Genomic DNA, 52,489 nt, shown 5'->3' with positions numbered 1-52,489 from the left:
GGGTCAGGCTTTTAAAAAAAAAAAAATTAGAGTTTTCTAGAATTCATGTGGAATTAATTTAACTCCTTAACAGTTTTATATTGCCAGATGCAATTAAGAAGCTTTTTTCTCATTTATTCACCATCTTATTTAGGAGATTAAGATCCAGTTAGTCTATCCTTGCAGTTGTGCTTAAAAATAAATAAAACAAAAATACCACGACAGTATTCACAATCAGCACAGGAAAGCAGTTGCTCAGGGTCTTATTTGCTAGTATGTGATTTAAAAGCACAACTAATAGGCCCCACAGATTCAGGTACATTTGTTTAGCTCTGTTTACTAAAATGAGCATATACAAATATACAAATATACAAAAGTGAAATACATCCTGGATTACAAATACATGCTTAGTGCAATGCAGCTGTAAGTAAACGTTGCATTGAAAATTGGACTTGTCCCTAATACACAGTTTTTAAACCATTATTAAATGCTTTAAAAAAGCAAATCCAAGCAATGCACCAGTAACCCAGTAAGCAGTAACCTTTTAGCAACAGAACATTTGCTTTTTTCCCCAGCTCTTGAAGAACAATTTATGCTGATGACATTTTATCATGTATGTTTGTTACTTACAGCCACATGAAAAAGTCCTGCGTAAGTAGAGACAGTAAGAATTTTGCCAGAGGAAAGCTCTTGTATTTGACGCTGAATATATCAACGTAAGAAATTGGACTAGGGGTCTGCTTTTGCAGTTGGTTTCTATATGTAACGATGGTAGTTATGCTGTGGAACTCCTGTACTATTCATCAAAATTTACTTGCTCTTCATCTTTTAGTACCATTTAATTTTCTGCTGCAGTTACAGTATTAGAGCTACATACATAAATTCTCACCAGATACTTAACTGCACATTTTCACTTTTTGTTCTTTAGTGGTTTTTTTCTGTTGCTTACTCCGGTAATTAGCTGTGTCCCCAAATTTGCATTAGAAGCAGCTCATTTTTCCACTTAGTTAGCCAAAGAAATAATATATATTATATTGTATGTTATTTCTCTTGAAATAACATATAGAATTAGTCTTTGCAAGTATTGGAAGAATCCTCCTGAAGAATTTAAATGCTCAGTAATGGAAGCTGCTGCAAGAGAAGTTGAAGAAAATAAAGCAAGATAGTTGCTTAATCCATTATCAGGCATGGAAAAAAATCTTAATTTAAATACATATATAAACATGGTCAGAGGAGTTAAAAAAACCTCTAGCTGTCTGAGTCTCTGGGATGAGCAGAAGTCTGTCACCAAACTTTTTTTGGAAATCATATCTTAAATTTTATTCACAGAAAAGCTGTTTTAAATACATGGATTCACGTAGGATGTTGGTCTGTTCTTTTAATCGTGCCATACCTTTGAATTTTGGTAACAATTTCTGACTCAGCTTGGTTCTCAGCAATTTTCAGTAGCCCTCCCTTGAAATCTGTTAATAATACATCAGGGATGGGTGCTTCTGCCTTCACCTCTTCTGTTTGAACTCAGGAGAGCAAGATTATTGCCTGCCCTAAGAGACTTTGCTGCTGTGTGCTGTCCGTGGCAGATCTGTCAGCTGCGGAGAAATGATCCTCAGACAACTGCATAAGCCAGATATCGACACTGACAGAGCATGTGACTGGAGTTAAGGTCAGAGATTCAAAGACTGTAGGATTGGGGCCTTAAAGATTTATGCACAGGATTACCCCGCGTCCTGTATATCGCTGGCTTCGAGGGAGATACCTGCAAAGTTAAAGGTGTACTTAAATCTTTGTGGAACCAGGCCTTGATAATCCTGTAAGCACATGCTAATAGGGTTTCACCAGATTTACTGTCTTTTCATTGCGCCCTTCAGAAAATAAGTACAGAAAAGAATTACTTAACTTGCTAATTATATGATAAAAAAAGAGAAAAAAGGTTTTACATAGACTGAAGAATGTTAAGATAAGCTCCAACATCCTGCCAAGCCAGATCTGATACCCCCTATAATTTATGTCACCATCTCCTGATGGAGATTAAAACAGATTAAAAAAATGCCTGCTTCTCATTGTCACCAGTGCTACGCACAGTTTTCTAAAAGAAGTACTGCAAAATAATTCAGTTTAAATGCTCTCTCATGTTTAAGTGTATACCCCAAGAAGTAAATCCACCTTCTCACAAAGGACCAAAAATAACGACAGTTCCATTTAAACTCAGTGTTGGAAGTGCAGAAGGTTCTTCTGGTCTGATGCTCCTTCTTTTCACAGGGTTGAAGGACACCTTTATTCCTTACAGCTGCAGCATGTTGCTTTATAATTTTATTTTACCATATACTAAATTACTGTATTTACAGCAGAAAGGTTTATTGTTTTAATCTGCAGCTTTACATTAAGCATGTTATGATTGCAAAGTAAGTAAAACATAGTTGGAGTACAGCTTGTCAAGACAATATTGAAAACTTTGTTTTGGTCAGTTTTCAATTAATTTTATGTATTTTAAAAATGTATTTCTAAAAATGAGTAACTGTGAAAGATGAGCTAAAAGAAGGCCATTTATGTAGACACCAGATACAAGGAAAAACAGGCTTCCAAGGGGTGAGCATCTAGTGTAGTATATACACAAACTCCGTTTGTGCCATTTTTACAGTGGTTCTCTGAAGAATCAAGAATTGTAACCAAATGTTATTGGCAGAAATCTTCAAGAAAAGTGGATGTCAAGTATTTGCCAAAATAAAATTTAAAAATACACACATGCCAATGTTAGCACTAGAAATGCTTCACACCCAGGTAGGCCCAGCACAGCAAATGCTTTTCTGCATTTATGTCCATGAGCTGTTCTCCAGCAAAGCACGGGCGCTCCTTTGAGCACACACATAACTGCTTTAAGGAATCAGACTGCTAATCAGAAAAAAGCAAATGTTGTGGTAACAGTAACACGTGACACAACTTGCCTACCACAGTGACACAGCGCAGCTTGAAGTTCAAGTATATGCAATTTCCTATATCCCTAAAAGTCTTCCAACAACTTCAAAGCAATGGCAGCATATCACCCACCTCTAAGCAAAATGGTAGTAACTTGCTCATTGGGAATGACATTTTTTCTAACATCCCTATCATGATTTCTTCCAAGCATCCACATACACTTGAAAATTGATGCCTTACCATGCTATCTGCTTGACAACTACATCATCCGTGGCTAAATCACTCTCACTGTATTAGATCAACCACAGCCAAACAGACTATTTCCTCCTAATTAATAAAAGACTGGTTAATAAAACTGGAATTAATTTTTGTTAAATGTACTGCTCTTCCCGTACTCTCCCTTTAGCCTCTTCGCATCTTCTCCTTTAAGCTGTTTCTTCCTTTTCTCAGACTTTGCAGCTTGCTCCTTCCTTTCTTGATTTTCCTGCATTCAGACAGAATGATAAATAAAAAAAAAAAAAAAAAGAATAGTTACTGAAGGAAAAGCTGGTTAAGAAACTCCCAATTTGCAATGAATAGCTATTCTGAATATGCCCTATGCACACGTAAAAACTGTTAGCTGCTGGGGTTTCAGGGTAAATAGCAGAACAGAGCTTCCTGGTCAATCCTTTGGCCTTCTCCATATGATGATGTTACCAGCAAACTTATTTCATTAGCTTTAACTGCAACATTTGACTACGGACTGAAATGCATTCTTCTTAATTAGTCCCTTTGACCACAAAACAGACCATTAGCTTAACTTAATTAGCACTCTAGAGATTTATCCCATAGCAACCTTGATTTTATATTGTTTGCATTTGGGGATTGCTACCAGAAATTTCAGAAACTCTTCAACCGTGTTCAACAGCAATTCACAGTTTCTCTTCGGGCACCCGTTAAATTTGCCAGCTGCATTTCTGCACTAGTGTTCAGTGGCAGAGTCCAAGCTGGACGTCTGTTGGTACCAGTCATACAGTTGCCAGGATGGCATAAATCCTGTTGAGATTTATGCAGACTGGCAGGACTCTGGTTTCCACAGAGCTGCTGGTACCGGGATGATACGATTAACGGAGGAAGAGAAAGAAAATGAATGATTACTCCTAGTAAAGGAAGACCTTTACTCAGTGGAAGAGTATTTCTTGGTTTGTTTTGATAAGTAGCACAATCATAGGAGAGGGTGGTTCTGAACAACTGGGATAACTGTAGCAGAACATCAAGATGACAAAAGCCATTTTCTTAAAAGCTTATGCAGTCCTTGTTCCAGAGCTGCAGTCATCATCAGAACATCGCCATCACCACCTGGAGGCTTGCCTGATTTTGACTGCAGCCAGTCAGTAGCTAACCTACGTGTTCTAGGTAGATCAGTAGTTATTGGGCCTGCTGTCATAGAGATTTGTGATGTTAAGAGGAGGGTGCTGCTGTGTCATATAACAAAATTGACATATTACAAATTTACATATTACAAAATTTAATAATGTACAGGAAGATGTTGTTGATTTGGTGCAGATAGGATTCTTGATGAGACGTGTCTGTTATCCTTTGCAGAGAGTTTGGCAGCAGAAAAGACTTTCCCATTATAGTGATAAATTTGGTTGATTGCTATGGATCATCTGCCAGTACTCCCATAAGATGGGATGAAGAAGTCCCAGGAAACATGCACAAGTTTCTTAGAGCCTTTATAGAAAGTAAAAGCCTAGGATCCTTTGGTCCAAATAAATTTCCAGACAAATAAAGAAAACTTGTGAACATTAATAGAGTTAGTCTCTCTGAAATACAGGAGCATTATAGGCTCAAGGTTATGGGGACCTTCACTGGATGCCTAGAAAAAGAGAGAAAAATGGTGTACTCTTGACAAAGAAAGAAAAGGATATATTTGGCCTGAATGGAGGGTGCTTCTGAAAGAATGAAGTACAGGTGGTACCTGTACCTCTCCCTCTCTTAGGGAGAAGCTAAAAGCCTTTAATCACTGTATGCCTCCTACGTGCTTGCCTGATAAATTCCTGCTGTGACTTAGCATAATGTCTTTGAGATATTATGGCTGTTGAGAGACTTGCAGATCTGTGGGGCCTGGGAGAATGTCTCTACGTAACATGCCACAAGAAACAAAGGAGGTGAATTCAGGGATACATCGTGCTGCTACTTGAGCAGCACACACACAGTACTGAGAACAAACCAAAACACATTAGGAATAAATTTATGGATTGAGCAAGCCTGAACTGAATTGTTCAGAGACATTAAAAATATATATATACACATAATGATTCAATGCAAACACACTGTTAACAGAGTTTCTTCAACACAAGAAATCCCAACAAGGTAAAGTGGTAGCAAGGCAGAGGAACAAACATTCACAATCCCTTCTCCATCTCCTGCATTACTAAAGGCAGCTGTATGGATGAGATTAAATGAAAGATGGGTGTCGCTTCGGATTTGCACTTTGTGGGATGTTAGATACTTGCTTGATCTTTGAATTAAAAGATGCTCCATGACAACTGTTTATCCCCACACTATCTAAAGCACATCCTGTTCCAAGACCATATGCACCCCACTGAGGAGCAGCTGCTCCAGCTCTGTTATCCTAGGGGAGCACTCAGAGGAACTATCCCTGTGCAGAGCTGTCTGTATAACCTCTGTCATCAACTGAGTACTTCCTAGAGCAGATTTTGTTTAACGTTTTTTCTCCTTTTCCTGAGATTAGACAGCCTCTTTGTTGGGAGCTCCCCTCTTTCAACAGCTGCAAGTGCGAAGGGAAATCAAATGTTTCTCCCAATCCCCTATCATCACACAGTGTTTCTTTTCCCCGCAATTTTACAACTCAGTTCTCAGTGTATCTCCAATTCTGTTTTTCTATCTTTGAGCTGAGAAGCTATTTTCTCCCCGTCTCCTTCCTCCTGCCATCTGCTCCTTTTATTTTTTGAGAGTTGGTGAAAGTCATCAGCCCTGGGTGATGAACCAGCTCCTTTTTACTGTGTCAGTTTTGAGGATTATTTGGGTGTTTGAAAAGCTTTTTTTTTTTTTTTTTCCCACCTCTTCAAGTAGATGGTGAGGAAGAGGGCAGATTCTTATTATAGTAATTTCATTTGTGTAGCACAGTTTTTGTTACCAGAAGGATAAGAGACCAGAAAGAACCCTTGGGTAATGGAGAATGATTTTGTTTAAACAAAGAAGTAACAAAACCAAAATCTCTCTAGGTAAGCTTAGGAGCTGTGAGAGATCACTATTTATCAAAATTATTTCCCTTCTCATTTGATGAGAATGGAAAGATAGCACTAATGGTTTTGGTAGTGCTAAGAGACCTGCTTTACACAGAAGACTCGTCTCAAAATAAAAGTTACACCTTAGCCTCAAAGCTTATGTCAAATGGCACTGGAAAGAGATGATGCATGTGTCTGATTCTAGTGTAAAAATCAAAATCACAGAACAAAAAGATGCTTTAAAAATTAAAACCTTCAACTTCCAGCATGTTGCTGTTTCAAACACAGACAGTATCCTTACTACAGTGATAGGGAGAAAGCAAGGCAAGAAGGGAGAGATGATATTACAGGTCTGCAGTGGAGGTAAGAGAGATGCCTACGATGTGGCTAACAGCTGTGGTACCTTTGAGGTGAGGTGCTGCTGAGAAATGGAATCAAAAACAGGATGAAAGGGAGTTTATATGTTGGGTAGATAAGAAGGAGCTTCTTTCTAGTTGCTCCAACCTTGCTGTGAACAAGCAGTACCCAAAAAAGTAGTTTAAATCTTCTGCAGCTGTACTAGGACACTACATAACTTTTATTGGGACTGTTTCTTAAAAGAACTGGAGTTGCTGGATTTACCCTTCACAGCAATTTTCCCATATAGCTCTCCACAGATGCTGAGCCATTATGTTCTTGACTCCCTTAATTCTTTCCTTCCAGCCTAGAGTTTTAGGAACTCTAAGGATCAAGTATATTGCCAAAGGATCCGTGGCTTGTAGAGTTTATTTTCCAGACTGTCTGTGGTGCTATCACATCATTTCACAGCCTGGGTAGCTGTATTGCTTGCAAAATTGAAGCCCAGTGCCTCACAGGAGAAGCAGGTAGTGGGAACATTGCAGGATATATTTTTCATCTTTCATCTTTCAATGCTTCCTCAGGAGCTCCTTTGTTTTCACCTGAAACTACGATCTGCCCTACCATACTCCTTCAGCCGCTCTTGCCTTGACGTTGCCCAGCATAGTTGTCTGTATTGTTGCAATACTTCTTGTAATGTGGATGATTCCCTATATGGAAGGCAAATCCAGTCAGGCTCTCCTGGAGTCAGCACAGGAGTGCGTGATTGCTGCTGTTAAAATAGATAAATGTGAAGCCACTATCACCTGGCATTAAGAAAACCCTAGAGGAAGTACCTGAGTTGAGGTGTGAAGTATGTAGTAGGGGATGCAAAATGGAGGTTTGCTGGAGGCTTACTAGTTGGAAGCTGCTCTACACAACTTTTATGTTGAAGCTGCTGTTTTCTTACTCCTTATTGCAAGGAGTAAAGTCTTATAAATTAATAAAGCACCAAATATAATCTCTTGGGAGATTCATAGTTTTGTAGAGGACACAAGACATACTGTTTTGAACTAACTGGTACAATGAAATACCTACATGTAAACGTATCTTCCAATTAGTCTTTGCCTATTGGAAAATTTATCTTTTGCCTATTGGCAAAGTCTATAAAGCATGTCAGGTTGCTCATTCTTTCACACACCACTAAGCTCCTATTGCATTGAGGCCTGATTAATAATTTTACAGTGGGAACAACAACTCGGAGGGTTCTTAGTTCTCCATAGCAAAAAAACCCCAAAACATTTGATATTTGCCCACATGCTCATTTCTTGATGCAGGTTGCAAGCAATAAACAGTTACTTTCATTTACTTCTGTGGCCAGGGTTGGAGCCCAGATTGCAGTAGAAGAAAAAAGAATTTCTCGCTTGCTTTAAAAAAAAAAAAGTTCTCAATCTATTTCTAAACAGTCACAAATGCAAACCACCTGCAAGGCCTTGAGGAAGAGCTCTCGGAAGGTTTTCATTGTGCTAAATACATCTTCCAAAGACAGATTTTTTCGGTCTTCACAAAGATAATCAGCAAGTTCTTCCTTCTTCTTTTCAATGGTGGCAAACTCCTTCTGCAGGTCCTTTGAAGCATCGAGGCTGCCCTGAGACACAGTTTGCAACACAATTTATGCATATTAAAAAGTAGCATATTCTGAGCTGCCCAGAAGACTCAAGCCAGTTAACACAGAGCAGTCAGTTTTAAAAAAAACCTGACAATTAAGATTGGTTCACAATGTGTGATATTTTCTTCTTAATTGAACCATCTGCATTTCCCCTGGTTTCATTTGGCCCAAAGCAGGTCATTGTATGTTGCTGCTTTTATCATACAGCCATGTAGAAATTTGGCACAACCTGGAATGACTGATCAAGGGAGATACAGCACCAGGATTTCTGCCTTTTAGCTTTAGTTAAGTGACCCTGTTTTGAGAACATGAAAAGCTAGGATGTTTGGAAAATAGGGGGGGAAGCATATTGCAAATCTGTTCACTTTTTTCCCCTAAAGAACAGTGAGACAAAACAAGTTTCTGTACTGCACTGTACGCATTTATAGTTGCATCCTACATTTCATTTTTGGGGCCTTCCTTTCTTTTCCCCCCACACAAGGCTGACTGGTTCTCAGCTGCTTCCTTATCACGATACCACATTATGGAAGCAGAGGAAAATCTGGGATGCTCCATCCACGAGGGTGCAGGGGGAGTGTAGTTATGACCCCTTTCCCATAGAACTCTATGGCCATTTGCAACCTGAATTACAGTGCCTTTGAGAAGGAGAGATTTAAAATATTTAGGAAGAAGGATGGGAAGTGTGCCACACCCACGTTACCTACTTGAACAGATTTTGCGTGTTGTATTTTTAAATCGTCTGTCGACAAAAATAAACGCTTCTCTATTTCCAACAATTTCTTCAAATTGGCACCTGCCTCAGCCCGCATAACGTCAAAGTGGATTCTGAAAGGTCCACAAAAGGCACAGTACACTGAAGGGATGAGTCTTTTGTTTTCATTAAGTTCAAAGATTATTATAAACAATATCATCTCTGCAAATGAATGTAGAATTAATCATCCAACCTGGACCCTGCTTTTGCAGGTAGTTCTCCTCTATATAAATCCTTTTCTATGTGCTCAAACCCTCATGTAAGAAAGAATCTGTGCCTTTGCCATCACTACCTCTCTGGACAGACTGTGGAAGAACCTTGCTTTTCTGGTATTCAAAAAACTCCTCCAAAATTTCCAGCCTATTTTTCTTCACAGGCAACATATGCTCATCTCCCTTGTGCTAATACTGTCCTTACTTAGCTGGTTCTTTTCCCTCCTTGCCTCTTCTCCCTAATCTATTTATAGTCCAACATTGTATCTCTTCTCAGAGTTCATTTGGCTCACGTGGAGACCCGAACATGTTACACTGCTGAACTGCCTCTTCTATGGTTCTGACCTACTCTTTGTGCCAGACAAAAAATACTGAATCAGCAAAACCTGATGTGGTGTTTCACGGTGCATCTAGATGCGAGCAGCATCAGCAGAGTCCCATGCAGAATTTGTCTTGTAAACAGTTCTCCACAGGTTGATTAGCAAATCAATTTTGTAAGTTTGAGAGTTTGACTAAACCAGAGGGCAATTACTTTATAAAAAAGAGCACATTTACATAATTTTTGTCCCCCTGTACTCGGCACTGGTGAGGCCGCACCTGGAATACTGTGACCAGTTTTGGGCCCCTCAATACAAGAAAGACATTGAGGTGCTGGAGCGTGTTCAGAGACGGGCAACAAGGCTGGTGAAGGGTCTGGAGCACAGGGCTTATGAGGAGCAGCTGAGGGAACTGGGGGTGTTTAGCCTGGAGAAGAGGAGGCTGAGGGGAGACCTTATCGCTCTCTACAACTACCTGGAAGGAGGTTGCAGCGAGGTGGAAGTTGGTCTCTTCTCCCAAGTAGTTAGCAATAGGACAAGAGGAGATGGACTCAAGCTGTGTCAGGGGAGGTTTAGATTGGATATTAGGAAAAACTTCTTCACAGAAAGGGTAGTCAAGCATTGGAACAGGCTGCCCAGCGAGGTGGTGGAGTCACCATCCCTGGAAGTGTTCAAAAAACGGGTAGACGTGGCACTTTGGGACATGGTTTAGTGGTCATGGTGGTGTTGGGTTGATGATTGGAATGATGATCTTAGAGGTCCTTTCCAATCTTAATGATTCCTAGTTTTTGCTTTCATTGTAAATGATCCAGCCACCAAGCCAGGAGGCATGGGGTTGCTACTCTACCCTTAATTGGTTTAGTGGTGGACTTGGTAATGTTAGGTTACTGGTTGGACTGGATGATCTTAAAGGTCTTTTCCAACCTAAACGATTCTATGATTCGAAGATTTAGTTTCAGGTAACAAAAGTATTTCTATTATGACACAACCCAAAAAGAAATTAATGTTTCAAAACAACATCCAACTTAAACTCTGCACAGATAACTCGCAAAAGCCATAATATTTTCCATTGCATTACTGAATAAAAATACTTGTAAAAAATTATTTAGCAGCTACTTAACAAATGTCAATCCATCTCCAGATTTAAAAGTTACCCCTGCTTCTAGTTATAAGGAAATGTAAAACACTGCAATGTTCCTATGAATTTATAACAGGATTAAAAAATTTTAATCCTGGTGCTATAAATGTGGATTCTGATTTGTCTAATTTAACATATCTCCATGTGATTCTTCTGAGCTAAACAGAAAGAGCTGGCATTAGACTAATGAGGCTTTCAGGCACATGGGGGAAAGTCTGCAGAAATGGATTTTTTCTTTCTACCCACATATACTAGAAATTTGTGCTCATACTCAACTCAGGGACTCCTGAGGTCCCCCAATTGCCAGTAAATCACCCCAATCATTCCCTCCTTACACCAGCTCTGTGCATGTACCTTCTGATGGGCTTGCACATGAATATGAGAAATTTCAGGGAAGGTATGTTTCTATTGCAATATGTGGAAGAAGAATCCGGTCCTTGAAAAGGAGGGAGTTCAGTATTTACACAGTTTTACTTCTAAGGTAGCACTGGAGCATCCAAAAGAAAAATCACACTGAGCTCCACAAAAAAAGTCTTACCCAGGTTGATTTATAAATCTCAACACTGTTTGGTGTTAGGAGGGAGCCTATCTCTGCCGCAGCAGAGAAGTCCTGTGACCTTATTACACCACCATAAAACGACTCAGCTCCTTGTTGGCTTTAAAGAGGTTGGCAATTCATACATGACAAAAACAAACAATAATGTCCTACCCTGCTGCCTTGGAAACAAAGTCAAGATCTCTGGGAAGCTGCAGCAGATCTGTGTGGTTTTTTTCGACCTCCTAAAATTGAAGTGAAAAATGGTTACCTTGCACAGTTAGTCAAAGAGTATGAAAGTTTTTCAGCTGAACAGCATCAGGACTGAAAAATTAACACTTCCGTTTTCATTCTCATAAATGGAGGGGTAAATTTAGTCTCATTCATTCTTTTTCTCATGTTGGCACCCATAGGAGGTTAAAAAGAAAGCAAAAGGCTCTTTAAACTGCTCTGGCTTACATCCCATGTGCTGCCACAGTGCATAAGCTGACCTCAGATTTTGTCTTCATACCACTAAAATTAATTTCATTTGACAGATGCATTTGGGAGACATGTCAACATGAGAGAGCAGTTGGAGAAGAAGAGAAAGAAAACAGCAAGCAGACATGCTAAGCGAACTGGAGAAAGGAAACCTCGTGTTAACTCTCTAAACATTACTGCATATGGATTTGATCCTGTCTGCACAGAGAGCGCTGGAAGAGTTTTCATCACATTTCAGGCACAGAAGCTCACCCTCCAGATACCTACAGTGGGCTGCTACTGAGGTCAAAGCCCCTTAGTTTATTTGAGAATAATGCACCCAGGAATAATTTCACATTTTTGTTGTACCTCCAAAATATGGTGAAGCAGAGTAATGTGGCATTGGTTTGCTTTTGTTTCTGTTAGTCTGAGCAAGGCGCTAATTTTAAAACCTCCAGCATCTCCAGTGTGATGCCCCTAGAAGATACAGAAAAAAGTTCCTTCTTTCAGTTTCCAAGTCTTCCATTTTTATTTTATGTTATCTTTAGCAATATAGCAATTAAAGAAATCAGTTTACTTACATAGTTCAGAAAGTTTCCAACTTTAAGAATCAATTGGCAGAAAACTGGCAGTCGGTGACTGGTAAGAAGTGCTGAAGAACAGAAAGACAGATATTTTCAATAAATTAAACTGAATGATCTGAAATAGGATTTTCCTTAGGTTTGACAGTGGGGGTAACAAAATTCTCATCCAAGATTATGTCAAACCATTGTTATGGATCTGGAAATATACCAGTACAGAAATAAATCAGCTGAATGGAAGCGGAATGAGTAAGTTTCTCTTGTGGTCTCTTCTCTACAAATAGATGGAAAACTAGTTTTCCCAGCAAGTTTGGAGTATAGATGTGTCATCCCTGCAGCTGTTTATGAGGGAGAACCGCATCTGAGAATGTGTATAAACTTGTGAAAGTCTATAGCCCTCATTTCCATCATGTAATATTCTAGGTTAAGAAAAGCAAAGGGCTTTTTGCCTCCTTATCATCGTTAGTGAGAGTGATAACCAGAAGCTGTGCATTTTAGCAGGAGAATCTGGGGTAAGAATAAAGTTTTTGGCAGAACTAGAACAGAAACGCTGACCCACACAACAGGATGGAGGGGGGACAGGGAGGACAGGGAGGGACTGCAGAGAGCTATTGATTGCAACACAGTAAAGAGTGACTATAGCACTGACATCAGACAGCCAGTTTTGCAAAAAAACAGGTATAGCCAAGTTTTATGTGCAAACATAAACAAAAGTTTTGCAGTTTAACTCTTCAACAGGAGGTCAATGACTCTCTAAAACTATTGAATGGAAGCTAGAATCCAAGAGCAACTTCAAGAAAGAGCTGACTTAAAACCAAAACCAAGGCTAATTTTGTGTGGAGTGGGTTCCTGAAACACTGGTGAACATCACCTGGGACATCCCTTTTGGAAGCCAAACCAGATTCTATGTTGCTGTGGTCTGCTCCACCGCCAAGCTAAGCTGGACTGCAACCAGTATGCATTAGAGGAAAAAATGGAACTGATCCATTGTTACGGACAAAAATATCTGCTGCACACAAAAATTTAACCTAGATTCAAAGAGCATCTGGCGTTGACATAAAAGAAATTTTCTTCTTCTTTGCAGAACCACTGATAGGAAAGAGGTTTGTGTTATTCATATCGACAGAAGGTCCAGGTCCACTTCAGACCAGGGTAGTACAAATTGCAATTCTGCAGAACAAATTCTAGAAGCGGGAATCTGCAGAATAATTTTGATGTTTGCTACATATTCAGCGATTAAAAGGTTATTTTTTGTTAGATTATAGCATATGCCATCACTGATGCTATTCAAGTAGAAGAGGAGCTTTCTATGCCTGAGCACTGGGCATAGGCACAGCACTGATGTACTTACTTTCACAGGCTGTCCTGATGGCTTGTGCTTTTGGCCACAGACTCTCCAGCAGAACTGTTGTTTCCTCACAAATCAGCATACATTCAATCCGCAACTGGTAGCTAAAAGAGATCAGTGGAAAAAAACTCCAACATACACCACAAAAACAAAACCCACAGGCCTGATTAATTGACTTGTGTTCAGCAAGAGAATCACCCATTTTAGGCAAAGCACAGTACCAGCATTGTTATGTTCTCTTTAATGCTCTGACACAAGAACTGGATTATAAATAAATCAAACATTTAGATGTTTCCAAAGATGTCCTAGGAACAATTATCATCTCCTCTTTCAGAAAGCAATGCTGCACTGACATCTGGCAGTGACTTCCTTGCATAATGAGGCCATAATTTTTGACAATTCCTGGGCAGCGCTAGCCAGGGTTTTTATTCTTCCTTTTAACTTTGCAAACAGAAATTTGAAATATTTTTGCAGTGATGTCCTTTAATGATATTTATGCCTCACCATGGATTAATGTTGTAGAAGAGACATGAAAACATTTTCTAAAGTACTTTTAAAGCTAGCTATAAGTTTGAGAAAACGAAAAGACACATTTTCACCACGACATTTTTCCAAAAAAGTGTCTCCAGCTCTGGCATGGCAACAGATCGGATTTATGGAGAGCTATTCCTATGAATTATGACATATCACCATGTTTTTATGAACAGCATAAAGATTTCTCTGTGCACCCCTCATCTGACTTGGTAAAAATCAGGGAGGTGGTGAAACCACTGGCACTGCTGTGATTCACTCATGGGTTTGTGGGCTCTCTTTGGTGGACTGGAATCTAAAGCAGGGGTGGAGTGAATCAGCAGCCTGGTGGCAGGATTCAGCCTGCAACTTCATGCCGTACAGATAGTAGCTGTACAACAGTCAAGAGTTTTCTCACTAACTTATTAATACCCGCTGTGGTTTGCCAAAGGTGTCTGAAAGCCTGTTTGGCCTTTGGGAAGGAAAAGTTTCTCAAACCAGTTCTACAAATAGCAGTCAGATGCTTTATCCTGAAGGCTGAATGTTAGGAAACAGAGGCCTTACTGGTTATAGACAAATCTTATAAGAACCACACTCATGGAATGAAGACAAATAAAATTTTGCTTACCTAGGAACTTCCAAGAGATGGAGATAAAACTGATCTGCATTTGCTAGTTCTGAGTTTTCTTCTTTGCAAGACTTCAGGCCATTTATCTAATGGGTAATAAAACAGTAAAATAACCGCACAAATGTTTCTGGTGCCCATTGCTTCTTACAGGCATGAAACTGGCTTTTCTGAACTTTCTGTGTGCACAGGCAATGGGACTGAGGCAGATGAACAATAAATTGCATATATGAACTGCAAGAGCAAACGTGACTTTTGACTGGAAGGCCATCTGCATTTGTACAGCACCTTGTACAGTGAATCCCTGATCCATAGGCAGGGCTGCAGCAAGCTACAATGCATCGAAGTTTAGCAACCCCTTTAAAAAGATGGGTCCTTTCTCCTCATTGAAACCTGCTCTGAAAGGCTCTTTATACACCTAAGTCCACAAATGCCAATGTACCTCATCCATCTAATTAAAAGAACAGGAATAGAGAGCAGCACTTGGTCTACACCTGTGTTGAGTCTCCCAGCGTGCTGTTGCCTAACCTTTGTGTGAAGAGGCCAGACTGGGCTGGGGAAGACTCCCCACCGCTCTGACTTGGAAAGTCATTGGCTGAGATAGTGCAGGAGGATGTGGCATCTGGTCATAGCTTCGTGCTTTAGCAGCGCAAGCGTTTCAACCTGAGCACAAAGCACACAACTCCATCAGAATCACACACTTAATAGATACCTCATGGTCTTCAGGCAGCAGTTTAAGTAGCTGCTTCAGTATCTCAGCATCCAACTTGGATCTATCCCCTTTCTGAATCATGGCAGCAATCTCTTCATTGGAGCTGTAGGAAGGAGAGAAGTGCTGTGGAGCAACAGCGTAGGGAGGAGTAATGTGACGAACACAAGAGACCCCAATCTCTCAGCTAGTTCTGTAGGAGGAAATGAAGTAATTCTTACTACACTTGCCTCCCATTACACTTTGGGTCTTAGTCCTCAGAAGTACAGTGGAGATACAAAAAAGCAAAGGATTTTTTAAAGCCTAAAGCAATATTCCTCATAATTTAGATGTGCTTTCTGGGCTTTGTTCGTCTTTACACAATGAATCCTGAAGGCTCTCCTTTTACTGTGGGTGTCTCGTGTCACTGAGAAAAGATTTAGTTTTGAATTTCTCCACTGCTTGCAGCAAAGCCAAGGCTTAAACCAATGACTGTCCTCCTGCTGAGAAGTATTTATAAAAATCCCAGAAGATTTTACCCCAAATCCTTGCCTGAAACTTGACAGACAACATGTCTTTGAAATGAGTCCAGACTGCTCTAGTTTGGGCTCTGGAGAGCTCAGCTCCCTGCAGCCACCAGCGCTAATAGAGGCAGCACCCAGCTGCAGAACAGCCTCATCCCTCACGAGCGCAAGCAGGGCTCAACAGTTTGATCCCACGGTCACTAGCTGCTCTCGGGAGAGCTTAACCACTGCCCAGGGAATCATGCAGAGAGAGGAAATAGCAACTGGATTAGGCTATGCACAGCTCTTCCCCACCGAGAAGCAGTTTGCAATGGAAAAAGAACAAAAGAAAATAAAAAAAAATCCCTCTGATTCTGATTTAACGCAAAGGAACTTCTAGGCTGAGTTTCTTTTTGAAGCCTTTGTAACATCGGCCATTGCACAATGGGCAAGGGGAGAGCAGAAAATCCGCCTTTATTTGCAGCAGTTTCAGGGAAGTAAAGATATTTTGCCAAGAACTAGTATAGATTCCTTTCTTTTGCCTTTTTTTTCCCCCTGTGAGGACTGTGACTTGGTAAATTTCCATTTCTTTAATTACAGAAACTGTTTCTTATTTATAGAAAAACTGCAAATAAAAACTATATATGATTTTGGATCTGAACCCCTGGAGATGTCTCTTTAAAATCAATTAAGTAATCTGAAACTTCCAGTTGGGAATCTTCACTAACAGTTGCTGTCAACAGTTGATATTTATGTCAATTATACCAAAGAAAAATATGTTTCCACTGCTGTTATCTATGAATATTGACTGTTTAGGAATTAGTGGTCCATTTTAGGTTTAATACCAGTTTGAGACATGATATTAATTGTCTGGAAAGTGACTGCCACATCTCATTAGTTTAAAAAAAAAAAAGAAAAATAAAGTTGAATCCTTGCTAAAGAAAGATAGCGGTTGTGAGGTATTTCTGCTAAATTTATTTAATTTAATGTCTGAATAAACACATAGACACATCAAATAAGTAATTCAGATGGTATTTTCCAAATCTTACCACTTAAATTGCTTCAGAAATATACTCAGAAGGAGGCTTTTCTTTCGACCTATGAATGTGATCTGTGAAAAGAAAAAAAAGCAGTCAGCTAGAAAGATATTTACCTTGATTTTAACAGAAATTTTAGAGCTTTTGTTTGTTGGGCGAGATTCATTCTTCCCTGGTAATAACATTATCAACAATCTTCATTGATCAAACTCAGAGCAATTTACAGCAGTACAGGTCATTAGATCTATTTTAGAAAGAGAAAGAGGCAAAGGCATAGAGAAGGGAATTGATTTGTCTAGAATATTCCAATTTATAAGAATTAATTCTGAAATTCCCATGTCCTCACACTCTCAGATGAAGACCTGTCCCTCAGCAGAGTTACTTCAACATGTTTATTTCTAAACCTGTCCTGTGCTTTTTTCAGGTAGTCTTAGGCAATGGATATCAAAATATTTCAAACTTTCTTATTATAAATGATTGACAACAATAAAGAGTGAATAAACTTTTCGCTTCCAAGAATTTTGCCATGCTCTACAAAAAGCAAGCAGTCCAAGTACCTCTTTTGTTTTTTTTATTTTTGGCCCCGTTTTTTCCTTAGGTGCTGTTGGTGGGACAGAGAAAAGTAGCTCCAAGCTGGTGTAGTCAGGCTCTACAAGTTCCTTGCTGCTGCTTGGCATCACAGCCCACATGGAGCGGCTTTCTGGAAGAAAATAATGTTTCAAGATGGACCATGGAGGTAGAGGAGCACTTTCAAGGAAGCGTGATTTGTGGAAGGGAAAACACTCTAGAGGATGAATGAAATACAACACTCATTAGTCCTAGACAAATGTTAATTATTTAAGAGTGGCAGCTCCCACAGACAGCATCCCAAAGGTTTGAAAGCTAGTTAAACCTGGAAAAGTACTGCCACATTCGATTCACTGAACTGAAGGCAGCAGATGAACTTAATGGGCTGCTCCAAACTCTTTTTGCTGTTGCTGATCAGCTACGTGTCGCAGAATTGTGGTACCCAAACAGGGGATGTTGCGTCCAACTAGGTAAATGTCTCTCTTTGCAAGAGATAAGGACTCCCGAGCCCAGCATTATTACCAGAATCATCAGGGGCCATCCGAAAAACACATGGTACTTCAAAACATGAACTTGTTTACAACACTGGAATCTTTAGCAAAGGATCTCACCTCCTTTTTCTTTAGGAGAGATTGCAACAGTGGCACTGAAGACATTGGGGCTGGATCTGAATTTGTATCTCTGCCCAAGAAAGCAGTCCATGGCTCAAACTGGTTTTTTACATGCGTGTTTATGTATTTTATCATAGCAGCAAATTCTTAACCCCTGACATCCCCCTTTCTTGGTGATAAGCACAACGGAGAACAACTACGAGATCTGTGTTGTGTGAACTATTAAAAGATGCAGCATAAATGGAATCGTGTTCACAGTCTCCTTGCTGAAGGTTGAACACGACTTGCAAACCTCTTTGGCAGACCACATGTTAACTGCAGACCACATGTTAACTACAGACCTTAGTGTTATTTTGTATGGGGGGAAAAACCCACACAAATCACGTGGCTGTGGTCAGTATGAAATGAAGTTGGAGGCTACATCCTACCCTGAGGGTACATGTTCCCCAGCCCTACTGACAAGAGTTTTCAGCCTTGGATCTTGGCTGATACATCATCTTCTGGCTGTGCAAGAAAAAAACCAAAGTAAAATCTTCAGCTGAGAAGGTACTCACCAGTGATGTGCCAGGAGCTCATTAGGAAGAGCCACAGAGCATGACTGTTCAACAGATCTTTCCACTCAACACACTCAGAGCGTTTTGCAAACCTTAATTACTGCAGACTCACAACATCACTTCATCACTTTAACAAGTAACAAATAGAGACTGAGAGGTTAAGATAATTTTAGCAGCCACAGAGGCTCAGTTCCATGCTTTCCCAAACTAGTATTTCCTCCATTTATTGGCGAAGGTCTAGTTTTCTGTATTTATTAGTGATTACTAATTTTTTGTAGGACTGACAGAAAACAATGGGACCACCTATGGGACCTGACTTACTGCGTCAAGGCCTAGCCCCCCAACATGAGTATTTTTGTTTGGATGCGAGGTAAATGAACCAATCAGCCCAGTGTTAGAAGCAAGCACGTACGTCTCACCACATCAGAGGGGAGCTTCTGCCAGTGAAACACCTTCATCCTCAACGTTGGCGTCTTCTTAGGGTGGGGCTGCCCCCCATATCCACAAGTAAGATGATTGCACTGGGGATTACCGCACGGCTGGGGAGGTGGGAGTGATGAAGCATTCATGCCAGGCACAGGAAGGGGTGGAAGAGGCACCTTACACCCAGGGGGTAGGGGTGGAGGGGCTGGCAGCAGCGGTAGCAGAGCTGGCATGGCAGACTGTCCTTGGGAGGATGAGGAAACACCTTGCTGGGAAGGTGACATGTTCCCTGGAGATTGCTGCTGCTTCCTGGAAAGGCCAGTTGTTGGAGAAAAGGTCAGGTCTGTACTGGGATTCTCCTCTTCCAAGTCCATATCAACTTGAATGCATTTGTTCACCTTTTGAACAGATCTTCTAGACGCTATTTTGTGGTGACTTGGGCACTCAGTGCTTGATAGCAGGTTCTCCGTGGCTTGCCCTGGTCCCATTTTCCTGCTCTACAAGACAATGAGGAGGTGCATGGGTTAGCAAAGTTCCCCACAACTGCTGGCTACTGCTGACTCCCACAGAGAAAGAGAAATAACAGTGACCTCCCCGTTAAAGTAAATGGCAGAAATATTTTTGCCATCTGCTTTACAAGTGATGTTTCATGGTGGTTTCAGCTGCATGAGTCAGGAGCAAAGCAGTACTGCTGGCCATAAGGCTCCTTTTTGACTTTTCTTGATCCTTCTACCTTCTTGTTGTGACACATAAAGAAAAAAAGAGCAAATGCTATCAGCATTGTAAATCTCTACCTGGTTGCTCTTTTCCCCTAGTTGCCCAGCCATTCTGTGGGATTTTTCTTTTGAAGGGGTAAATGGATGCCTCCTATGGAAGTTGCTACAGGTGCTCTGTGCAGGGAACTTCTCAGACAGCAGGGACACAGTCACTTATTCCTGAGAAACCATGTTACCACAACTTATCTTGAGTGCAGAAGGGTGGGGATTTTGAGAGAAACTCTCAAATAGCCTAATGAATTAAACAAGCTACAGCTGAGGAGGACTCAGGCTGAGCTGCTTACGGACCTGAGACCACATAGGAAAATGACTGGTAAGCATTAAAATGAATGAGATAGTCTTACTTTGCCCTTTTCATCTAGGACAATTCTTTACATCTGCCCTGAGACTATAGAGTTTCTCTCAGAGCTTCTTGCAAAAGACTAGCAGAAGTTTCTGTCTTGTACATGTGCCCAATTTTAAACATGGAAGTGGACCTATCAAAGGCAGCAGAGGTACTTGCTGGCCCAGGACTTGGTTTTATTTGCTTGACTGGGTGAACCTTTCTTTTGCAAACACTTGCATCTCTTGTGGATGGACGGTGTCCTGGGATGCTTAACCTCAGTAGCTATAGCTGCTTTGTGATTTCTCTCTTTAGCAAACTTTCATAGCAATGTCTATCAGCAACAGTAGGAACACCACATGTTAAGTGAGGAGCAACGAGTAAACCACCAATGCTCCAGAAATGACACAGCAGATGCAGCCTTTTTAGGGACTGCATGTAAACAGAAACAAAGACCGCCATCATCCCAGCCCTTACACAAGTCTTTAACAAAACAGACATTAGTAGCACCAGCAGCTCTAATGGAGTTAACTGGATGGGTACTTTCATTTTTATGTTTAGTGCAAGATCAGACTTATTTGGTGTATTCACCATGTTTATGTTCCCAAAGGACTAGATTAATGCTTGTGAATGACTATTTTCCTCCTGATGGAGAAATTTTAAGTAATGACTTAGACAGACAAAACTCTTTAAGGGAGCTGTGTTAAAACCTACAACTGATGCATCTCTAGTCCATAGTACACCTCTGAAGCATCTCCTATAATTTGAAATAGTTTGTCTTTGAAACCTAGCAGTTCATACTACAAATACCTGAACAGAGGTTGTAGTGAGGTGGGTGTTGGTCTCTTTTCCCACGTAGCTAGCGATAGAACGAGAGGAAATGGCCTCAAGCTGCGCCAAGGGAGGTTTAGGTTGGATATTAGGAGAAATTTCTTCACCAAAAGGGTTGTCAAGCATTGGAACAGGCTGCCCAGGGAAGTGGTTGAGTCACCATCCCTGGTGGTATTTAAAAGATGCATAGATGTGGTGCTTAGGGACATGGTTTAGTGGTGGACTTGGCAGTGCTAGGTTAACAATGGTTGGAATTGATGATATTAAAGGTCTTTTCCAACCTAAACAGTTGTATGATTCTATAGTGTCCAGCTCTTACAATAGCCTCAGTAAAACTGTGAACCAGTGGATCCAAGGCAAAAGAAAACAATAAAACTTTTGTGGTTTTAATCTTAATTTAGTAAGAAATTATTTACATTAAAAACATTAAATGTTAATTTGACCAGAAAATAACACTTGATTTACATACAAAAGTGAAACAGTTAAAGTAGCTAAGTCAAAGGCCTATAATAGAAAATGAGTATTAACTGTATTTGCTGTTTACTTGAATTAATTTGTTGTTGGTTTCCATAAATATTTTTTTGCACAAATAAGCACTAACACTTTCCTAAAGGTAAAGCAGGCTTACATTTAATTTATGTAAACAAATTAATGTATCCCCTTTAGGACTTCACAATCTTTGTGCTAAACTTGTGCAGATATCTGTAATTACCCTAGCAGGACAAGTGAGGGATTCAGCACTATGAAAGACCCTAATGAGAAATAAGCCACTTCCTACTAAAAATATTAGGAGTAAAATGAGCTGATTTAAAAAAAAAAATCTTATTAGAAATAATCATGTTAAAATTCTGCTGCTTGTTTATTTTAATTAAGCTATTGGAGGAGTCAGTAGAAGACTATTAATTAGGAAGCTCCTTTTTTTTTAATCAGGGTGCTCATCTAACTTGCTACAGGGTTTGTATAAAGGAAATCCTTGTTTTTAAAAATCCTAATAAACAAGGAATACTACACAAGAAACAGCTAGTATGCTTTGAATGATAAATAGGCTCATAATAATGTAGCTCCAAAGATTATACTTTTGAGACTGTGTAGAGAAATCCATGCACTTAGGAAGATTAAAGCTTTGGTATAACTTCAAGGCAGCTGTAACTTACATTGCTGATACTGTTCAAATGAGCTTATGGGTAGATTTAAAAAAAAAATGTGAAATTTCTCCTAAAAAAATGCAAAAATCCACCTCTGGTAAATATATACATATATACACACACATTTCAATGCAACCAGACAAGGACTAGCATACTGCAGAAAGCTCCAAAAGCTCAGTAATTGGCTGGCACCATTTAGGCAGGGCAGGGAACAGAGATTGACTCAATGCACCAGCCCAACTCTGATCCAGTTGAAATCAATTAACTTGCAACTAGCTGTGAAGCTGTTTTCAGTGCTCTACTACTCTACCTTTTGTTTTATTGGAAAAGCTGCTGATGTTTGAGGACTGCCACAATACAGGCTTTCCTTTTCATCTGCTCACTGACATGCTAAAAATAGGCACGCTTCTCATTAGCCTAGAAAGATAAGTTGTATTTTGATGGCATAGGGTTTAGTTTTTTAAGTTAGATCCATAAAACATGTTACCTCAGTGTCTTGGGCCATATAAGCGCTCTCATTTTTTCATTTCTAGTGTTGCCGATGGGCTGATATGGGGCTATGTTATTTTGTAAAACTTGATTTTCTTTGTAGCTGGAAGTTCTTTTATTGGTTATTATTATGCTAGAAACAAGGATTTCAATGAATGCTTCAGAAAACCTGGTATTTCCCTTTGTGTGCTATTCCCAAAGGTTGGGGGGTTTGGGGAGGGATGAAGTTGGTTAAAAACTGGGTCCCTAGACATTTTCAAGCTAACCACCGAAAGTGTAAGTACAAGAGTCAGTATCTGCAATGCAAGGTATCTTCAAGGGTAAATATGCTGCTTACCAAATGGCTGGAAGTGAGCTGCAGGATATATAACCCAAGCAGGGAGAGGGTTAGTCACTTGTTATGCAGTTAGATGGTCCCTAACTAGTACAAAGCTATGGTTCATTACGTCCCAATGCGCTACACTTGCTATGGTTTGGATTCAGGTACCTACTTGCATTAAGAGGCTCCCAGTGTGATATTCTTCACTGTTGACTTTTCAACAGGTGTAATTTATTCTTGATATTTATGATTCTTACAAGGATAAAAATAAGAAGTAGAAGAAATTAGAGATCTTAATCCTTTCTTGCACAAGCCATCTTGTTGCTATAAGGGTCACCCTCTTCCTTTCAGATACATTCCCAGGGGTTTCCAAGGGTTTTCTGCAATCTGGGTTCAGAGAGGTCTTAGGGGAACAATAGTTCTTTGAAAGTTACCCTCTTCCTTTTGTTTTGACTCTAATATGGCTGCAAACGTGTTATGATGACAGAAAAGAGAAAAAGAGAAGAATGATTTTTTTTTTTCTTATTACTAACAATATTTCTTTTGTGGTATTTTTCATCAACAGTTGTTGAAGCGTTTCAAAGGATACCATTACCCCCATTTTACAGATGTGGAAACTGAGGCACAGAGAAATGTCTTGGCCACAGCCGCTCAGGAAGCCAGTGGCAGAAAATGAGTGATCCCAGTAGCCCAAGTCCCCAGCATTTCATTTCAGTGCTCCGGCAGTCAAAAACCTGTTTAGTCTTTGCAATCCAACGAGTTACTCATCTTTCCTTTATTAAGGTCCAGCTACTGCTGTGCCTCTGTTTTCTCATATCAAAAAGCTGGAAGCAGTTGGAAACAAAGCAAAAGTGCTCACTTTTCACTCTGTTAATACCTCTGCTGCTGGCTGGGGTGTAGCTGTGAAGTCTATGTGCTTAATGCTGGTGGCCTCAATCCTAGTGATGGAGTTAATGAAGAAGCCCTCTAAAGGAACTGGCTGCACTTTTTGGCAGCTGGTGGGAAGGCTGGAGCCTTGGGACTTGCTGCAGGTGGAGCCTGGACCAGCAGCAGAAGCTGTGGGTGGCAGATGTTGGGGGAGACGGCTGCTAAGGCCCCTTGGCCAGTGTTTGTGCCCTGCGGCAGAGCGGTGAGGTGGTTCAATCAAGGAACCATGCAAAGGTGTGTGTAGAGTACAGGGATGGGCTGTGAAAGGTAGGAGGCTGGGAGAAGGTGGGTTGTAGGACTACCTGAGGGCTTTGTAGAGAGTAGGGATGAACTGTTCAAAATGGAAAGGAATTTCAGCAGTTACTTTAATTCGGGCTTGTATAGCTGGAGGGATTTGTGATGGGATATAATAGCTTTAATCTTTGGATGTTTGCTAGGTTTGAGATAGGTCGTGGTTTAGAAGAGATGACCATATTGGCTGTCATTTGATCTACATGCAGTTATGCTGTGGTCTGCACGCAGACCTCTGCGGGCAGCTGTATGCGTCACAGAACTTGCCTTGTGGAGGTCAGGGTCTCTCCTCTGTCTTTTAGTTCTCTGCAAGTGAAATAGAGCAGTTGAAAGCACCTGGAGGGAGAAAAACCCTTCTGTCCTCCTGTTCTCCCCGGGGTCTCTCCAATTAAGGAGGTATTTTAGAGAAGCAAACCATCTGTCTGTGATTCAGGATGGGTTTGTAGACTGCTACTATGGTGCATGTAGTCACTACTCCTAGGGCATATTCTTCTGAATGTATGACACCAGTTCACCAAAGAGGATTAACGTATAGACCTGAAAGGGTTTCTGAACTCCTACTACTCCTATCTTTTCTGAACTAGTCTGCTTCTCTTGTATCTGGTTCTTGCTGAACAGAGAATCATAGAAATGTTTGTTGGGGGGGGACCCTGGAAACAGTCTTGTCCAATTTCCCCTTCAGAGGACTATCACCACTATAGATAAGGTCAGCTATGGTTTTGTCTAGTTGAGCTGTGAAAACCTTGAAGAATGGAGACTACAAAACATGGCAAAGTGTACAGAAAAAGTCTGTTGGCCTCAAAGGATCACTCCTGGAAATTGTGTGCTATTGGGGGTTTAATTTAGATAACAAAATCAAGTTGTGGGTTTTGAAGGATCACAGCAGCAGACATCATAGATCTGCTATGCTTTTTGCCTGTGCTGCCTCTTCTTCTTTGGGCAAACCCTATCTCTCTGTGGTACCTCTGACTTTCTCCATCTGTTCTGACTGATGGATTTGGTAATTACTTGTCACCAATTCATGATTAAACTCACTGCAGATTATGTTGTAGGAAGCTGCTTAAGTACTAAACAAACACATCAGGTTCTGCATGCCCAGAGCAGGGGAAACCAACCATAACTATAATGTAGGTGTCATCAGCAAAGACCGCTAATCCTAGAAAAAACCTACTTTGACAGGCTGGGAGTATACCTAAACTGACTTGATAGGAGCTGACTGTCACAGACTGATTCTCGTCTTCTGACTTTGAGTAATGTAAGCTGAGTCTGCTTAAAGTCTCCGTTAGGGAAGAGCAGAGCTCCTCCTAATTCTTACTGACACCTGGCTCTGTATGAATTGTCACACACAGTTCTTGCAAGAGTTGTTCATGCTGCAGCAAAGAAAGCATTAGAGAGTCCCTAATGTAAATTAAGTGCTAGCACAGCACAGATGGAGTGAGTTACACCTACAGTGTTGAATATACTGATGAACTTGCAGTGATCAAATTCTCCACTGGTATTTAAGGTCTGGTACCTGCCCTACACTAAGGAGTTGGAAACCTTATGGTGGACCTGCATTGCCATTGCAAATCCTGCAAACAATGCAGTTATTCTGCAAGATTGTCACTGTGTGAGGTCCCTTCACTGTCACTGCACCATTTTTAACCCTCTGTAGTCACACTTGGCAAACAGCATGGCAAAGCTGTTTTTCATATCCTGTCCACACCTTGATTGTGAGGTGACCAAACAAAACGTGTTTCGTGACTGTATTTGCTTTCACATACATTAGGTGAACATAACCCTGTGACTAACATGTTCACCAATATTTCATGGCTGTGACTATTACCACATAGATAGATAGTATGAGCTAGGATTGGTACAGTGCCGACTTCTAGTATTGGTAAGCTTGTATGTTGTACTCAGTTGACCACTGTGTACAGAAAACCAGAAATATGAAGCTGTAGATCCAGGTTTTATGTTCAGACAGAATGAAAACTGGTTGATTTTGCTGAAACGGGCTCATGCATTTTTCTTTTATTTCAGTTTATCCTCTCTCTTTCTAGCCAGAACAGAAGGTATTTTTCAGCCCCCTCCGCTCTACTGAATGTAGGAGAGGACCAAACGGTACACTCCAAACTGAAAGGTACTGGCATAACTTTGGATGTAAAGTTTTCAGCCATGCTCTACATACAGTGCAATGCTGTGGTGGTGCTCATGTACTAGATATAGCTCCATTTATACATCTCTGTTTCTCTGAGAGAAAACAATGGATAATTATTACTAAGCATATACAACAATGATATGCTTTAGATGCTTTATAAACTATGTGGAAAATACAGGACTTTGATGGACATATTCTGGTGAATCAGAGGCCTTCCCCATCCCCACAAGAGAAAGGAAACTTTATTCTAAACTTTGAAATATTTTAGTATTGAAATTAAAAAAACAAACCAAAACAAAGAACAGACCCTGAAAAATACATCCCGTTAAACATATCTGAATTCTAGTGTGACATACTTGGAAAAGACTTCTGCCGATTTCTTCCATAGTTTCATTTTATCATATAGCCAATGCTTAAGTAAGTAATATGCAGTTATTTGGCAATGAGAAACTTGTGGTGTTCACAGGCTGGTTTACATACTGAACTCCATGTGCAGTCGCTGTAATCTACCACAAGAATTCTTTTTGAGGTCCAGACTCACTGTTGGCTTAAATGACCACAGACCTGCTGAAGTAGCTGCAATTGCTGTTGGTTTTACCAGCAATTAAACTGGCCTTGCAACCACTGAAAAATCTTCAGGATCATTAGCTTTATTTGAGGGTCACAACTGGAGCAAAATGCACATACCAGTTGCACATCTTTCTTTGACGTGCTCTGATTCTGTCCCCCTGTTCTTCTTAAATAATCACTGTAATGGAAGCAGAGCTGCTCTGTAGTAATAAATTATAAATGCTGTGCTTCAGCCTGCTTATTGGGATGTGATTGTATAGATAATTTAATATAGTTTTCACGGATGACTATGGAACAAAGAACAGGCAGTGGCTCAAAATAACCCATTTCTCCATAAACTCTTGAGGGCAGTGGAAGGATAATGCCGAACACCTTCTCTTTGAAGGCCAAGGTAAGAATGCAGAGCAATAAAACCTTTGTGTGAAAAGAGCTGCTCTCCCTAGGTGGAAATGGGGGTAGCTGAAAGACCGAGGCAGAGAAGTGGACACCTGCTGCAGCATCTGAAAGGAGCAGCCTGCGGGACATCAGCAGGTGAGGTTCCCTAGGTGACACCCAGAAAGCCTGTTTGTTCCCAAGTCCTGAATCTCAAAATGATGCTGTTCCTATTGATAAAACAGCGGGGCGGGGAGGAGGAGGCTGGCTGCGGCTGGATACCGGAAGGCTCTTGCTGGAAGCACGGAGGTTGCAAAGCTGCTGGGAAAACATGTTTGATACTCAAATTTTTGTAGCCCTGGGTCTAAACTGAGAGCTGAAAAGCTGGATCAATGGGAGCAAAAGGACTGATGACTTGGGTGATGTGCTCTGAGACTGGAAAAGAGGAAGAAAAAGGGGAAACCTGTAAATGTGATAGAGACAGTCCTGCAAGTCACGCCTGGGGTGGGTTATGTTGTTCTGCAGGAAATGGCAGGGCTCTGCCTGCTTCTGCCAGCTGGGAATTGGGATTTCAGCTGCAATGGGGCTGTGCCACTCTGTGGGGTCTCCTGAACTGAAGCTGCCCGTGTGTCTGCTCTCAGCTGATCTTTGCTTTTGTTAACTGATTCTCAGTACGCCCATAGCAATCAACCACAGAATGCTTTGGGTTGGAAGGGACCTTTAAAGGTCATCTACTCCAATCCCCCTGCAATGAGCAGGGACATCTTCAACTAGATCAGGTTGCTCAGAGCCCCATCAAACCTGACCTTGAACACATCCAGACACAAGTGTCCTGGTTTCGGCTGGGATAGAGTTAATTTTCTTCCTAGTAGCAGGTACAGTGCTGTGTTTTGGATTTAATAGGAGAAGAATGTTGATAACACGCTGATGTTTTTAGTTGTTGCTAAGTACTGCTTATGCTAGTCAAGGACTTTTTCAGCTTCCCATGCTCTGCCAGGCGCACAAGAAACTGGGAGGGGGCACAGCCAGAATAGTGGATCCAAACTGGCCAAAGGGCTATTCCATACCATATGAGGTCATGCTCAGTATAGAAACTGGGGGGGGGTTGGGTGGGAGGCAGCGATTGCTGCTCGGGAACTGTCTGGGTATCGGTCAGCGGGTGGTGAGCAATTGCATTGTGCATCACTTGCTTTGTATATTATTATTACTATTATTATTATATTGTTGTTATTATTATTTTACTTTATTTCAATTATTAAACTGTTCTTATCTCAACCCAGGAGTGTTTCTCACTCTTACTCCTCCGATTCTCTCCCCCATCCCATCGGGATAGGGGGAGTGAGCGAGCGGCTGCGTGCTGCTTAGCTGCTGGCTGGGGCTAAACCACGACAACAAGGCATCTACCGCCTCTCTGGGCAACCTGTTACAGCGTTTCACCACCCTCACCATAAAAAATTTCTTCTTTATATCTAGTCTGAATCTACCTTCTTTTAGTTTAAAACCATTACCCCAGGCCGAACTGAGTTCCTCAAGGATGTGTTGGACCCCTGTTTCTCTACAGTGTAAGAGCCATCCAAGCTCCCATAATTCCTTCCTCCCTCTCCCATTACTTTCTTTCAGTAACTTGGTTTCCATAATGTTTTTTTTTCTTTCTGGAAGCTATGTGCTGGGATGAGGATACACATACTAGAAAATTCACGTTAAAGCAGCATTAACATTCAAAATCAGCATGCAAAGTTTAAGGCCAACAGATGTTATCTTAGTAATTAATTTTGAATTTTTATTTATTTATTTATTTTTCTCACTAGCTATTTGGATCTTTGTTTCTTAACCTCCTTTGGAAAACCCTGCTCTAGTATGCTGTCTTTCAACCTTTGAGATACAAAGTCCAATTGATGTCTGTCATCTCAAAGAGTAAAAGATCACGTTTTGATTGATATAACATAAGGCCTATTTCTTTAAAATTTTAGCGTATGCTATTCTTTCACCAAACTACTATTTCTACTACTTGAGCTGTTCTTGAATTACCTAGTTCAACAGCCTTGGAAAACAGTATCCTTTTGCCAAAATATTCTTTAAAATAAATTTATCTGCATTCTAAAGGAAGTTTCTATCCGTTTTAGTACCCAAGTATGCTACTTTTCAGCATACCTAAGCATGCTGAAGAGCAACCAGAAGAATCCTCCCACTGCAGTTTATTTCCTTTTGATAACTAGGATCCATAAGCCTGAAGTTAAACATTCCAAGAAGCTTCTAGTTTTCACTTGGAGTACTTGTAATTCAGATCTATAGCTCTGCTTTCTTTAAAACAAGTCTATATTTCTGATTAATAAAAGGGAACCCAAGAGAACGTCTTCAGAAGTCATCTATGCCTCATTAGTAATTTGTAAAAGCGCAAAACAATCAAGTATTTTCATACTGAAATTTAAGTTGTGCATCTTGAATGCAGTGTCAGCACAACACCTGGTAACCAGGTCTATCTCTGGAGTAAATAAAATGAGCTGTTAAATTGTTTTTATTATGAAAACCAAGCTACCTTTGCTTTTAAAGAATTTTTTTTTTTTAATGAAATAACTTTAAAATCCTCTTTAAGATTCTCCTTACACAATTATTTCACTCTTATATTCTGGTGAAAACATCAGAATACAAATCTGCCGGACTGTTGCCATGAAGTGAGCCTTAATTTTTTATCTCCCTGGACTCTGTGGTTTTAGTACACCTTTATAACAAGACTTGAGAATGAAACTTCTCATCGGCTGCATGGTAAACCAGAATGGAAGAGGCTTTCACTGTTACTGTTTACTGTAGTAAACCATAGGTTTACTTCACATAGATGCTTTGGTTAAAATAAACCAGTGATTTAATTCTTGGTTTAACTTCTAACTTAGTTCAGCAAGATTTTCAGTATTACAAGGACATTACAAGTCCCATTAAACAAAGCAAAATAAGCTTTACCCTGAACATTAGTCTAGCCACTGTGACTTACTATATAAAGGCATAGTTCTTAAATGTACCCAGCTCTTCCACTTGTTTCAGCACAGTATCACACCAGATTCAACATAGATAATTTTAAATGGACAGCTGTGTACAAAAATATGATACGTTATTACAAAACTTGAGAAATCAAGCTCTGAATTTTGAAAACACAATACTGTACGTTCCCAGTTTTAAAGCGAAAGCAATGTGAATCTACATGTTCTGCAGCTTGAACACAAAGGCTTTTGAATGCAAGCAGCTGACAATGGCATTCAAACACAGAGATTTACTAAAGGATGAGCTGAAAATTTGTCCAATAGACCACTCTGGAAAACCTGTTTCTTGTGCTTTAATAACAAGAACTGGGGCCCTGGTTCTCCCAAAGCTGATGGACGCATCTGTGCATGTGAGAAGACTACTGCAAGGCTACTGATGAGCTTCAACTTAATTGCACATAAGGATCGTGTAGGAACCAGACACTGTTTATATGGCCATATGCTTAGTAAGATGTACTTTTTTTTTTTTTTTTTTTTTAACTTTTTTCCCCTGTAACTGATTTCCCTTGCTATGAATGATTGAGAGTAAAAATACATTTGTCTGATCTGGGTCTTGGACATGGTCGGATATAAATTTAGTGGATGATGAGAAGAGGGAGTAACACGCTTCCACCTGTGATGGTACAGCCACTGCTTAATTTATACTCTTAATTTAGTTGAGGCACTGCTATTTTTTGAAATTTCTCTGAGGGCTAAACGCTGCAGTCCTTTCTTGGGCCATTCTCAGCTGTTGTTTCAAGAGGACTTTGGCCTAAGAGCAGGTTGAAAGACTTGGCTTTGAGGACAGCGGACGACACATCTGACCCTTCACGCTGCCAGGCGCAGAACCATCCCCATTCCCCGGGGGCCCCCAGCGTAAGGCATGGGCTGAGGGGGCCAAAGTCTCTGGGGAGGCTCTTTGGGTCTTGGGGAGGGGAGCAAAAGGCTGCGAGAGGAGAAGCGGTGCGTCCTGGTGGGGCAGAGGTGACCATGATGGTGTTTCGGCGATGCAGAACCCAGCTTCTGAGAAGCTGGCAGCACTCCGGAGATGTGTGAGCGGTGTACTGGGTCTCTGTTATTTCTTCTGCCTTGCCGTGACACCTGCAGGAGGAAGAGGAAATGCACATTATTTGTAGCTATAAAACGAAAGTGATGTGGTTTTGCATGTGTGTGTATCTAATGGTCGGGGTGCTACTAGGGAAATCAGTTTCAGATAACCTTAAAACAGGTGGAGCTAAATCTTCATGTACTTAAAAAACTCGTGTTTACAGAACTGATCCTGATGTTCAAGAGTTTGGGCAACTTTGCTTTTGAGCTGGGCACTAGTTCAGTCCAACAACATGAGTCTTGTGTTTTCCAAGCAGAATATTGGAATATGCTTCTAGATATTAAACTGCTGAATGTACTAAATCTAGAGGATTAGGCAGGACTGTAAGAATCATAGAATCATAGAATCGTTTAGGTTGGAAAAGACCTTTAAGATCATCCAGTCCAACCATTAACCTACACTACCAAGTCTACTCTAAACCAATCAAGGGTAGACTAGACTAAACCATGTCCCAAAGTGCCACATCTACCCGTTTTTTGAACACTTAAAAGAAGGATGGGGTGGCACACTGTCATTTTTAAGAGCTTGTCTCGCTCCATAACCAAAGCAGATACCATTTCTAATGACAGACATGAAGGCAAAGGCCACATAGGAAGACGAGCATTAGCCTGATTACATTCTCCTGCTCCATTAGAAAGCTGCCCACAGACAGTACTGAGTCTGCAGAAGGGGAGGTGGAGCACCTAGTTCTCTAGAATTAAAGGAAAACAATTAAATAAAAAAAAGAAAGAAAGAGAACCTCGACTCTCAAACCCTGCTGTCTCTTTGCAGGGGCAGGCTGATGTGCCACGAGCGTGCCATAGCTGCTGGCAGGCAGCGCTGCGTCCCCCTCTGCCCCTTCCCTCCTTCCTCACCAGGCTGCCTCGGAGCACTGGCCTGTGGTCCCCAGTTGGTTTGTTCTTTTTCTCGGGAATAAATCAAGTAGATTTGTGAGCGGGGAAATTGCCAAAGCCTGGTTGCTTATGTACTTGTGCTTTCAAGACTTTTGTTTCCCCTAACCTTTCTAAGTGACATAAAGATGGCAGGAGAGGAAAAGGGGAGTTACATGAACAGACATGAACATTTGTCTGTAGTGATTCCCTAGGGTCTAAGACGAGGGTACTCAAACAGCAGGTCCCCTGAGTCCAGGCATTTGTACTGTCCCTCCTCTGTTTGACTGTCAGCTTTTGTTAAATGGTCCTTCTTCAAGCCCTTTTCAGATTTGCTTGGAAATGAGTTCAGATGTTACCAGCACACATGAACACAGTGTGACCAGCACTGCCTTGATTCCATGGGAAAACAGGCTTAACCATTTCTTTCAGGAACATGGAGATAATGTGGGATACCACTCATTGGGTGTAAAAGCTGACATTTAAAAAGCATTAACATTAATACAGAAATTGCTGCATAAGAAGATACAGTCAAGGTGAGGCAAGAGCTCAGTAGCTGATTACAACAGTCTTTTACTGCTCTGAAATATTATTTCAGCGAGTCACAGGCTGTTCCTGCCCTTACTCTGCTGCTGTTACAGAAGCATTAAAAAGTGCTAAAGGGAACGAGTCTTGATCCCTGCAGCCAGATCTGCACAAGAAGGAAGAAGATTCCTGTGGCTTCACTGACACTCAGCAACTTCCACATCCATCAAATCACCAGAGAGAGAAATACCCTGTACCAAAAGAGTGCTGTGACCTGGACAGACCATGTGCTGTTGGGACAATAAATAAGAGAAAAAAAAAAGAGGCAGAACATGCTAAGAAAAAATATTGATGGGGAGCCCTCTAGGCTTGCTGAGTCTGTCGTATCAAGGGGGACGGACTTGAGCTGCATTTGGGTGAGGAAGCACTGTTGCTGGACACTAATTGAAGCAAACAGATTTTTCTTTCCTCTAACCTTTCCAAGTGACATAAAGATGGGAGCAGAGCAGGTTTCAAGGTGCAGCTCATCTCTGCCCGCCTGGCACCAAAGCACAGCCGGGCACTGCTGGCGCGACGTGGCTGTGCCAGGAGCTGCATTTCAAGGATGCGCTGAAACTCCTGCTTGCCTTGGTCACTTCATAAAGGTACCGTTTGTCCATGCATTCCTCTATATTGCTTTCCTATGTCTTCTAAGGGGAATTCAAAGCTGTCTGTGTGTCTGGTTTTTTTCAAATATGACTTTTTTTTAAACCTGCATGCTGGAATCCCTGTGCTTAAAACATACATAATCTGAGTTGTGCCGAACTCACAGTTTCAGCTTCCCTCCTTGTGCAGCACGACCACTGGTCCTGACATATTTCTTACCTGTGCCTCGCTGCTACTATTTTCTGCTCTTGCTGCCAGTCTTCCTTAGGATTTTTAAACCAACAGAGCTACTTCCCCTTTCCACTTGATGTAATCCTGTGGTATGGCACGGAAAGGGCCAAGAGGAGGGCAGGAGTAGTCAGGACTGTAACTACCCAATTTATATCTCCTTTTCTCTTGCTAGCAATGATGCTTCAGTTGCAGGAACAAAAGGAACCCTGTGTGGAAATCCTGCAGAGATTTCTCTCTTCTACTACCCCAGGGGCTGGGAAGGGGCCAGGGCTGCCAGGCTGCATGGGAGCAGGGCTCCCAGCCGGGCTCCCTGCCCCGGGAACTGGGGATGCTGGAGAACAGATACACTCCTTTCAGGAAATGAGACAGTGAGAGATTTGACGTTATTGATTCAGTTCATAAGAGACACTCATCAGCACGGAAAGGACAATGCGTAACTATGCAATTTCAGTACAGTGTGTGTTTTGATTGTTTCTTTTTCTTGCTTTTCTTTCCACTCGATGTAAAAACAGGCAAAGTTTTGCAAATGAAAGTCTCATCCTGAAGCTCCTTAAGTTTTCTTTTCAGGGGCAACTGTATGTTGCCAGCATCAATGAAGGATGCAGGGAACTTGGTACACAGTTTCACTAGAAATTTGGTTTCCCTGTATTGTTTTTGGGAGAGACAAAAGCCAAATTACACACCCCCACGCCCATCCCAGAAAGCTGCATGAATGCACATAAGAAGCATGCATGGTCTGTTTGCTCCAACGGACTTCTTTGTGTGCAACTCTGGAATTGAATTTGGCTTTGAGGTGGAGCTGGTATCTTGCCCCACCTTGCACTTCTCCCCAGGTCCAGTGTTTTATTCCTTTTCCAGATACCGATATTTAAATGGTGCTTTAGGAAGTGGCTACCCGCTTGCAAAGCAAACATTGTTCTTCATAGGAGGTAGGTACTGAAATTGCATTTTTACAGTTTTTGAGAAAATAATGGGATCAAAGCAAGGACTTTGTTTATCACATGAAGCTGGAATCAGTTAGAATAATGACTTTTAATTTTCTGCACGGAAAGGAGGTTTGGCTGCTGCTGACACACAGGACACACGTGGGCTGCGACCACTGACTCCACTCAATGCAAGATCAACACCCTGAAGAGTAAAAATCAGAGTAATGAATTTATTCTACATGTATTTGTGATTAGACACAGAGACAAAAAGCTTAGCTGATATGCTGAATACTGATTAGGTCTGTAAGGTCCCAGTGCTGTGGTTAGTTCACACAGAAACACCTTCGCGAATTTACGTACCTCATTGTACCACACAACCTTTTTTTGTTTTATTATCTCCAGTATCAGTCTCAACCTCTGCTTTCAAACAAAAGAGAGACACTAAATATAGCTGATCATGGCAAGGCAAATGTAACAACAGGGGACTTTTTACAACGAAAACATTGTCCAGTAGCAGAGGGGTTCCTAAGATGCCATCCCTGGATGCCCCGTGGCTTTTGGGGGGGTCAGTTCCTTAAGCCAGAAATACTAATTTCGGATGTCAGGAAAGCATCGCCACAGCTGGGAGTGTTGCTGCAGCTCCTCCTGTTGCCTCCTGGGAAGCAAGTTTGGGAACCACTGCTCTGGGAAACCACTTCTGGTTTGTGGCTTGTTTTTCAACTAGGGGAGGGTGGCATGTTTAGAAATATAAATAACTACAGCCCCAGGGCATGCTGGCACTATAAGGGTAAGTCCCTCTGTGGTAGATGCTCAACCATGCCATCTTTCTCAGCAGTGGGTATTCAAATCCTCCTTTCATTTCTCCTCCACCTTCCTTGGAAGGAAAAACATTAAACATTGATAAAAAGAGACTTCCACCACATTCCTGCCCATTTGCCTGACCCCGGGATCTTGCAGAAAACAGGCTGTGGACAGTACATTGCATCTTTCCAAAGGCTGACAGTCCGATATATCTTCCCCATGAGGCACCTCTAATTTGGGATTGAAGTACCCACCCATGGGTGGCTTCAGCTTGGTAGAGTCTGAGGGACTTGGACGCACTTCCCAGGTTTGGGACCGGCTGCGGATGCTCGCTGTCAGGCAGAGCACGGGGTGGCTCCACACCTCTGGCAGCTGAGCTCTCCCCTGGCACCAGTGGGGCAGCCCAGCGCGAGGTCCCGATTTGGCCGGCCAAATACAATCCTTTGTACAAGCATCAGCAAGATGCTATTTTTTACTTGTTGGCTTTCTGCCCTCATCCTGCAGTGACAGCTCAAGGGCCTGTTGTTCAGGAGCCACCTGAAGTACCCCTGGGGCAAGTTTTCAAGTTACTGCAGGCAAAGTGCTCTTGTAACGAGGCTTAGGAGAGGAAAAACCAAACAAACCCACGGCAGCACTGATCTTGCTGGGTTATGTGTTTATAAGTAGTTGAGAGGGGGTGATCATTGATTAAGTACCCAGTATTAACTGCTCTTAATCACTGCTCTGGAGTCTAATCGAGCTCTTGTTTGCACATAACCATGCCTTGTAGCTGTCTTTAGCACACTTGACAGATGTGCTTATTGCCATCTTTACTGCGTATGTGTAATGGGCTTTTTAATTATTGATTCATCATTACCCCTTTATAAACTACTTATAAATGTCAAGAGAATGAAAAATGCTTGTGTTTTTCTTTTTAAGCCTCTTTCACATTTAAAAGAGTAACAGCTCTATGAAACCGAGTGGCTCTAGGGGCAGGGGGCATCAGACCTCAAAATGGGGAGGAACAGATATATATAAATATATGAGGAAGCATCCCCAATTTAGCTCAGTCCCTGAGGGCTATATATGAAATAGCCTACCTGAGTAGCTTTTGCTGTGCCTCTTCTTCTTCCTCCGTTTCCCAGATGGCCTCTGCTTTTCCCTGTCGGTGTGAGTTTGCTCTGGGGGGAGCGTTGCCGAGCAAGAGGAGTCGGTGGCTGGCTCCTCTGAGAAGGACTTCTCTTGAGAGGTGTCCAACAGCGAGTCTGTACCAGGGTCTTCATTTTCCTTTGCCATCTCTTTCAACTCTGCCTGATCAGCCTCATCACAGGGAGCGGACTGAGCGCTGCCAGGGTCGACTCCAGTCTTGCTCGGCCAGGTTTCTGGTTCCGGTGCCAGCCTGTAGCTCTCTGAGCCATCAGCTGGGCGTTCCTTGTCCTGGCCTTCTGAGATGGACCCGTTAAGTTGGTCTCTCAGAGCAGTGCCTGAACCACTGCTCACAAACCTTATCCCCATGCCTATGTTAGCAGCAGAGAAGGCAATGGAGTCGCTCTTCGTGCTCTGCCGGAGGCTTGCCCAGCTGTCTGCCTGCTTCATCCCGGTGCCCGGCATGGGCTGACCAGCCCCATCAGCTTCCACCACGCTTACTGAGGGGCTTTCCATCTGGGACTCTGGTGGCAAATTTCCTCCATCACTGTCTTTAGATAATGCCTGGTTTGAAGCTGAGGCATTTGTAACATCTCCACCCGTCTCCATCAGGGCAGTGGTTGAGGGGGGAGTGCTTTCTGAGGGATGACCATCGTTGTTTTGCTTGGTCTTATCATTGATCTGCTTTCCCGCTGCTTGTGGATCCTTAAGGCTCTTTCCTTTAAATAAAAAACATGCAATCAGCCAAAGCTGCAGAGTTGCACCTGGGATCAACCAAGGTGTTTCTGCCCCTGGGAGAGCAGTTGCCTGCAGAGGGTGCACTGACTTAAAGCAGCTAAGTAAAGACATTACCATTTTATCTTCCCAATACCTTCCCTCCTTATATCCCATGTGGTCACCCCAGTTGGACTCCAAGGCTCCAGCTCAGCAAAGCCCCTGCTGTTTTCAGCAGGTGTTTATGTGTCCTTGCTGCCAACTGGCTGATTTCCATGGAAGCCCCCACACTTGCTGAGGTGTCTGAAAGCCTATGGCAGGAAGAGGGAATCTGCCTGCCAGATCCTGAACCAGCCAAGTCTGCTGGCTTGGCTGCATGAGGACTTCAAAACTGCCCATCAGCCAGCCTAATCCTACCCTTGCAAAGCAGGTTTAGGAGAGCCACAGTGCACAAGTCAGGCTCTGCAGGAGGCCAGTGTCCTTCAACTTATCTAACGTGCACTGACACTGCGGTCATAAGACCAAAGAAAAGCTAAACCCATGAGCATCTCCTAACAAGCACCTAAAGAACTTGGGTTCTTCTGCAAATAGGGGTTTCTGGTCTTTTTTTAAGGGCTGTTTAGACTCCCAAATGTAGGTCAAGGCAGGATGCAGCAGTCTCCAAGGCAGACAAGCTGTGCTACTGAGACTCAATAGCACTGAGGGGACTTGTGTGGGGATGACACCAGTGCCCCATCAGCATGGTACTGTGGCTGACCCACAGGTTGCGCCTCTCGGGGCGTTTATCAGCATGGGTACAAGGCCATGCTGCTCCAAATTGCTGCTAATTCTTGGGCAGACTTGGCTGGCAAAAGCTCAGGGATCTCTGCTCCTCTTCTCCACAGCACTGGCTGCAGAGTGTCCTTAAATAAAATGCCCCAAATGCAAACGTGAAGGCTGCTTGGTTGTGTGCTTGGCTCAGGCTCAGAGGCAGATGGGAATGGATAGCTGCAGGTACAGTTGGGTCTGTGTCCTTACCAGACTGGCTCTCCTCCGGGTTCTCCACAGGCGAGGTTTTAGGAATTGCATCCGACTCGTGTCTGTTCTTTGTCTTTCTCAGCGTGAACCCTTTCCTTATGTCGGCCAGCAGCGCATCGATGACACACACCTCCTCCTGCTTCACCGTCCCCTTCTTAACTGGGATAGATAGAGAGAGATGGATCTTAAATGTGCCCATGAGATGGGCCAGAAGGAGACTTTGCAGCGATGCTATTGCTTGGGGCAGGTACTGCTGTCCCAGTACAAGCAACCACTGGGCAAAAACAAGGCACTGATGCCAGGCCTGGGAGCAGCCCGTGCTCTGTGCCCTCACAGCAGCATGTCCTGGCTGAAGTCAAAGAGTTTACTCCAAAGTCTGGGTACTACAGCCTGGCACCAGTGGCAACAGCTCTGCCCAGACTTGTGCCTGGTTGCACCATGACCTTGAAATGCCTCCTGTTTGCTATCCGTGTCAATGAGGGCCTTTTTTTTTTGGGGGGGAGGCAGGGGGAAGGAGAATAATCTTGATTTTTCTTTCCTCTCAGCTTCTTCCAATTGTATTTTTCAGTTGTACCTTTCATTTTCATTCAGAGAAAGGCAGATTTAAGTTATCCACAAGATTTTTGGGACATCAGTAGTCTGGTAAAAAGAAACTCTTCAACTGTATGTGGGGATTTTGCAGTGGGAGAGAAGTCAAATGTTTCTTGTTAGATTTGGGATTCAAAAGTTATGTCTAGAAACTGAAAAAGTAAGAAATGTTTCAGTTTGATTTTTTTTTCCTCTGCTGTTCATTCAGCAACCTAAAATTAACTTCTCTGCCCAGCTGCAACTGTGAAAAGTCAATTCATAGCTATGGCTGTAAGACACCTAAAAGCCTTTAGTCAGCCAGCACCTGGAAACCCACAAAATAAATTACCACTACTGGTCCATTAAAGCAGGATCAGCAAAGAGCTCCTGTTGGCTACATCTCCCTTTTTTGAAGCTCTTTCAGATACTCACTGACTTTTCCATTTTCTCCCTTCTGTCTCTTCCTCTCTTCCTCTTCCAGCTGTTTCTTCCTCTTCTCTGCTTTGGCAGCTTGCTCCTTTCTGTCCTTGTTTTCCTGCAGTGAGGTAACAGGGACATGAGAAGGTTGGCTAAATGTCTGCTAGAAAAGCTGATGAAGAGAAAGATGATCTGCAGATGGTTACAAAGGAGGAAGAGAAATTTCAGCCTTATCCTGTGCAAAAAATAAAATGGGCATGGGGAATAAGTGCGGTCTTGCCAAGAGGATGAGGGAGACCGCTGGCTTGGCGAGGTAGGAGGTGGCAGCAGTGATCTGCCTAACACAGCTACCTACCAGTGTGCAGATCTTCTGCCTGACCTTTAGCTCAGGCAAAAGTGGAAGGTACTGAAGCCACAATTCCCTCCAAAACGGTGGTTTGTTTACTACACATCCCTTTCTGAGCCTGTTTGCTCAGGTTGGAGCAAAGGGTTAAGTTTTATAAGCACCTTCCTCTAAAACTTACATACTTGACTCCAAAGCATCTTTGTGACTCTGCAGCTAAAGTTGCACTAAAATCACAAACCACCAGGGTCTGGGCCAGGCCAGGAGCACCAGCACTGCATGAGGATGCAGTGGAGTAGGGATTAGACACCTCTTCACTGGGTGACCTCATGCCAAGCGCCAAAAGGAAGAGGTCACCTTCCCCCCACCGGATTCGGGTGCCCATCCTGCCCCTGTCTGTCAGAGCAGAGGCATGCACCAGTACTAGGGCTGCTCAGCATCATGTGCGCAAGATGCCAACCTTCAGGGCTCGGATGAAGAGATCTCTGAAGGTCTTCATGGTGCTAAATATGTCCTCTAAGGACGACTTGTTTGGATCTTCACAGAGATAACTTGCAAGTTCTTCTCTCTTCCTTTCAATGGTTTCAAATTCTTCTTCCAGCTTTCTGGAGGCGTCAATGCTATCCTGAAATGCATTTAATATACACAGTAAAACACCACCCAGAGGACAATGAGAGATGTGCACTTAAGGAAAAAAGGATGTCGATGTTAAGAGCTCGGAGCAGGACCGGGCCCTGGCTTTTAACTGCAGCAGAGCTCATAAGGCTGGAAGAAACTAAGACTGGCAGATGATCTGTGCTCCTTGTGACCGTGCTATGCCAGTTTACAGGGGTGGCTTGAGCAAGACATGGAAAGCTCAATGCAAAGCTTAATCCCAAGAGAAGGGGTTTACTCTGGTGATCTGTAAGAGGGTGAACGTTTTCACTCAGAGTAAGGAGTCACACAACAGAGTAGAGAGAGCAGTTGGGGCAGAGGCCTGAAGAAATTGCCTCACCAAAGGTATCTAGGTTTGAGATGGAGCTGGCAGATAAACACCGATGGGTTGTATGGTATCGCAGCCTATTTCCAAATCTAAGAGCATGTCTTGCGGCACTATTTTCCACACTCTCATGAGCCTCCTCAGCTGCCTATGTACTGTGCACTGCCTCTGTCTGTGTAATGGGGAAAATACAAAGGAGCTCCATTACTGACCTGGATAAGTTTCTCATACTGTTGTTTCACATCGTCATTTGATGATAATACCTTTCGCTGAAGCTCCAACAACTTCTTTAAATTGGTACTGGACTCCGTGCGTATAATATCAAGATTAATTCTGAAATCACACAGAACCCACCCATTAGTTGACACTCCAGCATCCTGCGCTGACCAAAGAGTGAAAAAGTCTGAGCTGGCGGTTTAGTTGTCCCTCTGCTTCCCACCACTTCACTGAACTGAAACCTGCGCTCTGAACTCTATACAGTCCCAAGCTCATGGAAAACAGCCTCCCTCCGTAGCGCTTATGAAAAGGCTGCCAGGTCTACCTACAACTTTGTGTATTGAGTAGATGAATGCCAAAAAACCTCCACCAGAGCTCGGCATTAGCTCACTTTCCCTGGCTGAAGGCACTTCAGAAACACTTCTGGGTAGCTGGCCTTCACAAGCTCCTGCTACCACAAAGGCAGTGCAGATTTTGGAAGGGCCTGGGAGGCAGCATTAACTGAATGCTCTGCAAATTTCAGCCCTAAGTGTTGCCAGCTGTAGTAGAACTATTATATATTAGAGAGGTTTCAATGTTCATCAACCAAATCTTTTGGTTAAAACTAAATAAGATGCCATCTTGTTAATGTGCTATACCAGCTGCGTGTGTCCTAATTTCTGGTACATTGTTGATGTGTATGGGATTTATTTTTGTTTTTAATTCGAAGGAAGTGACACACAATTTTACCCTGCTGCTTTTGAAACATATTCAAGATCCTTTGGCAGTTCCAGTAGGTCCGTGTGGCTGTTTTCTACTTCCTGAAGCAGAAAAGAGAAAGAAGTGTTATTTGCTGTGCGGTAGGAGCTGAGAGAGGAAGCCGCGGGGAAGAGACACAGGCAGAAGTGCCCAGGAAGGACGACTGCGCCACGTCCTGCTGCTGCTCCCCTTCTGCAGTTTGCTTTGCCTCACACAGCCAAGCCGCATTCGAAATAGGACGGCACGTTCACAGAGGGAAGTCATTGCTCCCAGGCTATAAAAAACATACAAGAGGGCTGAATGTTGAGAAACACTCATAGTTCAAAGCAAAGCTGACCTGCTGCTGAGCTCTTCTTCTACCCTCTTCTGAGGCACCTGCTCTTGGCCAGGGAGGGGGCAGGACGTTTGACGCAGTCTGACACTTCCTACGGTACCAGGAGGGTATCAAAAGGGCATGAATCTTATTTGCATAATTTATTTTCATGGCTGTGATTGCTGAAGCTACTGCTAGCTAAAGCGGGGCTTGCACATGCATAACTGGAATGGAGGGACCTTGATGAATGAAGGTGGCAGAGCAGAACATGGAGAAAAAAGAAAAAAACCCCAGCAATGCAGGGAATAAGAAAGCCATGGGGGTTAGAAGAGAGCCTGAAAAACTCAAGCATAGTCTGATGGAAAAGGGAGAGGCCAGGGAAAGGCAGAAGGGATGAATGGGTACAGACCAGCCAGGATAGCTTTGGTAGCTCTGTGCTTTGCAGCTGATGATGTGCAGATTGCACAAATATGAAAAAGGAAGTTCCAGCCATTGCAGGGAAAGATGCTGGAGGAAAGCAGAGCAAGTCTTAAAATAAAGAGCTCCCTGAGTAGTGCCCACAAGCAGCCTCTGCCAGCCTAAGTGATTCAAATGCTCCCAACTTCTGACACTCTGCAGCTAGCCAGGGAGGATACAAATACGAGCGTGTGGCATTAACTGAAAGTAGAGTAGGAGAAATGGTTCATCTGTGATAAAATCTTTCCCCTTCCCTATTGCTCAGGACTTGGCAGTGGTACCTCCAGAATATGGTGGAGCAGCGTAATGCGGGTTTGGTTTGCTTTGGTTTCTGTTAGTTTGAGTAAAGTGTTGATTTTAAACCCATCGGCATCACCCGTGTGACTTCCCTACAAGATAGAAAGAAAGCAGATGTAACTCCTGCATCCACCCAAATTACAACCCCAAAGGAGATCATCCACATACTGTAATGGGGGGAAGACAAGATAAAAGAAGTCCTTACATAGTTCAGAAAGTTTCCAACTTTGAGAATCAGTTGACAAAAGAGCGGCAGGCGATGACTGTTCAGAAGATCTGAAAAACATGAAGGACTTTTAAAAAAAAAAGCCTGTGTTACACCAGAGGATTTCCTAAACAGCACTGAAACTGGGATTCTGAACTCCACCACACCAAACCTGATATTTCAGCTTTGCAGCCCCAATAGCCCAACCTGCAAAGAAACTGATTCTACATAGATTCAATTCCATGAGTTGTAAAAGTTTTTGTTGTCTTACATTTCTTTCTTTCTTTACATCTGGTCTCTCATTCCTAACAGAAAATAACCTGGAGCTGGACCCTCTTCACTAACAGCTATCAACTCACTGCCTTCCTTGGAAGTACCCCAATTTACCCTGGTGTGGGTGAGGGTAACTGGGCTGCAGTTTTAATCTTGCAGGCTCCATTCAGCTGAGCAGTGAAGCCAGTTCTGACAGCCCTGCAATTATCTGCCAACTGCTAAAACCAGACATGCTCACTCTGTTCTTGGTCTCGCATGGTGGAGGTGATTATCAGGGCATGAAGGGTACAGTCCCTGTCCTTGCTCTCACACCAGGGTGCTGCAGTGGTGTGCTTTCTGAAGCACTCAGCTTGGAGGCAGGAACAGCTCCAAAAGGACAACTGGGCTGCTGGGAAGACACTTTTTGGGGGAAGCTTCAATTTATCCCAGCAGGCAGCTGGAATGCCAGCTGGAAAAACCCCCGGCAGGAGTTGGAGGAACTGGCTCTGTAAGACAGGCAGCACCTGACAGTGCCAAGAAGAGCATCCTGCCCTCAGCGGAGCGGGACCTGAGGTTTCTGCCACAGGAAGCCAAAACCTATTGCATAATCTCTCCATGTACTCACAAAACTGGAATATCAGCAATTTATAGCCCAAAATAACAAACTAAGTGATAAATGGTCCCAACTTCCGACACTCTGCAGCTAGCCAGGGAGGATACAAATACAAGCATGTGGCATTAACTGAGAGTAGGAGAAATGGTTCATCCGTGATAAAATCCTTCCCCTTCCCTATTGCTCAGGACTTGGCAGTGGTTCCATTTGTAGGCAGGTAAAAACTACAGCATCACTACTTTCTGGGGGAAGTTTGGGGGGTGCTTTTCTGGCAGCAGAGAAAATTGCTGTGTGAAGGTATTAACGTGGCAAATAATGATGGATGAATTAACTGTAAAGGGGCCAGCTCTGAAAGTGTTTCAGAGGACTACATATGCTGCAGAAAAAGAGGGCTGAGGGTGAGGGAAAATGATCTCTGGCCCTATTAAGGGCTTTGACCATCAGTGGAGATGCCTAAAGCTGCATCCCGTATTCTGCAGCAAACCAGTGAATGGACCACAGGGGAGATTTTTGGGGGCTGAGTAGTATCATTGCAGAGCTCCAGGGGAGTTTTGAGGGGTTTAAAGCTTCCTGTCATAAATAAGATCCAGAAATAAGGTCAGGTCATTCACCTTCGCAGGCTCTCCGGATGGTTTCAGCTTTCGGCTGAATCATGTCCAGCACAACGGTGGTCTCTTCGCAGATCAGCATACATTCAATGCGCAGCTGGTAGCTAAGGATGGAGATTGATTCAAAGCTTAAAGGCACTGTCATCTTGGCCAGCACAGCGGCCCTCTTCCCACATCACCGGTAAGTCTGTGCACCCCACAACATCACTGTCAACCACATCCACATCAAACCAGTCTCTGCAACTTGTGGAGGGAGAAAAGGGGCTGCCGCTTGCCTTGGGTAACAGGGAAAGGGAAGGCTCTAAGCTGGAAGGAGGAATCCACCAGCTATATCCATCAGTGTTTGTCTGTGAGGGTCCTATAAAGAAACATAAACTTCCCAGAAGTAAACCAAGAAAAAGATTGGGCTGAAGTTTGTGACCAACACCTTTACCTGGGAATCTGAAGGAGGAGAAGATAAAACTGATCTGCGTTTGCTAGCTTTGATTTCTCTTCTTTGAAGGCCTTCAGGTTTTCTATCTAATGAGAAATAAAGAATCAAGACTGCAGGACTGCACTGCGTGTTCAGCTCTGTGAACTAAGGGTACCATTTTTCCTCCTGACCTCATGCTTTTCAGGCAGCAGCTTCAGCAACTGCTTCAGAACCTCAACGTCGAACTTGGTCCGGTCCCCATTCTGGACCATGGCAGCCACATCTTCATTGGAGCTGCAGGGAGGAGGAGCAGAGTCAGCCATCATCCAAAGGCCCCTCTTCCACAGTCACACGCTATGAAGACATGTATCTCTGCAAACGCTCTGCGCTTTCCCTGGTGACAGCCACAATAATCCAAAAGCAAAGATATGTCCCCATGATTAACTTAGAATTAGGACCTGGATCCCTGCTATGCCCCAAATTTTGTTTCTGGCCCTGGTCAAGTGACTCAAGGCCAGAGATCAATCCTGCAACTCACATCTCTGTCTCTGGGCATTTGATTACCTTAAAAGAAAATTTATTTCTTAACTTCTCCATTGGCCCTGTTTTGAGGAGGGATTTGACCTCCAGACGTGTCTCACAGCCTAAGTCACCCTAAGCGTCTGTGCCACAACTTTATCTGGAACATGGAGATGTAACGCCTTTGCCAACATATGGGGATGTTGTTATGTAAAAACATCACCAAACCCCTAAACTCAGTATTTTGAAGACAGTGTAGGACAAACTGGGAAATGTTCAGATGTTTCAGTAACAGAGACCACCAAAGTGCATTGGCTAGAATATATTTCATGAGGACCTTCGAGATACTATGCAAAATCTGCTCAAAGTTTTGTCAACTGTCACAAAAATTGGCCACATCTTACCATTTAAATTGCTTCAAAAATATGTTCAAATTGAGACTTTTCTTGGAGTCCAAAAATGTGATCTTCATTAAAGAAAAAGAAGATATCTCGTATTAGATGAGCTGTCTGCAGTGATCTTTATTCGAAAGAACGAGAGGGGCCTCCTCACCTCCTTCGGTTCTGCCTTCACTGGTGCAGCTGTTTTCTCCTTGGGGGTTGGTTGTGGAAAGCAAAACAGTTGCTCTATGCTTGTGTAATCAGGTTCTATAGTTTCCTCGCTGCTGCTGCTCACTGAAGCCCACATTGAGTGACTTTCTGAAAAAAAGACAAGGTGTTCAGACTGGTTACAGGGACAGCTGAAAGCTCCTGGCTTTTGGGGCAATGTGAGATGGCTAGAAGGGACACTTCTTGGAAGATGAATGAAATAAGAAGAGACATATTAGTCCTGAACAAATGCTAATTATTTAGGAGGGACAAGTCCCACAGGCAGGACCCAGAGGGCCTGAAGGGTAATTAAACCTGGTGCCTAACCCCAAGATGCGCAGATAAGGGGCTGCAGCACTGGGCACACAGAGGCCATACAGCCCCATCCCTCCCTATACAACTGTGTTCTCCTCCACGGCAGGCAAACCATGAAAAGGACCTCATCCATTTCTTTCCGAGTCCCATGGCCAATGTTATTTTTGCTTCCTTGCATGTTGCTGAGGGATTGGCCACAACCTGGCCATTTTCTGACTGTGACCTTCCTCCATTTTTCATTTTACAATCAAGTCTCCTTGTATAATGCTGGCTACAGGACTGCTTGAATTAATTCCCACTGCACTTTCTTAAACATCTTTTTTTAAAAAAAAAACATCACCCAAATGTGCCTGCAGGAGTCTCTACTGAAATAATGCCAACAATTAACTGCTTCTGTGATTGAAAACATGCCTTATTTAGATTTCACCTATGCCAGCTTCCAAGCAGTGGATGCCTTGCTCATCTAGGACAAAGCTGATGTTGCCTGTCCTAGCTTCTTCTCACATTTCATGCTTCTTTTTGGATCCACTAGGACAGGGAAATGTAACCCAAAAATCAAGAGACAAGTCAATGATTCTCATGGCTCTCCAATTCTTTCAATGTCCTTCCTGAACTGTGATGTGATCCTTACCTGCACTCTTACTCATGACTTTTTTTTTTTCAGATGCAAGTATAGATGAACTGGAGAATGAAAGTCTGGGGAACCCAGATCAGAGCCTGTTGAGAACTCAAGCCTAAGGCACATCATGGTGGATTAGGGAAATATTCCTATCCCTCCCCCTTCTTTTAATTTCGAAGTATTTTAGTTATAAACAAGCTATTCCAAACTACTGATTTAGTTGGAATAGTTATTATATTATATTATATTAGTAGTTTCATGCAACTTTTATTAATTTAAGCTCTGCAGGTCAGAAGGGGAAGTTCTGTATCTAAATGGAGTCAACCACATTTGACAAACTCAAAAGACGGTGTTTTCTCCCCTGGGTCATTCCTAAAGAAGCAGTGACTTTATGACAGAAGCACCAACCTCTCACCACCCTGGAGGACAGCTTCTGCCAGTTCAGCTTCTTCATTCTCAACGTTGGCGTCTTCACCGTCTTGTGGGGAGGCCTGCCTGAGCCAAGAGGGCAGCTGAATTGGGAGGCCACCACAGCTTCAATATGATCTCCTGCCATGCCAGGCAGAAGGGGAGGAGGGGGAGGGATGCCCCCCATGCCGGGCAATGGGGGTGGGGGTGGGGGGATGCCCACCATGCCTGGCAATGGAGGTGGGGGTGGAGGGATGCCCCCCATGCCAGGCAGTGGAGGTGGGGGTGGAGGGATGCCCACCATGCTGGGCAATGGGGGTGGGGGTGGAGGGATGCCCACCATGCCAGGCAATGGGGGTGGGGGTGGAGGGATGCCCACCATGCCGGGCAATGGGGGTGGGGGTGGAGGGATGCCCACCATGCCGGGCAATGGGGGTGGGGGTGGAGGGATGCCCACCATGCCGGGCAATGGGGGTGGGGGGTGGCGGGATGCCCCCCATGCCTGGCAATGGGGGTGGAGGGGGAGGGATGCCCCCCATGCTGGGCAATGTGGGAGGGGGTGGAGAGATGCCCCCCATGCCAGGCAATGGGGGTGGGGGTGGAGGGATCCCAGGGAGCGGAGGGGCTGGAGGTGCATTCATCATGGGGGACGTGGGGGTCACGGCTGCTGTGCCAGAGGGCAGGAGTGGAGGTGGTGGGGGTGGAGGTTCTGGGGCAGGAGCAGCATTGCATGGAGGGTTAGATGTCTCCGGCAAAGCAGAGCAGGCTATGAGCTGGGAGGACGAGATCTTTTCATTGGTGGGTGGCCCTGAGGGAGGTGCTGGTGCCTTGGAGGGGTTTGATGATCCTGCTGGGCTCTGAGCTGCACGTGCACATGGCTCTAGCTCAGCCTGGATGCCTTCATTCGCACTCCCAGATAGCCGGTTTTCAGCTCGCTTTTGCTTGTTTGGATGTTTCTTGATAGATAACAGCCTCTCAATGACTTCTTCAACTGTGTTACCTTGGACTAGAGAAATGGGTTGGGGTCAGAGAAGAGAATGGTGCCCAAAGGCTGGTTCATGCTATTCAACCCTTGCCAAGCAGCAGATCTGGAGCCACAGAGCCCACTCCCTGGTGTCACTTTACACAACTGCACTTCTAGCTTCCAGGCAATTTCCTTCCCGTGGTCCTGGCCCATAAACACTGTTTTGAGCATGCCTGCCAGCAAGACTAGCCAGCACCAGTGGCAAAATGCCAATAAGGACAGATTCCCCCTGACTCCTGTGACCCAAAGCTCAGGGCTTAACCCACAGAGTGAGACCATGAATCCTGAGCTCACTGCTAAATGTGGCCAGCTCTCACTGGCATCCACATGGCTGGGCTTTGCATCAAGACTTGACCCCGTGCAGCAGGTGTAGCTTTGTCCCAGCTTCTGTCCAGCTCTTAGCAAGTCCCATAGATTATTTGTTGTACATTTGGAAAGGGAAGGACTTTTGTGGGCACTGGGTGGGATGAGGAAAACAAGAAGAGAGTGCAAGGCTGGATGGATATGTCATTCTTACTGTCATTTGCGAGCAAAAGCGCTCTGTTCACTACTGCGTCCAAGGACTCCCACAGAAGGAGGCTGGAGTGATGAGATGGTTCCAAGTGCAGCAGACTCTGGAGGATAGACAGCAGCAGGATGGAGACTGGAGAGCGGCTCACCTGGAAGACAGGGCAGCTTTCCGTCACAGCAAGGCTGGTTCCAAGCAAAGTATGTTAACTTTGCCATTGCATGACTTTGCGCCCCATGTGAAGGCCTACTTACTTTATTGAAGAGAGATGAAAAGACCTCATGATGATCGTTCATATTTATCCCGTCACATATCTTTAGTAATTCCTCATCATCCTCTGTCTTGAACTCCTCAAATGTATCACACTGGATAAGCAGATCCTCCTCCTCTATGTCTCTGCAATATTACAGCATACATTTTCACTGGAGAGCCCTTCACTGATTTTCAGATGGTTGTTTTTGTTTAAATGGCTTTTATCTCTTTGTCTTTCAGATTCAGCCAGTTGGTGTCGAAAGTACCTGACTCTATCTTATTTACAAAGGATCAAATGCCATCAGTGCATCCTTTCTTGAACTGAATGTACCTCTTTCTACAGTCGACACATACAAATGAATGGGACTTTTCATGGCATAACATGGCCTAGTGTGTGCTTTGTATGGACTTCTCCTTGGAGCTGTAACAACAGGGTGGCATTGCTTCCTTTTTGAAACTGGACCACCTTCTTCTTTTTTTTTTAAAGTCAATACAAATTGAAAATACTCCAGTGATGTTTCTGTTTGAAAAACTTCCTTGTTACTCAAAACGGGATTAAAAAAACCCCAACATTCTAAAGCCAACATTTTCAGCACTCTTGAGACCACTCAGTGCAGGCACTCTACCCTTACAAGCGGTCAGTATTGAAAGATCGTCTCTTCCCTGATTTTATGGGGTTGAATGGAGCAATTCCAGTTACATGGATAACTGCAACTCACACATAATGCATTCTAGAATTTATCATGGATGTTTCTGACAGAACATAATTTTTTAATTAAGGAACTGCGAAGACAGATGTCGAGATATGCATTAGTAAAGTGTCTTATCTGGATGCTTCTGGGACCAACACCAGCTGTGAAGGGGTTTGGATACAGCAAGCTGCTCAGTGAGCTCACAGCATCACTTCAGGTTCAGTCCAAAATGCAGCCTCGATGAGGACGTCACTGAGCCTTGCTCCATCTGTGCCCAGAGCCTCTGTCAATGCCATCTGTGCCAACAGCTGTCCCCGTGACACTGGGGTGGGTGAGAGGGTCTTAACGCTGGCCTAATGCCTCTGGTTCCCATGTAATGTGTGCACGCTAGTGTGGTCCACTCCACACAGGTATACTTCACTTTACACAACTGAAGGCTGATAAGTATTAAGTTTCCACAGCTACATTACTGTGAATCTCATTTATAAAAGAAAATTTAAACAGTGATCCTTACCTTAGCTTGTCTAAAATATCCAACAGCTGAAGCCCTGGGAGAACAAAAAAAGAGATATACTGGCATTATGACCTACTTGGCACTGTTCTATTATGATTGTTATATAATGTTATGCTCATAAACACTTTTTGCAGAGAGAGAAAGTGAAAATATCTTCAAATGAATCTGTCAAAGTGGGTCATCTGGTAAATGAAGAGACCCATGGTACATATGTCTGCATCTGGGTGAACCACTGCAGCATCCCTCTGGAGTTACTGAGGGACACAGGCACTCCTGGGGCACGAGTCACCTCATTCTGAATTAGACATCTAAAATCAGTGAAATAAACAGTGTGGTCAAATGTCCCTTGCTCCCCACAAAGGGAAATGGAGCCCAGGCTCACCAGCTCAGATGCACGCACTACGTGAGGTGAATCCTGACAATGGTACCTAGTATCTGGGTATCCAAGCTGTTGGAAAGTATTTCTGAATCACAGGGCAGCTTCTGTGGCTCAACTGAGTAGGCACAGGGCACAGAAACCTTATCTACTCTTTTGAGGAGTTGCAACATACGGAAATGTGGCTACATGAGATGGTTGGTTATAGAAACGTACTGAAGAAGCTCAAGTGATACAGTGCTGCTGGGATTCCAAACTAGATCAAAGCTATGGGAAAGCAGCAAAATTTAAAAAATCTGGTTACAGAAAGGTTGTTGAAGAGAAAGGAGACCAAAAGAAAAAAAAACCCCACGAGTCTGCCTTTAGTATTTGCAGTTTTGCTCCTCAGCCCTCTTTAGTCTCCTTATGGATACATCTGAAAATAAAACTGCTTGGCAACTGATTTTCTCTGGAGAAAGTTACGTGCAACAAACATCCTTACCTATGAACTCATTTCTGATTTGTGTCCTTGTTCTTAGCTCTTCTTTCCCCAGTATGATGGCATTGATAGCACTCAGCAGTGTCACCATGTACGGCACATTATCTGTGTTGGAGAGCTCGTTCATTATGACACTGAACCGATACTGCTGGTTCTTCACACTCTGTTAATAACACAAGTAATATTTCTTTTCAGACAGTTCAGAAATGTCTACCACTTTGGTGCAGGCTCTCAGATGGAATTAGCATCTTAAAACCTCTCAGTTTATCCCACAGTGCACAAGACGGGAAGATACAAGTAAAAGCAGCACTCCTCCATCACGGAGCAGGGGCTGGTCGGCAGCGAAACTCCTCTTGGATCTCTTTATGCTTTCTGATAACTGATGCACCTACCTGAGCTTGTGGCCAATGAAACCCATGGATGTGGCACCATCTGTTTTGCTAATCTGGTAGTGCTTTTCCTGCCAGAAAGGACCTTGTGGTTGGCAGTTGTCTATCCAGACAAGTCACAGAGCAACACCGTGGACTTATGCTGACCAGCCAAATTTCCTACAGTTTTCACCTTATAAATCCCTGTCTCTCTTACCAAAATGATGCAAAATGACTTTCATTCCCAGCCCTTTTCTGTGGTACATGGATCTGCCTGCACAGATCAGAGCAGAGCCATACTTCTTGCTGCAGCCCGACACTTGCCTTGTAATGGTCCAGGGCATCCAAAGCCAAAGCATGGCCATCTGATGAGTAAATGCACAGTGCAGCCAGGAGCTCAAATACTTGCTTTTTGACCATGACATTAGTTGTGTCAAGTGCTGGAGGAAAAACAAAACAAAACAAAAAAGAATTTATAATGACATTAATGTTCTAAATCTCAGTGTCTTCTGCTACATGGCTTATGACCAGTGGTAGAAAACAGACTGAAGGAGTGGAGCCACTACATGGAAGATGGGAAGAGAAATATCCCAATGTATAGCTATCTCACCCCAATAGCATTATGTGATAGTAACTTATAGTGGGAACAGTAAATGCTACAGGTACCCTATTGGCATTTTGGTGCTGCTTGTAGTTGTTCATCTCGTCCATGTACCAGTGGCATGCTGCAACAGCAGCCAAGATCTCAGCACTCACATTCATACATTTTATTTCCCATTTTCACATGTGGGTATTTTCTAGAACAGTAGATGAACAATTTTCCTCAATTAATGAGTCTTATTTTTACTGCAGAAACACCCAATATGCATATCAAGCAGGCCAATTGTTCTAACCAGTCCCCATGTATTCCCTTTTTTCCATTACTCATTCTCTGTGAGCCCTGGGAGCTGTGAGGGAGTGGATTAGACCATCTTATTTTTCCTTTATTAGTGCACAAAGAAGCTGAACAGCTGAAAAGCCCAGGGTGCCCCCCTGTTTTTCACAGCACAAAAATGCAGCTCTATATTTTACACTGGTTAAGAAAATGCAGGGTGGAGAGGACTTCAGAACTGAAGAGGGGAGCAAGCTATCTTTCAGGCTAAATGCGTTTTAAAGAGCTATTAATAAGGGTTTCTGGACACAGCTGTGATCTCAGCTCTGTGAAGCAGCGCAGAAGTTATCCTCCCAGCACCACCATCATTAAGTGCTGTACAATAAGTTCTAGGAGATGCCCTGATGAGTTTCATACCTA

At 43.0% G+C, this 52,489-nt stretch overlaps 3 protein-coding genes across 4 annotated transcripts in view; all 3 read right to left on the bottom strand.

Moving 5' to 3' along the window:
- Window positions 1–3,253: 3,253 nt before the first annotated feature.
- Window positions 3,254–18,082, bottom strand: LOC142593815 (inverted formin-2-like). Its single transcript, XM_075713058.1, has 11 exons — window positions 17,992–18,082; window positions 16,930–16,985; window positions 15,298–15,420; window positions 14,589–14,674; window positions 13,454–13,554; window positions 12,103–12,173; window positions 11,891–11,998; window positions 11,237–11,307; window positions 8,814–8,934; window positions 7,924–8,088; window positions 3,254–3,376 (listed from the first exon to the last, which is right to left on the bottom strand). Exons 1-11 carry the CDS (start codon window positions 18,080–18,082, stop codon window positions 3,254–3,256), a joined length of 1,116 nt encoding a protein of 371 aa, XP_075569173.1.
- An 11,658-nt stretch (window positions 18,083–29,740) lies between these two features.
- Window positions 29,741–47,154, bottom strand: LOC104026699 (inverted formin-2). Of its 2 annotated transcripts, none has more exons than XM_075712550.1 (15): window positions 46,987–47,154; window positions 45,610–45,755; window positions 45,462–45,523; window positions 44,730–44,832; window positions 44,560–44,645; window positions 44,130–44,230; window positions 42,654–42,724; window positions 42,433–42,540; window positions 41,374–41,444; window positions 40,641–40,761; window positions 39,910–40,074; window positions 39,122–39,224; window positions 38,123–38,281; window positions 36,346–37,110; window positions 29,741–31,262 (listed from the first exon to the last, which is right to left on the bottom strand). In XM_075712550.1, the coding sequence occupies exons 1-15, from the start codon at window positions 47,132–47,134 to the stop codon at window positions 31,237–31,239; spliced, it is 2,235 nt and encodes a 744-aa protein (XP_075568665.1). In that variant the 5' UTR covers window positions 47,135–47,154; the 3' UTR covers window positions 29,741–31,236. The 2 variants fall into 2 exon arrangements, with proteins under 2 accessions (XP_075568665.1, XP_075568666.1); XM_075712551.1 differs by lacking the exon at window positions 29,741–31,262 and adding an exon at window positions 34,648–34,667.
- A 2,818-nt stretch (window positions 47,155–49,972) lies between these two features.
- The window catches only part of LOC104036938 (inverted formin-2-like), an 11,374-nt gene continuing 8,857 nt past the window's right edge, over window positions 49,973–52,489 (bottom strand). The window contains exons 3-5 of the mRNA XM_009490714.2: window positions 51,523–51,638; window positions 50,834–50,993; window positions 49,973–50,010 (exon numbers count right to left, since the gene is read on the bottom strand). Of these exons, the coding sequence (XP_009488989.2) occupies window positions 49,973–50,010; window positions 50,834–50,993; window positions 51,523–51,638 (314 nt within the window). The remainder of the gene's footprint in view (window positions 50,011–50,833; window positions 50,994–51,522; window positions 51,639–52,489) is intronic.

Source organism: Pelecanus crispus, chromosome 6, assembly GCF_030463565.1.
Source record: "Pelecanus crispus isolate bPelCri1 chromosome 6, bPelCri1.pri, whole genome shotgun sequence".
Classification (NCBI taxonomy): Eukaryota; Metazoa; Chordata; class Aves; order Pelecaniformes; family Pelecanidae; genus Pelecanus; species Pelecanus crispus.
This window is presented reverse-complemented; position numbering and strand designations above follow the sequence as displayed.

Coding starts and splice junctions, on each gene's coding strand:
- LOC142593815 (XM_075713058.1), bottom strand. CDS start 18,082: ATGGACTGCTTTCTTGGGCAGAGATACAAATTCAGATCCAGCCCCAAT. Junction 15,421..16,929: donor AAATTTCTGTTAAAATCAAG/GTAAATATCTTT, acceptor GTTGCTCCACAG/CACTTCTCTCCTTCCTACAG. Junction 3,377..7,923: donor TCTTCCTCAAGGCCTTGCAG/GTGGTTTGCATT, acceptor GTCTGAATGCAG/GAAAATCAAGAAAGGAAGGA.
- LOC104026699 (XM_075712550.1), bottom strand. CDS start 47,134: ATGGCAGGAGATCATATTGAAGCTGTGGTGGCCTCCCAATTCAGCTGC. Junction 44,231..44,559: donor CTCCTCCTTCAGATTCCCAG/GTAAAGGTGTTG, acceptor CTCCATCCTTAG/CTACCAGCTGCGCATTGAAT. Junction 40,075..40,640: donor AGTATGAGAAACTTATCCAG/GTCAGTAATGGA, acceptor AATGCATTTCAG/GATAGCATTGACGCCTCCAG.